This window comes from Cyprinodon tularosa, unplaced genomic scaffold, assembly GCF_016077235.1.
Source record: "Cyprinodon tularosa strain WSP-4 unplaced genomic scaffold, ASM1607723v1 ctg197, whole genome shotgun sequence".
In the NCBI taxonomy this organism is placed as follows: domain Eukaryota; kingdom Metazoa; phylum Chordata; class Actinopteri; order Cyprinodontiformes; family Cyprinodontidae; genus Cyprinodon; species Cyprinodon tularosa.
The window spans coordinates 633213-705301 of record NW_024038720.1 but is presented as its reverse complement, the minus strand read 5'-3'; the positions used below and the strand labels follow the sequence as shown (position 1 = coordinate 705301).

The following is a 72089-nucleotide window of genomic DNA, read 5'->3' as shown; positions in this document are numbered from 1 at the left end:
TTTTTTTCTGGTGTGAGTGAGCTTCCTGTCACAGAGGATCTTTGCTGCTGGCTGGACCGACCCATGTTGTTGCTGTCAAGATGACTGGTGTGTATATAAGGAGGCAAAGGATAATTTCTCTTTGCCAGATGATTGCCCCTGATGATATTCCAACCAAACACCTGAACCAAGAATGTCCTTCTTGTTGAAATTTGTCCTTTTTTGGACTCTGTTAGTTTTCCAGTCAGATAGTGAATCTCAGTTAATCTCCAACCTTCATGTAAAAGGTCTTACCTGTGTGCAGCAGTTCTCACCTGTCTGTCCGCTCTCCAGCACAACCACCCTCTTGGATCTCACTCACATTCTCCTGGACCTCTGGGTTACAGTCTGCAAAAACCACAAAATCAAACCCCTCCACATCCATGCTACCTCCACTTTGTCCCCAGTAAGCAAATCCATCAGTCATCAGTTGTCACCAACCAACTCCTTCCTGATCAGTCTGCTTTCTCCCCTTAGACAAACCAGAGAGCTCAACTAACTTCCAGGAGTTCTCTGCTTCCAGATTCAGGTAGCTTTGTGAATAAAACCTTAAGCCTGAAAATGGGTTAAAAAAAAACTACAAACTAGTTTTTGGTTCCTAGTGTGACTGTTACTGTCTATTTAAAACCAGAACCAGCTCTGTTCCTATCAACCACACAAGTATCCCCTGATCTCCAAAGATGTTTATTGAAGGGAAATATTATCAAACAGGGAGCAATGTGATTCTAAAAATAAAAATAAAAGAATAGAATAAGGGAATACCCTTTATTATCCCACATAAATCTTTGTGTGTGTGACAGAGACAAAACAAGTAAAAAAAAAATAAGAAAGCTTAAAGATTACACACAAGACTAAAAATTATGTAAAAGAACATCAAACTGTAAAACAAATGAGAAAACCACATCTCAGATTACAAAATTATATAAATTGTAGCTCACGTGAAGATGGAAAATCTGTGTGGAGGAAGCATTGTTTTGGAAAGAAATCAGTGCAAGTTACAATGGCTGAAGGATACATTTCTGCGTTTGTATATTTGGCATGAATCTGAGAAATGTGCTAAGCAGTAGTGATGTTATCTCAAACACTGAGGCTTTGCTGCATGTTTCAAACTCGACAGGGTAGTTATGGTGAGGCAGTGGGCCTCCTTGCTTTGCGCGACATCACTGATGACGTTCAATCACTGCTTCATTAAGCAAACAATAAGGGAGTTCATAAGTTTGGAAATATTTCAATTTTGAGCCATTTAATAGTTCTACTTAAAACCCTAAAGCCTATACGAACCAATAGTGTAACATTCATAGCATCATGCTATGCAAGTGATGCAGTTCTTATTAATACCAAATACATGTACATGTACAGGTAAGATGAACAAATAAAAGGTTCTCATCTTGGTTTTACAGGTGCTATAGTGGAGCTGCAGCAATACTTATCTGCTCCTCCTCTGGACCGAGTCAAGGATCCACTGAAATATTGGGCAGAGCACAAAACTCTCTATCCAAATCTATAACACCCACCCAAACATTAACTTATGACAGCAGCCTTCCCTGTTCCTTTTAAAAGAGTGTTTTTCAAAACTGGAGAAACTGTCTTAAAAAAAAAAAAAAAAGTTTGACCCCTGCTACTGTGCAAAAAAAGTATTTTATTGAATAAAAACACCCAAAGTAACAAAAGCACCCTCTTTATTACAACGAGCTGAGTGACCAAAAACACTCAGTACATTGAGCACACAAGACATGCATGACAAACCCAAAATGTTCAATGTATTTATGAATTATGGTTTCATGAGTAAATCTGATAAAAATCAAAACTGCAATTATTTTCGACCGATATTGCAAATGTGATTTTATGACAATTTCCTTCTGCATTAACCACAGGCATGTAGCATTCACTAAAACCCTGTTTCATTTCAGGGTTTTAGTTTTTCGTTACCTTGAAAGCTTTTTTGTCCAGTGTCCATTCTTGCAGGACTTTACTGTAACTCTGTAAAAAAGTGCTTTCTTCTAATTGCATTCCTCCAGAATTTGCATGCTAGCTGCAACTGTCTCTATCCTTTGGTGTGGCAACAAATCCACTTTAAACATATTACACTTCCTAAAGAGTTGGAGTGAAAAATGTATTGTCTTAATCTAGTTAATTGTAAAGTGACCAAAATCGAGCGCCTCTGCAAATAGAAAAATGCATTTTGTTATTTTCCATTGTAATGCAAATTGGAAATTTCAAAGTCAGACAGTTGCTGGGAGGAAGGATGTGTGGTAGAGCTCCTTTGTGTAGCTATGGTGCAGTAGTCACTTACAAAATGAGCTGCCAGCTTTGCAATGGCCTTACACATGAATTTGGAGAGATTGTTCAGTTGTTAACTTATTAATCTTACAGGTCTTCTGTCTCCCACCACCTGCACTGTGTAAAAGAGGCATCAGAGGAGAGCTGGTTATCCTAATAAGCACAGTCATACATGTTTTTGGCTGCAGAAAGGCAGCTCCAGATGACCCAATTTAAAAGAAATCACTCATTAATGAAAACTACAAAATAGAAAATACTAGAAAATAAATTTAAAAAACATTGCTCATGAGTTTTTATATTAGAAATAGTCTTTTTTAAAGTATTTTTATCTTTTACATTGGATGGCCTAAGGTTGTAAGCTTGAAGAGTTTTGGACCCAGAATATAACCCTGTGGGACATAGTTTTACAACATAGGCAATTGTATTTGTCCTTTATACTTTAAAAAGTGTGTAAACTTGACAAAAGTCAGAACAAACTAAACAAATGGGATATTTAAACAAGCCCAATGAAGACAGAACACAGACATATAATTCATTGTCTGATAGACAAAAAAATTGAAGTATGGAAGCAAAGTGGAAATCATGGGGCTTTCATTTTCAAGCAGGGAAATCATGATGCTTGTATACGATTTCTTCAATTAACCAAGCCACTAGACAATTATGAAAAAATGCTCAAACATAGTTAGTAGTGTTGTAATTTAAAGTTAACAAGCACAAAAATTACAAATCACACATGTTTCTCAGTTTATGAGTCATACTTTTAAGGACTTAAAGAACATTTTAAAATTTTACTCTTATAGTGTTTGTTGGTAAATTTCCTAGTTTGAGTTTCTGGACAGATTTAGCATGTGTTCATCACCCACATGTTTAAATTTTACCACACGAAAAGTAGGAGTTAGAAATGTTTAACATCAGAGTAAAGGAAAATGAATGCATCTCACAGCTGGAAGATGCCTTTGATTAAATTTTTTAGAGTGCGTATTAAAGGATGATTTCTAGGGAGAATATGAATGCTTTATTGTTTTGCTTTATTGTAGTGTTTTTTTTAACACTACCCCAACTTATAATTAATTTAATGACTGAAGAATGGAAAGCGGTCAAGTTAAACTTCTTTTGTGGTCTGATTTCTCTGCTCAATATTACAGAACCCTCTCTCACAATGTATGCATGATCACACCAGCAGAAATAACACTTGATCTGCAGTCTTAACTACATAATGACATGTTGCTCCTCAGATGTCAGTCACATGCTGTCTCAATCTCTGGGTTAATCCACGCTCCTCTTCTGGATTTGCTTTTTTGGTGAAAGCTTTTAATAGATGTCAAATATACAGTATGTATTTAATGGGGAATTCAAGCAGCTATATTGTATTTTAAATTTTAGTTATATACTTAATTACTTTTACTATGATAGCTCAACAGAGAGGGAGCTGCAGGAGATGACAATCTGCACGCACAGTGTGAAGCAATGTTCTGGGCTTGTTGCAAACTAAATTGACAGGAACAAACTGAACTAAATGTTACTTTCAAGCATTGCAACTTAAATAAAACACAAACGCCTGCTGATTTATAAGACAACTAATGTTCAAATTAATTGCTCTGCTAACTGTTGCTACGAATGTTTGTTGTTGTACCCTGTGCTGTTTTTGTTGTTGTTTTTTTTCGTTTTAATTTCATTCAGCTCAATTTAATTGAATTATATCTACCTACTTAAGTTGGAGCCAAACATTTTTTTTTTTTTTTTTTTGCTCTACCATCCTATTTTTAATTGAAAAATGTTAGGAGCTCTGGGTGAATATTCATTGAATATTCACCATAAGTCAAAACTGAGTATTGGAATAAAATGACCTTAACTAAAGTGATATATGACTAAAATAAAATTACCTTTCAGGGCATTTCCCAAGTTAAGGGCATTTGTGACTAAATATGATCAAATAGTACATTTGGTAGTCTGTGTTAGTTCACTTTTAGCATCTAGATTTCCATTAAACTTATCAGATGTTTTTCTACAAACTTCCCAATATACCAAAATTAAAAGGTGATTTGACTGAAGATTCTTGGTAAATATTTTCTGAACTTTATTAATCATAAAGCATTACACATGCTCTGCTGTTAGCTGATTTTTCCAATACCTGAGCTTGAAAAATAATGCAACCCCTTTTGGCATTTACTTAATCATATTTAGTTACTTTAACACAATTGTGTTACTTCCTACCTTGCTAACATGAAACAATTGTGTTAAAGTAACTAAATATGTTTAAGGATGGCTCATAAAGTGGACTATCATGACCATACCAATCCATTATTTATCCACCCCTACTTGCTAAATTTCAAACATCACAATTAATGTTTAGCACTAGAAATAAACAGCTACCACACAGCATACAAAAAAAATGTATTGACCTGAAGTGAGGGCATAATTACAAGCATAATTAAAAGTGTCAAATTCTTTAATTCTTCAACAAACAGAAGAATGTGTTTGTTGTGTGAACATATGAAATAAACTCAGAGTTGAATCAAAGCAATTTTAAAACACATCACTGTTTTGGAAAAGGCTCTAAATGGTTTTTCTTAAAACGATATGAGAAGGGAGAAAAGGAGTGAACATTGAGTATGTCACTGTAGATGGGTGTATACTTATTTTTGCAGTGGTTGTGTGGGCTGCGGGTAATAATTGTATAAATGAAGATGTGTGTATGCATGTGTGAATATGTATATCTATGATGTATACATAGGGAAGGACGCTGGAGTATTAATGGAGTTAAGGACTATAGGCAGGAGAGAGGGTATGACTAAAAACGTGTCCCTTCCTCATATGTCTTTTCAGACATCATCTGTCACTGGAAAGAATAAAACAAAATAATGCTTTCATTCAAGATATTCTTTTAGATAAAGAAATTAAACAAAGATTCGGATTGCTGAACCTGGTCCTCACTGCTTGACTCTTTTCTATTTGACCTTTCTCCCCCTTTTAAGCTGATCTCACTCTGTGCGTGCCAGCAAGTGTTTGTCTGAGATACATTTGGAACCTGGTTATCCTGTATAAATCCACATTTTCTGACAGATGCCCAATGCACAATGTCAAAAGTCTGCTTTCCCTCAGAGCTCTTCAGCCTCAATCTAGAGCCTGAACCAAGATCATCCGCAGAGCACCTGCCACGTCAGCGGTTTAACAACATCACAACAGCCATCACAGACATCACAGGCACAGAGCAAAAACCAGCAAGACGTGGGTGGGAATAACAAATACACAACTTCATGTTTTTCCCATCACTTGAAATAGCAATCAATGCTGATTTAATTAAGCCGTTTTGTGTAATTGTGGTCTGCAGGGAAGCACTGACAGGGTCCAGATACTTTCCCTTTTTGTACAGGATATTCTGGGATACTGGCAGTCCTGACAGAGACTTCTATGGAGGATCTAAACCAGAAGTGGGCTGCCAGTGTCCTGAGGTACTTTGAGCACTTATCGGAAACCCTCATGCATATATGAGCAAGGCCTATTCATTTAATATAGTCACGTCTTTGTCATCGTCTTGTTTGTTTAAGCCCTGATTTGGCAGAGCTGGACTGCATATTATATTTCTATTTAGAAAATCAATCTGCACAAGTTCAGCTCATGCCATTGCCTTTTCATGCTTTACAAATGCTAAAAAGTTGCAGAGATGAGTTTCTTTGAAGATTTAACTTAGCCAAACGCTCTGTTGGAGAACATGACAGTGTAAGATTTTATTAGATTAACATCAAACTGTTTAAAGACCAACCAAATTTTACAAAACCTTCAACAAAATAAGAAGTTTTATGTGGTCATTCACAGGTGGCATTTGACACCATCTTCACAGCGGGACTGAATTCAAATGTGTTTTCAGTTTCCCTCACTTGGTTGAAACGTGACCTTTTGTTTTGTTTGTTTTTCAAGAAGATTTCACCCTAAAAGCCAGGTCCGGGATTCTTCTCTAACTTCTAGATAAACAGACCTACACTGTGGTTCGTGGTCACAGAGTTTAAGTTAAGATGTTTATCCAAGTATCAACAAAGAATAAACAACATCCACCAAACTGGACTGATGGGTTGAAGTTTTTTTTTTTTTTTTTTTCAACAACAAAAAAAGATTAAATCTGTGTATGCTAGATGACTTCATCTTTTCTCTAGTAGTCAAGAAGACTTCAATCTAACATAACTATTGTTTTTGCTAGACTATTTATTTATCCATGTTGTTCTGTTTTGAAATAAACCTTTGCTTTTCTTAACTAACATATTTGTTTGTTGTTTTTATCTCATCAAATTAAAAAAAGGTAAACAACAAACAAAATGTCAAATTTATTGTTAAAGTGTACCATTTCCATGTGCATTTTAAATAGAAAATGGAACTTCAATTCAAAGGAATTGCCTAAATTAGAAGGCAATAACTGAATTAAGTTTATCCAATATTTTATTTACAATAGTTTCAGGTGACAAACTATATACCTAATAAATTAAGCAATTCATTTTAGTTGGAGCAACATTCTCTTTGTAGAGTAGTTTAGTCCAATGTATTCGATGGAAAAAATCGATTAAATGGAAGAGTTTCTGCTGATAAAGCATCTGGAACTGTGACTTAATCCAAACTATGTCCATGACTGACAGATGTTATTCCAAAGTTAGTTTCTGAGGAAAGCCTCTGACGGTGTGTTAACCCCAAGTTGGCCTCCAAAGACACCCTCTGGGTTAGACTCTGTAAGACAGAAATGTCAGGTCTGCTATGGTTTCATGGTGGCTGATAGGATCAGTTTTTGTCATTGAGCGCACCCACCCTGGGAGATTTGTTTGCCAGTGCATGTCACGCAAAAAGAAACCAGACTGTCTTTACTTCTCCTTTGTTGTTTACCAACAATCTGAAAGTGAGAGAGAAATTGTGGGCAATAGATCTGGGCATTTAATTGAGGGGTTCCAGTACTCCTTTTGAATAATACCTGTTTTGATGGGTCAGTTACCTTTTAGGACTGATTTAGATAAAAAGATTCCACTGTAAGAAAAAGCTAAAATAAAAAAATCCCTAGAAACAGAGTTGAAAAAGTGGTTAAGAGGGTTAAAATTATAGCTTAAATGACTAGAAAATATCAACATATATTTTTTTATTAATTATAGAGATTTTCCCACAACTTTACAGTTATATATATTGAATATAAATTAGTGAAACTCAGAGCCAGAATCCTTATGTGTAGGTGGAAGACATTAAGTGGAGAATATTACTTATCCCAGCTAAATTGAATGCATTCAGCTGATCATTTTACATTATTATTCATTCATTATAAAATCCTTTTCAGACCCTAAGAGTTTTATTTTCTATTATTCACATTGATTCATCAATTTGATCAGAACAATTTGATTTGCATATGCAAAGCTTTATTGACCTTACTAACGCCTAAAGTTGCAAAGCAACACCACCATTTCCATACAGATTCAGTTTAATCGACAGGTACAAAAATTTACTTCAATGTTTTAGATTATGTGATAAAGAATCCTTTCTTTTACTAGTTTTTGGCTTTTGGATGCAGAATTAGGGCCGAACAGAAACCCCAGCATGCAAACAAGCGGAAACGGGGAACACCTGCAGCCCCACAGAAAAACCTTTTGTGTTTCACAGACGAACTGGTAGCAAACAGACTGTAAACATGTGTAAACCTTTCTAATCTTTTCTTGTATCCATACTTGGATTTAGAGAAAGAAACCTGTGTTGCTCCATTGAAACAATAATAAATAGGCCATCACTTGGGGTAGGATAACACAAATTTACATGCATAATGAATATATTTCTGTCTGTTTGTTTAGAAAGATATTGTATTCCGTTAAGACATCAATACAATAAGACATCATTCGTTCCTTATGCTGGAACACTGGTTTGTTTGCGGATGTAAAACTGACCATTTAAATCTATATCACCTGCTAAACACGTGCATGCATAAGCCCTGACTTATTAGATGTGTGCTATAATGTGTTCCACACAGAAATCCCCAATGCAATCTACAGATGTCATGTTTTCCATGCACTTCAAGATCTACATATTTTTTGTAGAAAAAAAAAATAATTTTTCTGGTTTATAATTAAAATTATTCTAAAACATCATAACTAAATCAGACTAAAAACAGAGCAACTTATAATTGCTTATATCTACATGTCTGCAAGGCCCTGGCTGAAAGAAATTCCCTGCTTTTCTCAAGCTATTGCCTTTTGAAATGTTTACCTTTTTTAACTTCTTTTAACGTTAAAAATATTATATTTTGTGCTGAGATGTTTCAGAGAAGTTGTGCAAACATATTTGCTGCATCTTTCTGTGGCTTAGCCATATGCCTCCACTGGCAAGGTCTTAGTGCATTTGGTAAGATTTTTACCTCTGAACCACACTCTCAGTTCAAGCCCAGCTTAATCATGGTAGCATGATGGAGAATACAAATTCTCCTGCTTCAGTGACGGTAATCGCTGCAATTAAGTGAAGATGCCTCTGTCTGCCTCTAACACATGTGGGTCATGAATTATTTATGTAACCAAACTAAGAAACAAAAAGTTGTAAGTGGAAAAAGAAAAATCTGTTTTCGTTCGAACCTCTTAAAAAACCATCTAAAAAAGGGAGTGTGGAAAAAGTGCTTGAGGAGCCAGAGTCGAGGATAAATCTGCGCGCTTGCTTGGATTGCACTACTAGTGGTGTGGGGCCAAAGTGTTTGTGGTGGTTTTTCAGCCAATAAATCCTCCACACAGATTTTATCCAGTCAGATGTGCAGCAGGAAAAGCAAAGTGAAGGATGTATGGTCATTACTCAGCAGGACCATATCAAAGACTAAAGCCAAGGATCTGTCTTGAACTTGACTGTTTTAGAAAGACTAAGACAGACACAATGTGGGAGAATTTTAGGGTTGAATCTCTAAAATCATGTTATGATGGGCATATATATATTAAAAAACTAATTAGCTTTTTTACACCTTAAATAGCATATATAACATTATCACAATAGTGAAGTAGTACAGGTCTACATGAATTTTTTAAGTTTAAATTATATCATCAACACGCAGCAGCATTATTGGAATTTTATTTTATTGCCAGGAAAAAAAAAAAAAAAATATATATATATATATATATATATATATATATATATATATATATATATATATATATATATATATATATATATATATATATATATATATATATATCTGAAAACTTTTCTCCTTCCTACAAATGCACAATGGAAATATACTTGAAACTATAGAGGAGCATCTCAAATGTTGTTTACAAGGCCTTGTCTCAGCTTATTTTTAAGTTCTTCCCCAAATTATCCAAGCCACATGCGCCCCCTGCTGTTCAGTCTTTGTTACTACATTATGATCCTTGATCACATTTTGCTTTTTTCAGTTAACATCACCTGTATTTTTCACCTGTTGTACTCAAGTTTCTGCCTTCTCAATACATTAACTCTGGGACCAGGGTAGACTTCATTCCTCCTTTCTTAAATTGTATTTTTCTGTTTAAAATGTTTTCTTGCAAGTATAGAGGCCAATATTTCAATGCAAAGATATGGTGATTTACCGCTCAAAGCTGAAATTGTTTAATTTAATTTATACAGACAGGCTTAACTGGTTCTTTCCTAGACAGAGCCACTTATGAAGCTAGTTTACCTTTAAGTTTTGACAAATAGAAAGTATTTATGGTTGTATGTGTTTGTTTTGTATGTCTGCTTTTGTCTCCTTGAACTACCAGTTGGCCTCAGCAAAAAGAAGCTCACACCAAGCCTGTTTATGCTGGAGGTTTCTTTTTGTTTAAAGGGAGATTTATTTTTTCTCTCAACTGTTGCTGCATTCATGCTTGCTGTTAGTGATTGTTGTAGATTGCATCCAAATGCCTGCTGTCACCACCAGGGGTGTCAAAAGTACACACATTTGTTACTTAAGTAGAAGTGTAGATACTGCAGTTTAAAAACACTCTGGTAGAAGTTGAAGTATGAACTTGACCTCTTTACTCAAGTAAGAGTGAAAAAGTATGTGCTCCAAAAACTACTTAAAGTATAAAAGTATAAAGCAACCTTTACAAAAAACAGCCAGTTGCCACTATATGAATCGAAAGCTCAATTTTTCTACTATTTCAAAACAATTCTTTGAGATAGGGCCAAGGATGAGGGGGGTCTTGTTGGTCTCCGTCTCCATCTCCCGATACGCTCTCGCCTGTGTCTGACCTTTCAGACATTTCAACATCTTTTTCTGAATCCAACATTGTAGCATGGCATAGACAATACACGTTTACAGTTTGAAGAACACCTGCTCGCTTCTGAGGATTTCCTTTAACTAACCAATGAGTGTTTGCATTATATGACTCATCCAATTACACTAGTTTTCACTAGGTGTGTATGGCGCCAATGATCTGCATTAGATGGCGCACATGACGTGAAATAAATATTTATAAACATTAAACCAAAGCCAAGAGTAACAAGTAACGTTTGTTTTAAAAATGTAAGGAATAGAAAGTACTGATACCCGTGTGAAAATGTAATGAGTAGAAGTCAGAAGTAGGAAGAAAAATAAGTAATGAAGTAAAGTATAGATACCTAAAAAGTGCAGTAACAAAGTATTTGTACTTCGTTACTTGACACCTCTGGTCTCCACATGCTCATCCAGGAGGAGTGGATCCTGTAAGGTAAATAACACCATGCAATCAGTTGTGTTTCCTTATATAGAAAACTTTGACGCAATCTCACTGTATGATCTGATTGAATAGTCTCTTTAAAGTGCCTTGAGATAACGTGTTGTGAAATGGTGCTAAAAAAAAAAAAAAAAAAAGGATCTTAACTTATACTTAAACTCATCTTTATTTATCCCTTGGGATTTCTCCAGGGAAATTCTGGTTACAGTAGCTTATATAGAGTACAAAGGGCAGAGTTTAAGCAAGATGCTATTAATGCCTCTGATGTCTTCACCCCGAGCACAGACTCCCCTTAGGGCTGTGTCCTGAGCCCCCTGCTGTTCCCCCTGATAACACATGACTGCGTCCCCAGGTTTACCACCAATCACATCGGGAAGTTTGCAGACGACACCACGGCGGTGGGCCTCATCAGAGACGACAACAACCTGGACTACAGATAGGAGGTGGAGCAGCTGGTGGGCTGGTGCAAAGATAACAGCCTGATCCTGAACTTGAGAAGACGAAGGAGATCATCTTGGACTTCAGGAAGAAAGGGCCTAACCACGCTCCACTGGTCATCAACAGCTCAGCTGTAGAGGTGGTTAGCAGCACCAAATTCCTGGGGGTGCACATCACAGACACCCTCACCTGGACTGTAAACACCACCTCACTGGTCAAAGGGCACAGAAGCACATGTACTTCTTGTGGAGGATGAGGAGAGCCCACCTGCCCCCACCCATCCTCCCCACCTTCTACAGAAGCACCATAGAGAGCGTTCTGACCAGCTGGCTCACTGTGTGGTGCTCTGGCTGCAGCACCTCAGACTGGAAGAGATAAGAGAGGTGAGAACAGCAGAGAAGATCATCAGGGCTCCTCTTCCCTCCATTAAAGACATTTTATCCCAGCTCTGCATGTCCCGAGCCCGTAACATCATAAATGACGCCTCACACCCCCACCATGGACTGTTCTCCCTGCTGCCCTCTGGGAAGTGACTTTGAAGCATCCGATGCAGGTCCAGCAGATTCCAGAACAGTTTATTCCCCACTGCTATTAGTCTGCTGAATGTTTTGTAAAATGGTTTATTTTATTGTATTTTATTATATTTATTATATTTTATTATTTAAAAAATATATATTACTGTTTTTATGAATTTTTTTACTGTTTTCAAGGCTGCAATTTCAAAAAAGGGAATTGTCTAGAGAGCTGTTCTTGACGAAATTTCTTTTTGTTTACACTTGTGTATACAAAATGACAAAATAAATCTGTCTAAGTCTAAAGATAAAAAGACAACAGATATAAGAAAAGTTGTAATGTCCTGGAATATGTTTCTTTTAGATATGAAAATATCTGCACTCTATAGAGCTAAGGAAAGACTGCACAGGAGTTGACCTGGATTATTGATACATAATTTTATATGTATAGCTGGATATATAACTTAACTGAAATTAAATTATTGGGCAAATTTACAAACATGGATGTCCTTCAGAAACCGGTGAAAACTGGTTGATTGGCAGATATTTAAATATGGGATCATCTTTTCTTACGCTCTTGCTCAGCTGGTGTAATTCCGCATAAGAACTGTAGATGGCAGTGTTAAGTTTTTTTGTCTCGTATGTAGTAGTATCAGAGGAAGAAACGTTAGCATAAGGGTTCTACTTAGCTTTAGGTAAAAGCTAGCGTCAGCCGGTTTGAGCCTGAGCATCCTTCTAGAAAAGCACCACTTAAAGTAAAAAAAAAAAAAAAAAGACTGACTGACTGACTGTGCTGATCGTTTCACTTTTAACGTAAACCCAGGGACGAAAACTCTCTTTGAAGACAAAGAGTATAAAGGTATGCGACGCTTGCAATATAAATCGAGTTGCTATTTAATCTGAATTTTTAGAAATAAGTCTTTTGTCATGTTTTCCTCGAGACGGTTGGAAAACGGACTGGGTCGCTGCGTCCCTGGAGGATCTTTACTTTTCACGGTTAATACTTAACATCATGAAACAATGATATTCTTTAAAATAACCACTTTTTTTAGTCCATATTATAGCTTTAATTGACATTCGTTAGACTTGTGGCTTTGCCTGCATATTGTTCCAGAACATGCTAGTATAGGCTAACAATGGAAGAAGCTAGGTTAAATGATCCATGCAACGTTAGCTCTTAATCAGAAAGTCTGCTTTGATAAATGGACAGCGTAGAAACATAATTTACAGTTCATCATCCTTTAATGTCGCATTTATTTTTTTTATTTGTCGGAAATAATGTTACAACTGAAGTTTAAGAATATAACTTTAAGGCGCAGGCCCACATTTTAATTATGTTCAGTTCCTTTTTATCTTCTTTTGCTCACTTAGACCTACGTTTAACTGTTATCTTTAAAGGTCTAAGAAGAACAGTTTTATTCGTTTTTTTTTGTGTGTCGTGATCAGACAGAAGGCGGAGAGGTCCTGATTATCCCAGGTTTCCATGGCTAGCAACGTTTAATAAAGCTAATCGTTTTGTAAATTATTCAGGATATATTCCTTAAGTTTCCGGATGCATAGCAGGTTAAGCGACATCTGTCAGCAGTTTCTGTAGTATAAAGAATCATTATTGCCATTATAAAACCAAGATTCTGCTGTGAGCCTCGGATTAGAAGACACACACACAGAAATATGCAGATAGACTTTAAAAACAAAAAAAAAATTAAAATACAAAATACTCTTTCAAGACTCAGTATTTTTCTAAGATGTATAAAGTTCCTAGAAGAGAAACCTTGAATATACACCCCGGACGTAAAATATAGCAGAACATTTTGAAATGTTGGTTTAAAAACACACGTTTTTCTTCTACAGATAAAAATAAATAAAATAAAATGTCCTTACAGAATCCCATACTTTGCTTTATGGGGCTTATTTGCAACAGAATTTCAATTTAAAAGGTAATAGAACAAAAAACCAAACCGTAACATAAATTATTATGTATGGTGACTTTGAAAATAACTGCTCTAGCATAAGCTAACTTTTTATGGTAATATAAATATGACATTTAGTAATTGTACTTTTTTTTTCTTGAATATGTCTTGAAATAAAATGCTAATTTTCATTTAATTGAGTCTGCATTTTGTATTGTAAATGTTTTAATAATAATAGGCAATATTCTGCCTTGAGATAAAAAAAAAATACAATTATCTTAGAATCTTTATTTTAAGTGAAGTGAAGTGTTAAATTTTAAAGTTTAAATACATTTGTGGGAAGTTGGACCTTGAACGTGTCTAATTTAGCCTGTCCTCAACTACCAAATTAGTTTATTTCTGTAGTATAGGTTTGAAATTGGGCTCTACAAACTCTTTTTCAGTTTGGCTGGCCATGCTGTCTTAGAAGAACATGACAGGCATGAGCCCCAGCTATTTAGTTAAATGGAAACAACATAAAATGGATGGGGAATAAAGTTTATGTGTTAATGTTTTTACATATTTTCTAAGTTTCAGCCTGCATTAAAAAAAATCAGAAGTTGCTTTGAGAGGAAGACACACCCAGAGGAGATCATTACTAATCCATTGATTGCAGCATGAACAGCAACTGCTGCTTACTCATAAAAAAAATTATGGATTACTCTACGATTGCTTTACGTCATATTTTCAGAAGGAAATTCCATTTGATGCTTCATGCATACTGCTCAATGGGTTAGCAATATTGTCTTGCAGCAAGAAGATCTGGGTTCGATTCCCACCCCGGCTCTTTCTGCATGGAGCTGCATGTTCTCCCTGTGCATGTGTGGGTTCTCTTCAGGTACACCGGCTTCCTGCCACAGTCCAAAAACATGACTGTTAGTTCAATTGGTTTCTCTAAATTCAGAAAATTGATGGATAGATTCATGCAGCCTTCTGTTTACACAGGAATTTTTACAGACATTTTTTCCAATAGATTGACCCCCTATTACTTTACCAATTAATGGGAGAACAACTGATAATTAAACTGATCTTGTTCATATCTACTTTTTGTAAAGTTCTCAAAATCAGCCTCGGCTAATGCTCAAAATTTTTCATCAAAATTTTACGAGAAGTCCCACATTTGCAGTTAAAACAAATTTGTATTGTTTGCTGGAGGGTTCAGTAAAATGATATAGGAATATTGAATGATCTTATGTCATCGTACTGCTTTTGACTTTATCTTTAACAGCAACTTTAACGCCTGAAAGTGTTTTGTCATTTAAAAGGAAATTGGTGCAGGCGCAGACATTTTAAAATTGATTACCAACTAAAAAAACTGCACTCAGTGCACCCCTAATAACAACAGGTGTTACAGAGAAATGTTGCTAAATATGGGAATTTGTGTATTGAAGTCCCCAAAACATAAATAATTAACTTTTATATAATTTATGAAATATGCTTGAGGGTTGAACAGGTAGGTTATACTATGTAGCCATTAAAATAACATAACTCAGTAATAGAGACATTAGATAATTCTCATATGATGTTTTTCCCATTTTCAATGTGTCCCTTTAGATGCCTTCAGCAGCGGTTGGCAACAATGCTGTCCAGTGTGCCATTCCAGAGCTGGGAAATGGAAGTCAGTCTGAGACCATGAAGCAGTTTCTTGGTGTAATTGACAAAAAGGTCCGGAATATGGAAAAGAAAAAGGTAAAATTTTAAGAGTTATACAGATGGATGTTTCTTAATGCCTCCCTGTTTTGGTAGTCATTTTTATGTCTGTGTGTGTTATTTAAATTTCTGTTTTTTCATCTTCATAAGTTGTCAGAAGTTAATGCTCAGAGGTCATTTAAACAAGGATAAATATTTATAATTAAATTTCCCCAAGAATTTCGGAAAGCATGTTGTAATGAAAGCTGTATCGTCCATATTTGTTTTTAACATTTATTCTTCAGTCTGCTGGTATAAGCTGGTTTTATAGCAGAAAGAATGTTATGCTCTTTCAAACAATCCAGATAAGTTTTTGGAAGAAGAATTAATCTTTTCATCTTTATCCTTTCCTCTATTACTTTTTCTCAACTGTTGATGTTTTTTTTTATTCTTGTATTGCATTGTCATTTTTTCTCAGAGAACCTTTGTTGATGGTTCTGGTGTTTGTTTGTTTTTTCAGTCCAAACTTGATGACTATCAGGCCAGAAAGAATAAGGGAGAAAGACTGAATCAGGATCAGCTGGTAAGACGAGATACTGGAGGCTACTTAATATGCAGTGTTGCATTTTCACTTTTTGTTTTTTTAATTGTCTTAAAATATTCCCATAACCCAGTTAAGAAATATTTATGTTTATGGAATATGTCTTCGTGAAATACATGTTGATATGTTTTTTTTTTTTCCTTGATGTGTCCAAAGGAAGCCTTGTCAAAGTATCAAGAAATCATCAACAACCTTGATTTCGCTCGAGAACTGCAGAAGGGGTTCCTGGCTTTGGGCCATGAGGTAATTAAAACCTCTTTTCTTTTATTGTTTGTGATAAAACCTGAGGATTTCTGATGCTATCAGTACGCTGTTGATAATTTACTAAAGAGAGGTTTTTAGAAAGTTATTAGGAAAAAAATATCTCTCATTTGAGGGTGCCGGTACTAGCTGATGTTGACATTTGCTTTGTAGAGCTTGTGAAATAAAATCTACCAAAACTGCTCTGTGTATGTTTAGGTCCAAAAGGCAGTGAAAAAGTCTGCACGGCGAGAGCAGCTTCAACGGGAGGAAATGGAACAACGGCGGTTGAAGAAGGTTTTGGAGCTGCAATATTTGTTGGACCAATTAGGCGAGGACAGCGTGCGACAGGACCTTAAAAGACCCAATGCCTCTGGTTCAGCTCTGCTCACGGATGCTGACCTTGCATCTTTTGATGAGTTTTATAAATTGGTTGGACCTGATAAGAACTGTGATGTCAGGTATGTGGGTGCTTTTGATAGTCAGTGATTTTCTCTAAAGGCATTAATTCAGATGCATCTTAGAAGCTATAATATTATTCAATAGCTTTTATTTAAGAAATGAAGTTAAAATTGAGGAGTACAGGTACATATTAAGGTTGTTTCAAAAAAACACACAAATAAAAAAATTCAGGCTTATGGAAAAAACATTTTCTTTTATGAACTCAATATTTGGTCAGGGCTTCTCTTGCAGAAATTATTGCATCAGAGCGGAGTGGCATGGAAGGATCAGCCTTGAGCACCACTGAGGTCTAATTGTAGCCCAGGTTGCTCTGATAGCTGGATTTCAGTCATTTCCTTTATTGGGTCTGGTGTCATTTCCAACTGGACTGTAGCCCATAGATTCTCACAGTCAGAAGTGTCAAACCCCAGTCTTTGCTAGCCAGCGATTTTCAACCTTTGGATGTGTCCCTGATCTTGCACACCAAACTCAAATCGCTGAATTACCTCCTCAGGTGCTAATTAATTTGGTTATAATTATTGCTACCAGAGAAAATGAAATTGGCTTCACAATGAAGCTTATAAGCCTAAAGAAGCATAACATTTTAAGGCTTTCTAGCAACAGGTATTCTGCTACTCACTCTTCTCCCGACTCTGGGAAGATGATTTCCAAAACCCAACATGATTTACATCCAAACAACATCTTCATTTGGTTGAAAGGTGAAAAGCCGTAATGTTCAGATCCTCGAATCTGATTCTTTTCAACATCTATTATTGGACTAAAGTAAGACTAAATCAGACAGACTCAACACAGACCAATTGTAAACAAATATTTCTGGACTAAATCAAGACTATGACAGACCGATTAGATTTGGCCTAAAAACCAACGTTTAAATGACCGCTGGTGTTTGGGGCGACGCCTGTATTATCTGGTTCAGTAGTGGGCTGGATACCCCTGTGTGTGGTGACTGTTGAAGCTCTGGCTGCAGTCCACATCTCATAGGTCTCTCAGAAACTCTTAATTTAACTCTGCTTCACACTGTTCTCAAGGATTACTTTGGATGTCTTTTTCTTTCCGGTCAACTTTGCGTTAACGCTTGAATTAATGCAAATTAAATCCATCCCGGCCGTCGGCCATAAAAACCAATTTATATGTAATTTAAAGTTAAGGGAAGCTGAGATTTGGCTTTTCATTTGGTCGAAGATTGTAATCATTAAATTAAACAGTGCAAATATATTATCATGTGTCATCAAGCTTAGAAATGTTTGTGTTTTTTTTTTGTTAATTTTACTTTGAAATTCTGAAAATCTAAAATGACCAGTGAATAATTATTGTTCCAGATTGACTGACCAGTATGAGGAGGCTTCCCAGCACTTGTGGTGTCTGCTTGAAGGTCGAGATAAGCCTGTGGCAGGAACTACATGTAAGTATTTAGGGGAATTAAAAGTGTAAAAACTAATATCTATCATTCTCCTGAATGAATTTATATATCATAGAGGTGTTATTTGAGTGTTCCATTTATTTTTTTGAGCATTGTATATAAATATATGCTTGTGGTTATGATGCCAACATTGGCACATAAGGAAACGGCACAAATGAATACGAAGTAATTTTAGATTGGCGTCACGTGAGGCAGAGTTCAGGCATTGCCAGATCTTTGTAGCTCTGTGATAGAAGCAAGTGAGAAATAATTTATCAGCGATGCAGTTCCCAGATTAAAGTAAAAAAAAAAAAAGGCAATACAATTTGGAAATGGATTGTGTTTTTGAGCATTTGGTGCTAGTTCAGGAAGCGAAGAGGCTGAGGAGCCATGCAGAGGTTGATGCTTTCCTTCTGGACATGCAGGTTAAATATGCATGTTGTTTTTACATGGGGAAGTAAATTTTTTTTTAATAGTTGAAGCAAAGAAGTGTCTAGTGATACAGATTTTTGGAGTTTATCCTTCAAAATAAAACAGTGTTTTACATACACTTGAGTACTTATCTTTGCCTGGCCTGTAAGCAGATCTCGAGATTTCAGGCACAGTGTAGATTTTGGCCATCTCAAATGGATTTTTTTCTTAAAGCACTAACCCAGTGGGGTTTTAAAAACTCTGTTAAATGGCTCCTTCAGTCTTTTTTTTTTTTTTCCTTGATTTTTACATTACCGTATTTTCACGACTATAAGGCGCACTTAAACGTCTTTTTTTCCCCTCAAAATGTGCGGTGCGCCCTTTGGTGCGGTGCGCCTTATGTGTGTTGTAACTGCGACTTTTGAGACCACCTCATTGAGGAGATGATGAAAGAGTGGCTGAATGTAAGGAGACCAGGTGTTTTTTTTCCACTCATCACCATCGCTGTTAATATGTAACCCCATGCGTTCCCATCTCACAGCTGATGTGAAAAACATGGGGAAACAAATTAACCCTGTGCTCGCTGTTCAACCGCTCGACATCGGTGTGAACCGGACCCAGCATGTGCAGCAGAAGCAGCGAGTTTACATGCAAAGTCAATGGTTGACGAGCGTATAGGTGCAGCAAAAGGTCCCGCAGCGCGTTTTGAGCAGCAGGTGCAGCACGTGATCGGGAGCGTTTAAGCATCTGACGCACCGCCAACGCGCTGCTGCTGCTCGAGATGGAAAAATTGAAGTTTTGCTGCTGGACGCGCCGCATCAACCAATCAGAGAAGCTGATCTGGGAGCTGACAGCGAGACAGACACAGCGCTCTGATGACATATGATATTAAATGAAAAAGGCTGGATGGATGAAGAGATGATGAAAGCGTGGCTGAGGGAGGTGTATGTGAGGAGACCAGGTGGTTTTTTTCCACGCATCACCATCGCTGCGTGCCCATCTCACAGCCGATGTGGAAAAAAAGGTGAATCAAATGAACGCTGTGCTCGCTGTTATCCCCGGGGGTTTGACACAGGAACTTCAACCGCTCGACATCGGTGTGAAGCGGCCGTTCAAAGTAAGGCTGCGAGCGGCGTGGGAGCGATGGATGACCGACGGAGACCACAGTTTCAGGATATGTGGAAGGCAGCGCCGGGCAAGTTACGCCACCTTTAGCGGATGGATTGTAGATGCTTGGACTAACGTGTCTGCTGGCTCTGTTGTTCAAGCTTTTGCAAAAGCCGGCATTATTTCTGAGGAGCTGCGCTGCACGGAAAGTGACTCTGACAGCGAAGAAGGGGAAATTGGCATGTCTGATTTAGCGCAGCTGTTTTATTCAGAAACAGAGGATGATGACTTTGATGGGTTTGATTAATACTTTGTAATAAATACTTGAATAAAGCACAATCATACTCAGTTTTGCTCCCGCTCTATTTTTCTACCTGAAAACTTAATTCAACAGCAGCCTCTGGGCGGGTCTCCTCCTCTTCACCGCGGTGGCTGGCAGGTGTTTTTTCATCTAAATAATCTAAATCTTTCAGCTATATTTGCTGTGATCAGTGGGAATAAAGTAGTTTTAATATGTTTTTAAGTGAGAAAGTCCACCTGAAAACTTAATAATTGCAGTCAGTTCATCCAGATTATCTATTTCTGTCGGAGGCGCTCAGACCCCCACATACCAGCGGTGCGCCAACAGGAGAAATCCCTTCATCAGCAGCCTCTAGGCTGGGCAGCCTCCGGGTTCACGCAGTGGCTGGCAGGTGTTTTTCATCTAAATAATTTAAACTGCAGGCACCAGGATACCGGTAATAAAAGCGAACATATTCCGTCGGCGGGTTTCAGGATTTTAAGTTAATTTAGGAGTGACCACAGCGCTGTGTCATCTGCGATGTGTCTGTCTCACGGCCAGCTGCCAGGTTTGATTAATACTTTGTAATAAATACATGAATAAAGCACAGTCATACTCAGTTTTGCCCCCGCTGTATTTTTAAATACGCAGTAGAGGTATTTAAAGGTAGTAGAGGACATGTACCTGTATATAAAAAACGCGCCCTATAGTCCGGTGCGCCTTATGTGTGTGTTAAATACAGAAATGGGACACATAACTGAGAGTGCGCCTTTTAGTACGGTGCGCCTTATGGTCGTGAAAATACGGTACTTTCGAAAAAGGTAAAAACATGATCAATATTTGTAAGGGTTGATCCAAAAATCAACAGAACTCTGTATGATACTCAGGTAAACCTTTACTTGTCTTCCATCTTTGTTTTAGACAAGTCACTGAGGGACACTCTGGACAAACTACTGATAAGTGGCTACTTTGAAGGATCAGAAGCTAAACAGAATGGGGACTGTGAGACGGAAGAGACACCAGAAGAGACATCGGAGGAGCAGACAGCTGTGGAAGAAACTGCAGCTACTGAGGAGCAGCCTCCCGAATCTGGTAACCTGTCACTTATTTACTTAGAGATTTATTAGAAGTGTTTACTTTGTGTGTTCACTGCTCAAATGTTTTTTTCTAGGACCAAAAACTGAAAGTTACACAGAGCCTGTACAAGTGGAAACCACAGAGGTTGGGATTCGTTTTTTATGTATCATATTAAAAGCCACAGACATCGATATTTATGCCTGTCTTTATTATGTTTGATTGCAATAGTTGTTCTTTGTTGTAGTTTTTTAACAGGCAGTTTGTTCCAGAAACTCCATACAGTAACACAGACAAAGACCAGGTGGAGGAGTGGACTGTGGAGGCTCAGGTATCCTCAGATAAATTATCACTGTCCACCAAATACATTAGATGATCTGTTTGCCTTTAAACACATTTGAAATTTCATCCAATCCCTTTCAGTTTAATAGTGCATTGTGACCGGATGTCCACAGCGTGTTCGGTGGATTCGCTTATAATTCCTAAGCAAACCACGTGGGGGAGCGGTGAATCCCATGCGGTGAGAGCGTTCACTGGATGGATTGAGTTGTTATCAAACAGCAGCACCATATGGAGCGTGCTGAGCGCTGATAGCTAAAGTTTAAAAGCATTTAACTTTTATGTGAAATTGCGACACTGATACCAATCAGGGACTGGTTGTAGGTGAACCTTGTTTTATTTAAAATGGAATACAGAGAAAATGTTTTAAAAAAAACAAACTAAGGAATGCTCTCAAGAGGTTTTTAGGTGGCCCTTGGAAGCATTGTTCGTCGTCCTCCCTTACCTCCAGCACAGACCGAGGTCTGTCACTGCCCACCATCTGTGTTTTCTGCAGGAGTAGATTTCCAAGGAATTGCAGCCGAATCCGAACAGCAGCTCTGGATGAATGAAAGTGGACTGTTTGGTCTTTTTTTTCTGGGGGGGCTTTTCCAAAAATGTAAGGTCTCCCCAAAGCAATTCAGAAGTTGTTCACAGAGATCAAATTAGAAGCAGTTAAGTTTCACCTGTGCTTTTATTGTGAAATACCGACAGCAAGACCTTGACAGGAAGTGCTATGGAGTTGCCAGGGGTAACAGCAGGTCCAAAGCAAAGGGTTTGGAAGACTAGTGATTTACTAAATTTTAAACAACAATTCCAGCCTCTAAATAAGGTAAACGTGCCCACTGTTATGTTCCATATAAGCACAGGAAGGTCTTGTGATGTTCTGCAATGGCTTTATATTGGGAAAATGGGCTGATTGGTTTTTGCTTTAAGCCCAGGCTCCGGCTTTCAGTGTCCTTTGGCAAAACACTTCACCCACATTGAATACTGAAGGTGGTCCCACGGCCCAGTGTACAGCAGCCTCGCTTCTGTCAGTCAGCCTCAGCTGTGGCTACAATGTCGCTTGCCACCATCAGTGTGTGCGTTAAATGACTGAATGTATTGTAAATTACTTAGGTCAGGTCTCCTGACTTGAAAAAGCGCCATATAAGGACAGGTCAATTACCATCTAGAAAAATATTGAATATCTCTGAAACAACAGTAGCACACAAGACTTTTTTATTTTTACAAATGGCCACTTTAAATGCACAAGCCTGCACTAATGAAGCCATTACCATTCAGTCTATTTTTTCTATTTTTTTTTATGTCAATGGGATGTCAGCTTCACGCAGCAGAAAATCCTCCTATTTGATGATAAGATCCAGGATGTAAACACTGCATCTGAAACGCAGGGCAGTCAACCCTCCTGAAGGGCCCGCGGAAATGACCACAGACTCTGCGTTTAGTCTGAACGCACCATAAGTCTTCTGGGAAGTTTGTAAATGAGGTTGGGGAGTGTTTATTAATAGAAACATGTAAGCATTCTTCAAAAACTACATTTCTGTGATCAGACACTGATGTTGGGCATATTGGCTTTGTATCTTATTTGTCCCAAGAGCATGTATTCTGTTAGGATCACGGTTCCTCCTATAAAGGTTCAGTCATTTGAGGAATGGCAGAGACCATGTTTGCACAAAGCTCAAATGATGAAGTCCGAAATGTTGTTTAGGTTGCAGTTCCTTTTGTTAAAACTAGGGAAAGAACCCCACACACATGATACTTTGCAACATAGCATATTTAACTGGTCTTATTTTGGTCTTTTTAATATCCCTGCTTCTATTGACAGATAAATTCCCTCCAGAACCATCCCCCTGCACAGCTGGCTTCTGAACCCACCATTGCTGTCCACCAAGCTGCTCCTTCTGCCACTGACCCCGTAGTCAGAAAGCAGGTTGTGCAAGATCTCATGGCTCAAATGCAAGGGACTTACAACTTTATGCAGGTTAGAACAATATTACATCCTTTGCCAAGCGACTTGTTATTGTAAAATGTCAATATACACTTCAAACCTTTAAATGAAATGCTTTAACGTATCTTTAGAAATAATTATTTATAGGGTGTATAAAGAAGGTGATCATGTACGCTGTGTCCACATTTATCAGGCATGGTTTAGTTTTGGCCATATCATCGTTTTAATGTGCATTTTCCAAATCCAGGCTGTATAAACTTGAAGGCTTGTTGAGTATAAACATATCAGCTGATGTATATTTGTTTAATGAGGGAGGGTGGGGCCTAATGAGATCAACACCCTATATCAAGGTGTGCATAATTATGAGGCAGATTCTCTTCCTCAGACAAAATGGCCAAAAAAAAAGAGATTTAATTAACTCTTAACATGTCCAAAATATTAGTCTTCCAGAAGGATGCAGCACTCTTGAAATTGTGAAGATATTGTGGCGTTATCACAAAGCCATCAAACATTTAGTGTAAACATTCAATAGGGTGGCAAGAAATATGTTGAGAAACAAATTATGGAAATTAACTGCCAAAGATTTGCGAAGAATCGAATGTGAAGCTACCAGGAACCCATTATCGTCCAGTGCTGTCATATTCCTAAACTGTGATCTAACTGGAGATCCTAGAAATATAAGATGTTCAGTGCGCAGAGACATGGCCATGGTTAGGAAAGCTGAACCCAGAATCCCACTGAACAAGAGGCATAGGTTAAACGTCAATACATATCTGAAGACAGATTTTTTTCGGACCAATGAGATGAAAGTAGTTATTGACAGACCAGTAGGATGGGCCCGTGACTGGATAAGTAATGGACACAGAGCTCCAACCAGTACACCCACAACAAGGTGAAGGCTGGTATTATTAAAGATGAGCTATTTGGACCATTTCAGGTTAAAGATGGACTCAAAATCAATTCCCAAACCTACTACCGCTCTTTAGAAGACACTTTCTTCAAGCAATTGCACAAGAAAAAAGTCAGCATCTTTCAAGAGGTCCATGATTTTTATGCATCACACGCATTAGAGTACTCCACTATGCGGCTAGTCGGCAAAGTTTTAAAGATGAAAGAATAATGAATTGCCCCTTCCTTAACCCCATTGAGAACCTTTGGTCCCTTCTCAAACGTGAGATTTACAGATCATCGTTAACAGATCAAGAAACTGACACACTCCATGAATGGAATAAAAGCCTTTTTTTCTTTTACTTAATTAAATATTCAGGTTTGAGAGGTTAATAACATGACTGAGAGAGCTGTAGTACAACAATAAAAGTAATCCTCACAAGTACAACTTGCATAATAATTGTGCACACATTGTGCTCAGTGGAGTGATCATAGCGCTCTTCATCAACATTGCTGTCTGTCTCCCTGCCAGCTTGCAGAACGGCTTCTTTGATTGGTTGATGTGTTGCATCAAGTAGAAAAAATAAAAATTTTCCAACTCTAGCATCTTCTGCTTGTGAATTTTTGAACATTTTAGCAAAGTTTCCAGAGGGAAATTAGGGCGTACCAAAGCCATACATCCCAAAAACAGGGCATACAATTTCTAATATTTTTTGTAAAGGGCGTACAATGTATGCTTGTACACATTGCTAGCTAAAAGCCTGACCCAAACCATTGTATCATTACACTAACTTCAAAGCTGATAAAGGCATGGTTACATTGACAGGACTCCATGTTGGAATTTGACAACCAGGTTTTGGACCCAGCCATTGTGTCGGCACAGCCAATGAAACCTCTGCAGACCGTTGATCTGCAGCAGATGGGTGGCCCTACAAGTGAGTGATACTTAAAATTTTACCTAGCTTACACTAACGGACATCTTATTAGAATTGTCCCTTTTGCTTTGCTTTTAGTTGCTCACTCAGAACAAAGGCTTCCTCAGACGAATGCTGTATCTGGACCACAGGATTCCTCTCAGGTAAGAACAGAAAAGCATAAAATGATGCATGTTCTTTTGAGATACCTGGAAAGTCTGGTATCTCAAAATGTATTTTGTCAGGAAATTAAATGTATTCTAGGGATCACCTAGACGTTATTTTTAAGTGTTCTTTCTATGTTTTTACAAAGTCCTTTGAATAATGTACAGCATTAGCTAGAGGCTTCTAGTGTTATCGCTGCTCCCATTGCATCCGCTGACCTTTGTCATATTCCTTGTTTCCTTACCTTTCAAATTTCCTTCTGCCTGCCTTCCTAGACCTCTATGTCTCTGTCATCTGACCAGTCTTCTGCCCCATGTTCCCTGTCTACTGCCTTCCCACCTGTCTCCAAACATATCAACTCCGGAGGCATCAATGTGAACGCAGCACCTTTCCAGTCAGTGCAAGCGGTATGCTTTGGGTTCACTTAAGCAGCCTAGCAGCAAATATGTTTGGATTTGATCAATTCAGCTGAAACACGAAGCTTTGTGGAATTTAAGGCTTAGTCAGTATTAGAGCACAGTATTTAAAGGCCCTGTAACCAAAGTGGATTTTGTTCCATTAAAACAGGAAGCTGTGTTTCCCCCCCACCTCCACAGATCCCCAACAAATTGTTGCCAAATTAATTGATTTTTTTTATTTTATTTTCTAACTCCAGGTATTTAATATGAACGCACCTGTACCTCCACCCACCGATGTCCAAGCAGATGCCCTTAAGCAAGCCAGCCAGTTTTCTGGTGGCTATGGTCAGGGCTTTAACAGCCAATCAGAGAACACTGTAGAGCAGCCGGAAATACCACAGGAAAGACTACAGTCAGGTGAGATCACATGTAGTACATTATAGAACCTTTTACTGGACCACAGAGCAATCAAAAATGGAGAAGGTAGTTTTTTCAGCTTGGGGAAATGTTTGTAAGCTAGCTTATTTTAGTAACTCATCTATCAGTGCATTATAGACTTCTAAGATACTTTGACTCCCTTTTATCAGTTGTTGGTGGATTCCAGCCTCAAGACCAGGTCATGCCATCAGCAGGAGGTCATGTTGATCCCTCTGCAGGGTCGGGGTTCGGGCAGTCCAGCCAGTCATTTTACAGCAGCAGAGGCGTCCCCAGGGGTGGACCCAGGAACAACCGCAGCATGATGAATGGATATCGAGGCTCCTCAAATGGGTTTAGAGGTACTACATTAAACATGTCGTGGATGGAGCAGTTATGTTGTTTTAGTAACAGAGCAATTTTACCTGTGTGGTCTAATTTTATCGTCTGTTATCAGGTGGTTATGAAGGATACCGCGCTCCGTTCTCAACCGCTCCTTCCTGCAGTGGTTATGGCCAAACCCAATTTAACACATCGCGTGACTATTCCAGCTACCAAAGGGTAAGGCATGACTCACTTTAACCTCACCTAATCTGTGTTTGTTTTGTTTTTTCCCTTCGAATAAGCTGGCTAATCTGTGTTTACCTACACTCTCCTCCAGGAGGGATATCAGCAAGGCTACAAGCGAGGAACTGCCCAAGGATCTCGAGGAATGCCCCGAGCCAATGCTCAAGCAATGCGTTCTTAAAGGATCATGATAATGTCCTATTGCGCCACGTGGAACATTCAAGGTTTTGAATGTGTTAGCCCAAGTTCACTTTTCTAACGTTTATTTCTGATGGGTTCTTTTTTTTTTTACTCCCCCACCCCAAAACCACCCCCCTCATATTAATCAGCCTGCTGACATTTAGATCCTCTAAATGTTTTAACAGAACATACTCAAGTTCACCACATGTAGGATTCTCAGAGTCTGTGTCATGTATAACTACAAATAGATTTTCCTGTAAACTTGAAAGAGTTCATTAATTTATTTTTTTTACAAAGTAAATGCAAAAAATTTCCCTGCCACTGTTGATCGGAGTTCATAAGAATGGTTTACTTGTACCCTTTGCTGTTGAAGCTTTCCCTTTTGATCCTATGATTTTCTTAAAAGCGTCATATTTTTTTTTTTAACCCACTGTTGTGTTGCGCAGTAATCCATTTGTACACTGTTATTGGTTAAGACTGTTTCAATAAAGTTGTATCCTATGAGCCTCTGTTTAATGACTCCAAATTTTAGGTATGTTTTTATAGATGTTGCACTCAGCTGTGAGAATAGATTGATTTTAAGATAATAAATTTAACCAATGTCGGATACCTGCGTACGGAAGAGGATTAGGGCCACTGGAATTTTTTTTTTTTTTTTCAGTTTGATATGGGAAAAAAGTCAGAATTCTGACTTTAATTGAAGAATTTGGGATTTTAATGTAGATGGGCACCATGAAGGAAGAAATGTGGGATCAGTCAGCTTTACTGACAAAGATGTGAGTTGTTTGAGAGAGCCAGTGACACATTGGTGGAAAATGACGGAATTGGGCAACTTTTTACGTGCCCGAGGGCTCCCCTCATTAATGGAGGAGCAGAAGGTGATTAAAACGAGAGCTATATTTACAGGCTTTTGAAGAATTTTCTACAGTTGTCCTGCCATTAATGTGCAAAACCAAGAGAAAGGGGGAAAAAAAAGATGAATTAACAGTGTTCCTAAAATATTTTAGCTTCAGATATCACTGGAAGAAGAAGCCTATAAACCCAGTTTTGTCAGTTAAGCACTGATAGATTTCAATAGGTTTATTTCTAAAACAAGATTTACATTTTTAAGCAATTATTTTTTATCGGGTTCCTCTTGAGCAGGGTTCTCCATCCATGGTCTTCAAGATCTATTTTCCTGCATATTTTAGATGCATCCCTGCTCCAAAGAAGCTGTATCAAATGAATGGCTCATTACCAGGCCTTTGCTAAATATGATAGAGTGCTGAAGAGATCATTTGAACGAGCTATTTCAGAGGAAGGATGCAGCTACAGTCTGCATGACTGATCTTAAAGACCAGGAATCCCCTGTTCAATTGGATCTTGCGAACCATTAATTTGTGAGTCTACGTGTCAATCATTAGCAACAGATGGGTACACAAGACCTTTGCTTTAAAGAATTTAAAGTGAACATTTTATATTTTCACTAATGGGAAGATATTTAAAATCCTACACTTTCCCACTCCCAAGTAACCATCCGTTATATAAGAAACTACAAAAAAAAATTCTGAAAAGGTAAACAGATTTATTATCTTGAACTGAGGTTTTTTGTTTTTGCAAATGACTGGTATACAGCAGGGAGAATTCAGAAACCCAACGTGTATATTCTGTGAGGTTATATAAAGCCTTGTTTTTAAAGGATCATATGACAGAAAACATAAAAGATTGAATATAAAGTAATAGATCTGCCTATAACGCAGTAAGATGTCCCACTGCTTCATTAAACCATCTCAAAGAAATGCTTGAAACCATAAACCAAGTAGTTTTGATGAAAAAGGAACCTGCATATCACTCCAACTTAACCAGTACCTTTTTAACAGACCACACAGCAATAGGATTAAAATACAAATAAATCTCTTAAGTTAATTATGGTCATTTTACAAACATGGTACATATGAATTTGTATAACAAGTTTTATTCAAAATAGTCAATATGGTTATTTTTTGTTCCACATGATCAATTCTATTCTAAGATGTAAAATCCTTCCAGAAGCATGCAATAACCGTTTCCACAAAGGTCCTTGTGGTTTTTTCTGCCTCTGAAAATGCTTGTTTCCCAACTTCAACTAACCTAACAGCCCAGATCTGTATAGTTCTATACGTGATCAAACTCAAATCTTTTTGGGGAAATGAGCGGCATCTAGAAGAACCTTCTGAGCTGACTGGATAAAGCAACACCTACTGCACCCCTTCCATGTGTTGGTTTTAGCCAATCACAGTATCGAATGAGATAATGAGGGGACATGAGAAAACAACTTATTTTGTTTTCTCACACTTTTTCTGTTCCTTCTTCTAAAGATGAAATCCTAGATTCTGACAAACAGATGTTATAGCAGCAGCTACATGTACGCTCTCCTGCCTTGCCATGTTCATATTGGTTCTACTGCGGATTCAGCAGCTCGTTTTGGTCAGCGCTGTATGTCTCGCCTTAAAACACAACGGTGCACCGTGATTGGCGGACCCCTTTTTGGGGTCGGTCTTGAATAGTTGAAGCATTAGCGGTATAAGATGGATTCTCGTGTTTCTGAATATGCCGTGAGAATTCAGCTTAGAGGCAAGGTTATGCTTCATCATATCTAAATTACGTCAAAAGACTCAGGGCTCAATGAATCAGGTGTCGATTGAAGAAGGGAAACATTTAAACATGCAGAGCACCACAGATAGAACTAATTATATACTCAGTATTAAATTACAATAGAGATTTTGCAGGACTTAAAAGTTTTTTCAAATCTCATTTTTTTTCTTTCCTCCACTCATTTCTAGCACCGTTATTTGGGGGAAAAAAACAAACAAAAAAAAAAAAACAGGAGGCAGCAGCTGGAGTGTGCCGTGTTGGGCAGTCTAAGGTAAACATCCAACAGATAACTTTGATAGAAACGTCCTTTTCAGAAGATTCTTTTTTTTTCTCTCTCTCTCTCTATATATATATATATATATATATATATATATATATATATATATATATATATATATATATATATATATATATATATATATATACATATATATAAAACTAGACTGCATCAAAAATGTCTTTAATTTAGAAATGAACTTGAAGATTCAGCATAAACAGAAAACGTAAATTCAGCCTGTTTTTGCCTTGAGTTTACATGGTCTCTGAACTGTAGAAAATGTTAAAAATAATAAATTTCTTTCACCATAAAAAAGGAGTGTAGCCAGATTTGAAGCTAAGCGTTTTTTTTTTTTTTTTACTTTAATCCTCTTTCAAACTGTAATGCATGATTCCAATAACCTCTCCAATCAATATAGTATAGTCAGCTGCTCTATATGCATTTCAAACATCCATCTTAATTTCTAGCATTTCTCTTGCAGATATATATGCCATTGACGGATCAATTTATATTCTATTAATTAGGTCATTTGAAGATTACTGACATCAGACACATTTATCTGGGATAACAGATCTGATATGTGCCAATCTTCATTTTCAGTTAAAGAAAACCAACATAATGGTTAAAGTGGTCTTTTCATTGGGAGAAATGACTCCTCTTTTAAGCACGGGTTGAAATACAGCACAAGTCTGCTGTTGATTTTCTGTTATTTGTACTGATGGCACCGTTATGGTAGGTTATGCTGGCCTTGTGCAACTCCCTGCTGGTTTGGTGGTTCGTCGTGGTGCATCTGGGGGGGACCTTGCTGCGGTAAGTCTTGATTGGGTTCGTGATGCTCCTGTTGTGTGTCTTGATGGTGCTGGGGAGTCTCATGGTGTCCTGGCGGTTGAGCTTCTTGATCATGATGCAACTGGTTGTCAGCTGCATGGACCTCAGGGACAATGTTTCCTTCGACTGTAATATGATACAAAAAAAATGTTTTTACGTTCATTGCCCTAGTGGACAATAAAAACAAATAAAATCCTGGAAACGGCACTTACTGTGAACTTCTGGTGGAGGCTCTACATTCTCAGACTTCAGTCGTTCCATATGCTCAACAGCCTGTAATGAGTTTCGTTTAAGTCTAAATATTTGGATGTTGTGTATGTGTTACCAAGCAGGCAAATGCTTTGAACAGCACACATTCACCACTCTGACAAATCTCATCATCCTTATAGTCATTTTCTAATTCAAATTGCTAAACATCCAAACCCAGGTTCAGGTACTATTCACTATTTACCTGCTGGAGTTCAACTTTCTGTGCATTCAGCTGTTCCTGCTGCCGCTCCAGCTCTTCTCTCTGTTTCTGAAGATCAACAGCCTTCTGATTGAGATCCTGTTCTTGCTGCGCCAGATGCTCCTCAAACTCCCTCATTTCTTCATCTGTATAAGCTTGATTCTGCTCCAGAGTCTAACCAAAATACATTAGGACATCATTTCTAACATATATGCATCCTTTTACCTAACAGGAATTATTACCAATTCATATTGCTACCATCTCATTCCGTATCTTACCTCCCAGCTATCTGGCTCCAGGAATTCTTTTTTCTTTGTAGCAACCAGGAACTCGTCTAAAGACACCAACCTGTCTTTATTAGTATCCACCTAAAGCAGAAAGGTAGAGCGGCGAGCCTTTTAGATCGGACTAAACTCTAATGAAAAGTTTATGGCATTAGATGAAACATCAAATCCAACCGTTATTTATAGAAGAGATGGATCTGGACACTTTATTAGGTACCGGTATATCCATTCAATTACCTGTTAGCACAAAGCGAATCAGCTAATCACTTGGCATAAAGGGATCTGGATGACTTACTAAAGCTCAAAACCAAGCATCAGAATGGGGAAAAAGAAGGATTTAGGTGACTTTAAATCTAAAAGGTCTGGCCTGAATTTCTCAGAAACCGCTAATATACTAGAATTTTCACTTCCAACATCTCAGATTTTCAGAAAATAGTCTGAAAAAGAACAAGAATGATGTGACTGGTTCAGGATGATAAGTCGAGTGATGATTTTCTGGTGAAGGTATTCGAATCGCTCTCGAGGGAGATAATCTGTATCAGCATCAGCCTTAGTTATCATGTTTCAGTCGTTTTCTAGTCAGAAGTTATGCAGAACATGGAAGCAGACATCTTGTCTTGAATAAATAACTTAGGCTGGTAGTGATCTTAAAACGTACTGAATGAGCATCATGTGGCATAGCCAAGTATTGTTGTCAACCATATCAATCCCTTTTAACCACAGTCTATGAATCAGTAGATATTTTTCCCCCCAAAAGCAGAAAAAAGCACCATTCCACAAAAATAAAAAATGATCTCAGATGTTTTAGTTTAAAAACACAACAATAAATTGTGTTTTCTCCAATAGTTTCCATACTGAGAGAAGTAAAATACAATACAGCACCTTTGGAATGGAAGAAACACTCTCAGTAGTTAGTCCAATAACTTGCTGAATCAATACCCTGAATAATTAAGACTGTTTTGACAGCGAAAGGTGGTCCGATTCAGGTATTGGCAAACTTTACATAGTAAAATAACCCGTGACTCTATGACCTTCATCAAATTTGCATGGGCTGGCAGGGAATCAGTAACTGGCAAGTCCTAAAATTCTGGTTATACACTCATGATCTGAGCTGATTTATTATCTATAGACACAACAAGATTGCTAATTAAATAACATTATTATATAAATGAGCAAATAAATGCAACTTTCAATTAAAATCAAATTTGTATCACGTCGTAGCAGTTTTGCTAGCTTTACCTCATTCATTACATGTTCTCTCATCCGCAGCCTCTCCTCTTCCATCTCCACCATATCGTCCTCTTCATTAGTGGGGTCATAGATTTTTTCTAGCTGAATTCAAAACAGGGCAACAGTTAGACCAAGGAAAGGTTTGTAAAAATGGAAGATTATTTTCAATAAAGTGTTTTTTTTACCTCTTTGGTGAACAAAGCTTCAAGCTCCTGTTCGTCGAAGAAACCATCTCCGTTAGTATCTACATTAAAAGATGATTGAAAAGAGAGAAGTATGTAACATAATGGTCTCCCGGTGAAAGAAAGCTGTTGGGCTATCATCTAGCTCTGGGACATTTATTCCAAGAACAAAACAGGAAAATCTTTTTTTTTTTATAAAAAGTATAATCCTTCCAAGTGCTAAAAATGATTTAGCACTATAATAACAGCTCATAATCCTATTTCACTGGGTGGTTGCTAGTAAAAATTTACCATGCAGGTTGAAAAAGGTCTTTGGATCAAAGTCCTCAGGGTCTAAGCCATCAGCCTCCTCCCAAACTTCTTTCAGTTGATTCTGGCTACCCTACATCGTAGAAATAAAACATAGCTGAGGTTATTTTCATACCCAGACAGAATAATATGCCAGAATTGTATTAAATTCCACTGTGTGATAATCACTTCTTAAGTGTCAGTCAATTCCTAAAAATAGTAAAACCACAAAATATTTATGAATCCTTTTGCAGTCAATGACATTTACCGGGTGGTTGACTTTAGGGTGATCAGCATGCTTCTTCCTCATCTCCTCATAGTGCTCCTCCTCTTTCTGCCTCTGCTCCTCATCTAGGGTCTTCAGGTGCTCCCGTCTGTCGTGCTCCTTCATCATCTCATACCTCTTAAACTCCTCATGTCTCTCTTTGTCAAAATTCTCCAGATCGTTTGTTGCCTGAAAGAAGGTGAAATATTTTGGTAGGGTTAGAAACGTACCTTCTAAACACTGCAATGATTTCCTCAGCCGTCTACACTGATATATCTCATGGTTCATTCATCCAGATGCAACAAACATTGCTTATGTAATTATTTTATGGTTCTTATTGAGATTTCCAGACCGATTAGATTTCTGTTCTGCCATCTTTGTATCAATGCTGACGTGTGAATATAAACCCTGATTATTAGATACAGGTGCTGGTCATAAAATCATGAAAAAGTAGATTGATTTCAGTAATTCCATTTAAAAAGTGAAACTTGTATATTATATTCATACATTACATACAAACTCATATATTTCAGATGTTTATTTTGTTTAATTTTGATGATTACAAATGACAACAAATGAAAATCTCAAATTCATCATATCAGAAAATTAGAATATTACTGAAGACCAATAAAAACAAAGGATTTATAGAAATGTTGGCCAACTGAAAAGTATGAACATGAAAAGTATGAGCATGTACAGCACTCAGTATTTAGTTGGGCCTCCTTTGGCCTGTATTACTGCAGCAATGCGGCGTGGCATGGAGTCGATCAGTCTGTGGCACTGCTCAGGTGTTATGATAGCCCAGGTTGCTCTAATAGTGGCTTTTAGCTCTTCTGAATTGTTGGGTCTGGTGTATTGCATCTTCTTCTTCACAATACCCCATAGATTTTCTATGGGGTTAAGGTCAGGAGAGTTTGCTGGCCAATTAAGAACAGGGATACCATGGTCCTTCAACCAGGTACTGGTAGCTTTGGCACTGTGTGCAGGTGCCAAGTCCTGTTGGAAAATGAAATCTGCATCTCCAAAAAGTTGGTCAGCTGCAGGAAGCATGAAGTGCTCTAAAACTTCCTGGTATGTGGCTGCGTTGACCCTGGACCTCAGAAAACACAATGGACCAACACCAGCAGATGACATGGCACCCCAAACCATCACTGACTGTGGAAACTTTACACTGGACTTCAAGCAACGTGGATGAAGTGCCTCTCTTCTTTTCCTCCAGACTCTGGGACCTTGATTTCCAAAGGAAATGCAAAATTTACTTTCATCAGAGAACATGACTTTGGACCACTCACCAGCAGTCCAGTCCTGTTTCTCTTTAGCCCAGGCAAGACGCTTCTGACGCTGTCTGTGGTTCAAGAGTGGCTTGACACAAGGAATGCGACAGCAGAAACCCATGTCTTTCATACGTCTGTGTGTGGTGGTTCTTGAAGCACTCACTCCAGCTGCAGTCCACTCTTTGTGAATCTCCCCCACATTTTTGAATGGGTTTTGTTTCACAATCCTCTCCAGGGTGCGGTTATCTCTCTTGCTTGTACACTTTTTTCGACCACATCTTTTCCTTCCCTTCGCCTCTCTATTAATGTGCTTGGACACTGAGCTCTGTGAACAGCCAGCCTCTTTAGCGATGACCTTTTGTGTCTTGCCCTCCTTGTGCAAGGTGTCGATGGTCGTCTTTTGGACAACTGTCAAGTCAGCAGTCTTCCCCATGATTGTCTAGCCTATAGAACTAGACTGAAAGACCATTTAAAGGCTTTTGCAGGTGGTTTGAGTTAATTAGCTGATTAGAGTGTGGCACCAGGGGCCATCAATTTTGAACCTTTTCACAATATTCTAATTTTCTGATATGATGAATTTGAGATTTTCATTTGTTGTCATTTGTAATCATCAAAATTAAACAAAATAAACATCTGAAATATATGAGTTTGTATGTAATGTATGAATATAATATACAAGTTTCACTTTTTAAATGGAATTACTGAAATCAATCTACTTTTTCATGATATTCTAATTTTATGACCAGCACCTGTATATCTAAACAAAAATCAGAAGGTATTCAAAATATGACACAGAGTTATTTAGTGCTGCTATTGTTATTGCTAATGGTTCATGTATCTGTGACTGTCTACTTCAACCCCTCTAAATACATGAGGATTGAAAAATGTTGCTAATTCAAAGGTGAATCAGGAGAAGGCTGTCAAAACATAAAGATACGGCTGTTTAGAAAAACAGTGGCAAACTAAAACTTTAAACAGAAAGGCAAATTAAAATGTCTGTATTATTACAGAATATAATGTAAAGGTGATGCAAGGTTCAAGCAACAGTGCAAGTTCCAATGAGCAGCAATTGTGCCCAGATAAGGAAAACTGAAATAGGTCTGCACATTTAATTACTGAAAGAGAAACCGAACAGTTTGTGAAAGAATATTTTTTGTTGGCTATAAATCTGTCATTTTTAGCAATATTCTCAAAAGTTGAGTTGTATGATTAAAATAAGCGAGGAAACTTTAGAAAGGGATAGAGTTGCATTAGTACAAGAAATGCATAAAAAAAAAAAATATATATATATTATCTCTGAATAAGTAAAAACCAAACGAAAAGGGGCAATTGTTTGGATTTCCACTAGTTTTAGCATTGATATAGTCTTTTAAAAGTCTGCTTCTGTTCATCAAAACATGAAATAAATACTAACTTTAAGAGTAAATGAAAAGCACTGAGACGGGATTAAACTCCACAATTAATATCAATTAGATGTTTGTTTTTCCACATTTTTGCATCTATTTGAAATTACACAACAGTAAGTTACACTGGTAAGCCGCGCTTGCATAAACTCTAAGATTTATGTTCAAACTATGACAAAGTATGACTAAGGGAAAGATATTACCGATTTAATGAGCCGATCCAGATCTTCCACTTCAAACGTATGTGGGTTCATGTGGTTCAGATGCTCAAACTGCTTTAAGAGAGCCTGGTGGTCCACAGCTATATCTATTCAAAAGGTACATTTTAAAAATATATACATTTTTTTAAGGCTGATGCATTCAATTACAGAAATACTTTGAAATTGTGCTAAAATTCCTACCACTTCCTCCTTCTAGATCGTGTTTGGCCTTAATCAGGGTCCGCAGTCGATTTACTTCTTGTCTTTTTAATTCGTCCAATTTCGTTCTGACATGATGGCTGACAAAGTCCAGTTCTTGAGCCAGCTTACCTTGCTAAATGACAAACAAGGGAGGGTAAAAGTTAATCTGAGGAAGCATGTCTTAATCCATTTTAGGGAAAATGGTAATATTACAATCAAGTATAGCAAAGCATTTCTGATGTACTATACTGTGTTTCTAAGGCATTATAACAGTGTTATAGAGCCAAAATAAAGAAACCCAGGATACCTTGATGTCTTCCATGTCTGTATTGTGCAACTTTTCTCTGAAATGTTGATCTTTCTCAAGAAAATCAATGACTTCCCTTAGGTAGCGATCATAATGGAGTCCTGTGTCCTGTAAAATGCAACAAAGTAATCACTTAATCAATCAATACTTATATTGTATCATCCTACAGGTGCAGTTAAGTTTCTAAATAGATTATTTAAGAAACCTTGGTCCTTAAATAACATTTTTAAATGTTTTTTTATCTATAAGAGCAGGTGGCACTAAAACAGTCATACTGTTACGTTCAAACACATTAATCAACCTGTTTCATGGGGTTGTGCCTAAAATAAATCTTTTTACCACATTGGCTGGAGGCTCTTCGGTTTTTTTCTCTGCCTCTTTGACTTTTGTCTTGTCGATGCCGATGGGAACAGCCTGTAAACACTGGAGCTGCACCAGCAGCACAACCAAACCGGTGACAAGAGCCCAGCTACAGCACATCTGGACATAAACACAATGACATATCAGTCGCTACATAACATACTTCAAAATACAATGTGTTTGTGTATTAACCCGAGTCAGCAGGTTCGTGAAGCCTGCCTTCACTACATCAGTGGCTAATAATAATTTGGAGGAAGTTGATAGTGTTAGCTTTAGCAACGCTTCTCTCAGATCTGACATCAAAAATAAAATCAGAGGCTAGGTCAACATAGCCTTATTGGTTTTAACATCATAATTTACATTAAAAAAAATGTTCCTGACACTGACTGCGATGTTATCAGATCAACTACCATGAACCACTGACATGTCACTGAATACTCACTTTAACAGAAACCCTGTCCCCCATCTGCTCTGCTGCCCTGTCGTGTTGCTGCTGCTCAGCTGGTTCTGTGTGCGCCGCTACCAAGCTAGTCAGCAAGATGGGTTGCACACCAGTTAGCAGTAACGTGATTGGCTACTTCAGCAGCTCCCGGAAAATGAGCAGCAAGTTGCGTTGCATTGAATCTTACGTGGCGACGTGACGACAGAGAAGTGGGCGTTTCCTATTGTTTATCAAATTAACACATTTTGATTATTGTTTTAATTAATATATTAACTATATTTTCAACACCAAATAATTAAAAGCGTATCTTATCTATCTATCAATCTATCAATCAATCAATCAATCTATCTATCTATCTATCTATCTATCTATCTATCTATCTATCTATCTATCTATCTATCTATCTATCTATCTATCTATCTATCTATCTATCTATCTATAGATAGTTATTCACTTTAACTCTCTTTTATGATTTATGAGCTTTTTTTGCCCTCATCTACAGCACTTTGAATTGTTTTACCACTGATATACTGTATAAATAAAGGTAACTTCCCCCCACTGCAAAGTATCTACTCTGGATGTTCTCCTCATTCATTGTCCATGTTGTCTTTGGCCAGTGAACTGGCCTGACCTGAATCTCATACTGTATATAATCAATGGGTTATTGACTAGAGGGCGATGAAAAGCACCAGATCCAACAATGAGATCACCTGAAGCCTGCTCTCAAAGCAACCGGGGCCTCCACTGGACCTTAGAAGTGTCCCAGGGATGATCACCTCCATGAATTGCATTGATGTAGTCATTTCTGCAAAAGGAGTCCCAAACAAGGTATAAGAGCATTGAAATGAAAATTATTTTTACTAGGCTGACGTATTAAATAAAATTGTTATTTTCAATCAATCTTATCTAGAATTAGTGAATATTAAGTGAATATTAATATATATCACAATATAAATTGATTGAATAGCAATTAAATTATATTTCTTATAGTTCAATATACATTATACGATCTATGTTTGCAGCATGTTTCATTTGTTTTTTTTTATGTATCTTGTTTTTCAAAACATATATTTCTAAAGCTCAATATTAGATGAGTGAAATTAACTTTCATAAGTTTGCACAAGAGAATGTGGGCATACTTGGCATAGATTCAGAAATACAGCAGATCTGGATGCATGATCTAACTGTCTAGCTTTTCATGTCAAAAACTCTTTTCTTCCAATAGTGAATATGGCTGTATGAAATCTATAGATCTATATGAATTTTCTAGTAAACATATTTTCTCATTTTTTCCTCTGTTTAATGAGTGTCCATGCAGCTTTTGTAGAAAGGGTTTAAATAAACCCTTTGTGACTAAACCAGTCTTTAAACCACATTGCTGCAGTCTTCCTGTAAGGAGAGAGGATTTGTTTGACCACGTCACATTAAAATAGTGCTTACACTGCATCAAACAGTCCTTCCTAATTTGCCACTTCAGGTCTGGGGAGAAAATCATATTTTAATGATTCATTTTAATTCTTTTTTATAAATTATTAGGCATCTATGCAGCTGCAATGTCTACATTTGATGTTCTCCTCATTTAATTTCCATAGTGTTACTGTGTGTGGCTGGGTTCTTTATGAATAAGATTGATTCTATTAAAGAAAAAGATAATTATCACCCCTCTAAATGTGATTGTTTTATACAGAACCTTAACTGGGTTTGGACTGTTTAGATCCAATTGAGCTTTTAAAGTTTGCAAAATTATTATCTTTATCTAAGCCATTAACTTTTCAGTTAGATTCAGTTCCAATCAAGTTTTTTTTTTTAAGGAAGTATTCCCTGTGATTTCCACCTCCATTTTAGATATGATTAATCTATCCCTGTTACAGGGGTAGGCCTTTGTAACTCAGTCATTTCAGGTAGGTGTAATTAAACCTTTACTTAACAAGTCAAAAGCCCTCAGCTTATCCTAAATTCTGCAGCGAAAATTTGATGAAAATAAAAAAAGAGAGTTCACATGTCTCCCAGTTTAGTTTCCCTTCATTCGATTCCTATTAAATCCACAATAGAATTTAAAATCCTCCTTCTCACATTTGAGTGACTCAGGTTATCCTGAGTTAACTCTATATTTATGCTGCTATAGGTTTAGACAGATGGTGGGCATAGGGAACAGTTTTCCTCATTATGCTTCATTCCATTCTACAAATTTGCAGTCTACTAAAAAAAAAGAATGCATCCGTTTTTGGCATTTACTTAATTTAGTTACTTTAACACGATTGTTTCATGATAGCAGGGTAGGACAGAAAACAATTGTGTTAAAGTAACTAAATATGATTAAGTAAATGCCAAAAGAGGTTGCATTCTTTTTTTCAGTCTTTCCCATCATTATGGTTCATTTTGGCCATTACAACGTCCTGGGAGAAATATCAGTTGTGTTGCCACCATCAACACCTCAGATAATAGATGACGTGTTGGGCTTGTTTTTCAGTGCTTTGTCTTGTTTCTCTCCTAGACAGAGCTATAGCCTCAGCTTTTACTGTGACTAGCTGTAGGTACTCTCTCCCATCCCTTTGGGAGGAAACGTGGCTCAGAAGAAGATGCAGAAAACCAGTGGAACTTATATTTGAATGCAAGTGTGTCCTCTGCTATTAGGCTGCCATTACACCCGCTGCCAAATTCCATCAAGTCTGCACTGACGCAGACTCACTAATTAAGGGCTGATTGGCCTACTTGCCCTACCAACTATGTGATTTGGGACAGTCCTTAATATGGCGGACCCTCCGCAGGAATGTACACACAAAGGATTGGGGTAGTGTTTAGAGGCCAGTTTGGGATTAGGCCTACGACACAATGCAAGCTGTTGCCACATGCTCATCCAGGCAGAGAATATTCTCCAAATGACTCCATGAAATCAGCTGTTTTCCTAAGATAGAAAACTTAACTAATCTGACTGTATAATCTTATTAAATAAAGTGCCTTAATATGTCAAGTGTTGTGAATTGGCACTACATAAATAAACTGAATTAAAACTGAAATTTTCTTACATCATACTTAATTGGGTTGTGGATAAGGATAAATACCCCAAGCAAGAAAAAAAAACACTGAAAGCTTCAAAATGTTAAATTTGAATATAAAAAAAATATTGTTTTCATTTACAGACAATAAATGTGTATATTTTGCATATTTATAAACATTTTGTTATAAGAACTTACATGATTGTTATGAATCTGTGTAGGGCAATACTTATAGAGTATACAGAGTAAATGTTTACTGTAATACCTTCTAAAAATATGATGAATAGATTTAGCCAATTAATTTGTTTAACCAAATATTATAAAGACATAGCAACAAACAAAATGCTTGTGACATTAAAAAGAGAAGTAGGTAGAGATATGAATACCCACAGCTATTTGAATAATGTTAAATCCTGCTGGTAAAGTTTTTCTGAGTCTAAGAGCAGTCTCAGGGATGTATTTATAGGTTGAAGTCCACCATTGCCTAAGTGAATACTTTTTTTAAATAAATAAATAGTTTTACTTAAATAGCTATAATAAAGATTATCATAAGCATCATAAGTCTTTAATATAATGCATCTAAATATTTTATTTTTTTCGTAAACAGCTTACGTAGGAGCTTACACCAAATTTCTTTAATTTCTATTAAAAAAAAAGAAAAATACACAAACAAAAAAACACTACTTGTTTTGTTCTTTGAAAAAAATAACTTGTGTGTGCAGAAACCCAAAAACTGCATTGCGGTCCAAGGTTTTACTCAGCTTTAGAAGCAGCACTCTGTGATTAATGGGTTCAACTCTACCTCTTACTGTAGTCCTCCTCAGCGGACTCACTGGGAAACATGACATGAAACCTTGTAACTCTGCTTACAGTTGAATTCTCACAGTTTACTTATCATCAACCTGCAAAAATCAAAATTAGATATCTTTGAAAGTCTCTAAGAACCGGTTCTACATTTACATAAAACCAAGAAACATATAGGATACATTTAGGACATAAAGGATTTTTTTTCTAGCATGCAGTCAAGGCTTTGAATTTTATTTATATTATATCTCCAGGAGAGGGCGTAGTTGTTTCTAACTTGTCAGTATATAATTTTTGTGCTTTAAACTATACAAGAAATTGGATAATTTTTTAATTATCATTTGAAACAAAAATGGGTTTTGCTTTCTATCACTCTCTCCAAATAGTTAATTAATATACCCTTAATTAATATACCCTGACTACAACCAAGTAATTTCATGTTAAATTCTTTTTATATCATATTTAAAATGTAGTCCCTTCTATTCCTTAAAGCATCTGGCAACAGATGTCTGAAACAGCTCAGAAAAAACCTGGCACTTAGTTTTATAAACATTGTCTCTCTGCTAAAATTATGATTGCTAAGAAAGGAAATCAAAAGTACTATTTATGAGCCTTGGCAGGTACAGCAAGACAATAAATCTAGCTTCTCTCTGGATGAGTGAGCTTCTGACTAAAAATAACATCCCTGCCCTGTAGATGTCAGTGTAATCGTATGGTGGGCTGGGAGGTAATTAATCAATGTCTTAAGATCATAACCAAATTGAAAATGAGAGAAAGCTCTATAGTGGATGGAGCTGATCAGCACTTCTTCTTTTTCATCAGCAGCTATATGTTGATTAAATGTGCTGCAGACCAAAAAAAGGAGACTGCTTTTTAAAATATTGCACCTGGGTAATTTATTAGTACTCTAATACTCTCATTTGGGGAGTATTTTTTACACTGTTCACATTAAGGGATACTTTAAACATAGGTATAACAGAAAATATGGTAATGATTTTCGATGAGGGGCTCATAATAGATAGATTAGGAACCAGGCAAGCTAAAGAATATTACAAAGTCAGAATAAAGAAATCTTTATTTCATTTTCTTGCTTGGCACCTCTACTAAGCTGCGATTCAGCGGGAAGAGGCTCTCTGAGGAGAAGACAATAACATTGAGTCACCTTGCTGCATTGTGAACCTCATGCAGCCGAGAGGCAGGATTTAGCAGCAGAGAATCCACTGCAGATCTCTACTAGACAGCAACAGCATGTGTGTGTGTTTGTATTTTCTAGATCATAATGTATAAATGGACATGTGCATGGTAAAACCATGATAAATGATGACAAGGTCAAATCACGTAAAATAAGTACACTCATGGCATGATTATACTGCAGTATTTACAATGTTTCAGTCATAGTACCATCAATTATGTCTCAGGCAACTTAATGGATAAACAGGCTGTTTTTGTAAATGCCAGAGTAACTAATAAGTTAAGAGTCAGATTAGTTTAAAAGGTCTATGCTAAAGAAGCTGACTGTTCACAAAATGATGCATCCAATGACAGTAATGAGAAGACAGGTGCAGGGGAGACTTATTTTTATTTTTTTAATCAACTGGTTTTATATGGAATGTTTGCATATAACTGCAATATATGCAGTTTCCCCTTTTTAAAAAAAATAATTCAATGGAAAATGATATTTTTTATTTATTTATGTCACTTTCAATGAATGATACTTAAATGTTCCTACTGAACAGTTTCCCCGCACAGAAACATTAATATTTAATCTCCTGTTATCTTAAAGGAACAGAGCCCTTAGCATGTAACATTTTAACAAAGCCAGTGTAAAATAAAATAGATTGTTGTCTTAACATCTTTATGGATCTTCTTTGACTGACAATTGAATAGAATTTATTGAAGATATTTTGATGAAATTATATTATCAAATATTATCTATGAGCTTTATTTTCAGTAAAATAACTTTTTTTTAAAGAGAATATAAAATTCTGCCATCTGTCTCTCAATAATCAGTAAAATGGCTCCTGTGATGAAACTATCTTGACATTGAACATTTTCTCGCCAGACCTGAAGTGGCAAATTAGGCAGGACTATTTGATGCAGTGTAAGCACTATTTTAATGTGACATGGTCAAACAATTCCTCTGTCCTCACAGGAAGACTGCAGCAAGGTGGTTTAAAGCTGACTGGTTTAGATTTAAACCCTTTGTACAAAAGCTGCATGGACACTCATTTTACAGAGGACAAAAATAGAAAATATGTTTACTAGAAAATTCACATAGATCTATATATGTCATACAAACATATTCACTGATTGGAAAAAGAGTTTTGGACATGATAAGCTTAACACAGTTAGATCATGCATCCAGATCTGCTGTATTTCTGAATTTATGGCAAGTATGCCCACATTATCTTGTGCAAACTTATGACAGTTAATATAACTCCTCTAATATAGAGCTTTAGAAATGTATGTTTTAAAAAACAAGATATATCAAAAAAATGTATATTGAACTATAAAAAATATAAATTAATTGCTATTCAATAAATTAATATTGTGATATATATTAATATTCACTTCTAATCCTATATTAGATTGATTAAAAAGAACAATTTTATTTAAGACGTCAGCCTAGTAAAAATAATTTTCATTTCAATGCTCTTATACCTTGTTTGGGACTCCTTTTGCAGAAATGACTACATCAATGCAATTCATGGAGGTGATCATCCCTGGGACACTTCTAAGGTCCAGTGGAGGCCCAGGTTGCTTTGAGAGCGGGCTTCAGGTGATCTCATTGTTGGATCTGGTGCTTTTCATCGCCCTCTAGTCAATAACCCATTGATTATATACAGTATGAGATTCAGGTCAGTTTCACTGGCCAAAGACAGTAACACATGGACAATGAATGAAGAGAACATCCACAGTAGATACTTTGCAGTTGGGGGGGGGGTGGCGTTACCTTCATTTATACAGCACATTTCAGTGGTATAGCATCAAAAAAGCTGTAGATGAGGGCAAAAAAGGCTCATAAATCATAAAAGAGAGTTAAAGTGAATAACTAAAAGATAGATAGATAGATAGATAGATAGATAGATAGATAGATAGATAGATAGATAGATAGATAGATAGATAGATAGATAGATAGATAGATAGATAGATAGATAGATAGATAGATAGATAGATAGATAGATAGATAGATTAGATAGAGAGAGAGAGAGAGAGAGAGAGAGAGAGAGAGAGAGAGAGAGAGAGATACCAGGAGACCAAGAAATCTGAAGACGTTCTAAAGGCAAATCCAGGTCGGTGACAGGAAACACCTCCAGGCAGAATCAAGATCTGATCTCTGACTGTGGTTTTGGGCCTATGGGTTGAACAGCTGGTGTTCTTAGTGTGCTTGGAGGGAACGCTGGACAGCGCCACTCCTGAGGATTTCATCATTCTGCTGTGGGTATTTGATGCCCATGTGGGAAATTGACAGTGACAACTAGAATGGACACCTGTTCTGAACCCGAATGGTGTTTCATTTCTTGACTTCTGTGCAAGTTACGAATGGTCCATACTGAACACCATGTTCAAGCACAAGGATGTCCATCAGTGCACTTGGCACCAGGACACTCTTGGATAATGATTTACTTTGTAGTTGTGTCTTCTGATAGTCAGCTGCATGTCTTGGACATTTGGTAAACAGAGGGACGGAGCTGTCCACCGATCACCATGTGGTGGTAAGTTGGATATGCTGGAAGAGGAGGAGTGCAGACTTACTTGGCAGGGCTAAGCAAGCAGTGGGAACGGAGAGCTGCTGACCTTGAGAGAGGACATCGTTGGATGGTGGTAGGAATACTTTGAGTATCTCCTCAATCCCGCTGGTGAATCTTCCTTTGTGAAAGAAGAGACTGGGTGTTCGGTGCTGGATTACATCACCTTGGTCAAAGCCACCAAGATGGTCAAAAAACTCCATGTTGGCAAGGCTTCAGGCGTGGATGAGATCTGCCCTGACGAAAATCGCAGATGAACTCCATAACCTCTCTTATATATATGTAATAGCCTTCATCAAGACCACCATCAAGTGCGGCATATACCAGGGCGATGCACTATCCCCGCTGCTGTTCTGCATAGGCCTGAACAAAGACTGGCTACGGATAACAATTCCGAAGTGGAACAATCATCAGTCACCTCCTCTACATGGAAGACATCAAGCTGTATGCCAGGAGTGAGCGAGACATCGACTCACTGATCCACACTACCAGGATCTACAGCATTGACATTGAAATGTCATTCGGACTGGACAAGTGCGGTTGCATGGTCTCAAAGAGAGGGAAGATGATCAGAACCGAGGGGGTTGAACTACCAGAGGGCCACATTACAGATGTTCAGGACAGCTACAAATACCTTGGCGTGCCACAGGCTAACGGAAACCATGAGGAGATAGCAAGAAAGACTGCCACAGCTAAATACCTACAAAGAGTAAGGCAGGTCCTGAAAAGTCAGCTGAACGGGAAAAACAAGATCCAAGCCAATCAACACATATGCTCTGCCAGTCATCAGATACCCCGCTGGTATAATAAACTGGCCAAAAGAGGAGATAGAGGCTACTGACATCAAGACGAGAAAGCTCCTCACAATGCATGGAGGGTTTCACCCCAAATCCAGCACCCTCAGTACAAGATCAATAGAGGCCGGGGTCTACCACACCATGCAGGACCCCTGATGCAGACTGTGCAAAGATGCCTCTGAAACAATACAGCACATAACAGCAGGGTGTAAAATGCAGGCAGGAAGTGCATACATGGAACGCCACAACCAGGTAGCTGTCATAGTGTACAGGAACATCTGTCATGAGTATGGGCTGGAGGTCCCAAGGTCAAAATGGAAGACACCTCCTAAGGTAGTTGAGAATGACCGAGCTAAGATCCTATGGGACTTCAAGATCCAGACTGACAAACAGGTGATGGCTAACCAACCAGACATCGTGTTGATCGACAAACAGCAGAAGAAGGCAGTAGTGATGGATGTGGCAATCCCAAGCGACAGCAACATCAAGAAGAAAGAACACAAGAAGCTTGAGAAATATCAAGGGCTCAAAGAGGGCTAGAAAAGATGTGGAAAATAAGAGCAGCAGTGGTGCCAGTGGTAATTGGAGCACTAGGGGCTGCGATCCCCAAACTGGGAGAATGGCTACAGCAGATTCCAGGTAAAACATCAGAGGTCTCTGTCCAAAAGAGCGCAGTCAACAGCTAAGATACTGCGCAGAACCTTCAAACTCCCAGGCCTCTGGTAGAGGACCCGAACTTGAGGATGACACATACAATCCCACGAGGGATGAGAAAACAATTATATATATATATATTAGTGCTGTCAAAATTATCGCGTTATTATCGCGTTAACGCGAGGCCATTTTAACGGCGATAATTTTTTTAACGTGAGATTAACGCTATGTGGTTTTATGGTAAAATTTTCCAAGTACATCCCGCTGCAGCCTGCGGAAAGGCGGGGCTATTTTCCCCCAGTCTATGCATTTCTCATAGGCTTCTAGAGCGGAGCTCCTCAAGGGAAAAAGACGCGCATACACTGGGTGACGCTAGTGCCTTTTCTTTAAGCCCCACCACCAACAAACAAGTTGAGTGTCTGGTAACTAGTAGCAACCTGAAATACGCTGAGAAAACAGATTACTGAGGTGAAATGGAATCTGCTACGGCACTCTTGCTGTCTGTGTTCGCCACAGGTCGGTATCGTGTGTGTGTGTGTGTGGGTGGGTGTGTCTGTGTGTGGGTGGGTGGGTGTGTGTGTGTTCTCATTTTTGTTAAGAGGCTGAAAAGTAACTTTCTAGAGCATAGACTTCCTCCATCTAGTGATGTCGGTCTATTGATTTTGATGTATTGATTGAAAATTGTTCATTATTATCTTGGTTAATTAACATCTAATGTTAACTGTACTACATTTTATAGCAGTAGGGTAAAATGCTTGTCTTTGTTCAAAAGACTGTATTGACTGTAAAGACTGTCTTTTACATCAGCCTGTTTTCAGGGCCTTTTTTTTTGGCTACATATTTGTTATTTTTTGCTACATGCCTCCCCATCTTCTTGACATATGTTTCTATGGCATAAATCAGTGTCTGTGACCTGTTTTCATTTAAAAAAAAAGAACATTGGCACAAACCTAGCCTGTATGTATTTTTTGTATGTCATCGAGAGTATTTAAATGATTTTCAATCAGAAAAAAAAATTGCGATTAAAATGCGATTAATCGCGAGTTAACTCAGGCATTGATGCGATTAATCGCGATTAAAAAAATTTAATCGATTGACAGCACTAATATATATATATATATATATATATATATACATATATATATATATGTATATATATATATATATATATATATATATATATATATATATATATAAAATTTCTATTGCCTGTATAAATTTGGACATGTGTCCAGAGGTTAATATACCTATATTAATCTCTGATATAGCTATACCTATATGAGGATGAGGAACTTGAGGATGAGGCTGCAGAGCATCCTAATGTCACCAGCACCAATGCAACTGGGGTATCTGGTGAATCAGGGGGGTGGTTGGGTTCTGACCAGTGCAACCAAATTGGAGTCAACATGGGGATGACTGGTTTGAATGTTAATAATCGATGGATCTGTGATTGATGTTTGGTGTAAAGTGAAATGAATAATGTGAGAACAGTTTCATACTCTTTGGCTGCAATTCAGCAGCTCACCCACTGTCTCATGATTTTCCTTGACACCAAAGAATTTATACACATGGGTCAGAGTTTATTTAAAGGTGCACTCGTTTTCCCATCAAGTTTGCTTTTAAAAAATCCCAACTTTTCTGTGGAAAGCAGAGTAGGCCGGTGTCAGGCCGTGTTTTGTGTGAATGCAACTTTCATAAATGAGACCCCAGGGGTGTTAAAAGCTACAGCATGAAACAATTTTATGGATTTACTGACAAAGATGTATAAGATTATGTATAAGTAAGTTACTTATCATCATCTATCAAACTGCCATTTATAATTACAAAGGAGCGGGTCAGAAATCTTTGTGCTACAGCAGCAAGAAATCAGTGTGAGAACACCAGCTGAGAGAGCTCCATAATCAGGATGAAGCAACCTGCCGTGTCCTCTCTGAAGCTAAGGAACCACAGCTCTAGCTCAGGACGAGAGCAGACATGCACAGAGGTGGCCTGAAGATTCCTGCCAGGAAACGGAGCTTTGAAGGTGGTGCAGAGGCTCCGACTGACCCAGGCTAGCTATAGAAGACGACAGTGGAGGATTGAAGCTGTAGATCAGATGAGACGGCTAGGAAAACAGACAGCACTAGAGAAGGGCTGTGGTTGTCGATAAGGAGGACTGTGGTATAGGGAAGCCTGATAGGGAAATGGAATATATGCCAAACTCCACTAGTTCTGGAACTTCAGACAGCTTCTTTGTTTCCTGTCTTTCATTACTGGACCAACTGATTAATCGATGTGTGTTTGACATCAGTAACCATGACAATATTAGCCAGACACACCTGCAATAACCACTTTGTCCAGTAAGATAAGACAGGAAAACAAAGTGGGTTGGATGAAGTTTAGGAACTAGTGGAGTTTGGCATATAGTCCATAAAGCAAGAACAGTTGTTGGAACTGTGGGCAATTCCATTTCCTGGGGGCCAGTATCCTGCATCTTTCAGATGCAGCCTAGGTCCAACACACTTGAATCGAATGGCTGGGTTACCTCCTCGGTATGCAGGAAGTTCCTCCAGAGGCATTTTAATCACCTAATTATTTGATTCAGGTGTGTTGATCCAAAGGCACCATCTAAGTTGCAGGACACCAGACCTCAGGAACTGGAATTGCCAACTAGTGCTGTAGAGGCTAACTGCTGGTGGTGGAAGTAGGGCCCCTTAGGATCAGAGGAGCCTGCAGGCAAATAAAGCCGCTGAGCGCCGGAGGTGGGAAGACAATCAGTCCTTCTAGGGCTAAATTAAAACAGCTTTTTTAAAAGCCACTGACATACCTCGCAAGAGCCTCCTCTGCTTCATTTTTGTAAACACTATTCTCTCTATCTTCCATTTTGATGCAATAAAGCTTGTCTTTGCTGCCTCCTTCACAAAAAGAACGGTCAATTCATTTCTCATCTCCTAATTGTTAGACTTAATGATACAATGTTAATGTACATGAGACAAAAGTGTTAGAAAAATGTATGCCCTGTGTGGGGAGGGGGGGTTTATGTCGCTGCAGTCTGATCACTAGATATTACTGAAAATGAAGAGACACAGGCTTAGCCTGAATTTTTTATAAAATATATAAAAAATTACCCCACATAACACAAAATGTAGTTCTGAAAAGAGCATGAATTGTGTACTTATCATCTTTGATGTTAGTATATTTACGTGTATAATTAACCTCTTAAAATCCACCTCATTTTGGGTCATCCCTGCCTATTTTGCATACCCAAATGGAAAAGCAAATAACCTAGGAACTACAAGCCCAAATTACATGTGCAATACATTATTTGAAAGCTAATGCCCTCTAGTTTCCTAATATATAAATTGGTGACTAGAACACAGACCAATCTGAATCAGTTCAAACATGAGTCAAAGTTGTTTTTTTTTATTCTCAGAAATGATTTATCTTTTTTTAAAAAGCAGTAATATAGACATTCTTGAGAAAAAAAACAGGTTTTATTGTATTATAGTTGTTCTACATCATGTCAACCACAAATGTAAAAAATTTCAAACCTCCAGCTATAACAGCTCCAGAGCTGTGGGGTATGGAACTTTTGGTGTCAGCTTGGAGCTGCGCACAATGGCTCCACCTGCTGGTATAAATTGTACAGGTGGAATTTTATGCATTCTGAGTTATTACCAGTGGTGTCAAAAGTACCCACATTTGTTACTTAAGTAGAAGTATAGATACTGCAGTTTAAAAACACTCTGGTAAAAGTATCAAGTATCAAATTGACCTCTTTACTAAAGTAAAAGTGAAAAAGTATGTGCTCCAAAAACTACTTAAAGTATAAAAGTAACCTTGTCTCCATCTCCCGATACGCTCTTGCCTGTTTCCGACCTTTCAGACATTTTGACACCTTTTTCTGAATCCTACATTGTAGCATGGCGTAGACAACATTTGCAGTTTGAAGAACACCTGCTTGCTTCTGATGATTTCCTTTAGCTAACCAATGACTGTTTGTGTTATATGAATCATTCAATTACACTAGTTTTCCCTAGATGTGGATTGCGCCAATGATTTGCATTGGATGGCGCACATGACGTGAAGTAAATATTTATAAACATTAGACCGAAGCTAAGAGTAACGAGGAACAATTGTTTTAAAAATGGAAGGAATAAAAAGTACAGATAATTGTGTGAAAATGTAATGAGTAGAAGTCAGAAGTAGGAAGAAAAATAATGGAGTAAAGTATAGATACCTAAAAAGTGCACTTAAGTACATAATGAAGTATTTGTACTTCATTACTTGACATCTCTGGTTATTACCCGCACTTAAGGTCTGGTGACCCGGTGTGTTTTAAGAGGTTAACCACAAATTTTAAATGTTTTGAATATTTCACTTGAGAGTATTACTGCTGCCACATCTGTATTAGAGGGAAAAAATGGTAGGGGTGGCCAATGATTGGTTAAGGGTGGCCAAGGCCCCCCATCTAGCTCCGCCCCTGTGAAGTTGAGCTGCATGAAGCTGACGCAGTAACAAACAAATGCTGCCCACACTTTTCAGATTTTGGTTTTTTAAGAAAAAGGAGGTTTAAAACCACGTATTATTGTTTCTCCATGTTCCAACCATGCTTACTTTGTGTTGGATTTACCGCATAAACATGTAACATGTAGCAAAATGTAACAAAGCCATCTGCAAAAAGTATCGCTACTTTTATAAGCAGGTTTTTAACTATCAATCTTCTGGCTCAGATTTGACATTTTGTTCCCAATTGTTCAGTGTGATTATATCTATTTGATTTGCTTTAGAGGAATGAGGCTGGGGGGAAGCAGGCTGCACTGGTGGGAGTTTGGGATTCTTCCCCTTTAAAAGCCCTGCTGCTCTGGTGGCGCTGCTATCTGCGCTCCATGGCGGAGCGGGGAGAGAGGGGGGCACCAGCCGAGCCACATCACAAGGATCATGGCGGCACCTCTTGGACGGGACACCCTACCCGACCACTGGTCCTACGGAGTTTGCAGAGATGGACGGGTCTTCTTTATTAAGTGAGCAGCTACGGATCTTTAACCTAACATTTTTAACTCTCCACGTGGAAGTATTTTCTTTGATCCCCCCTCCAGTAACAGGTGTCTTTTTTGCAGCGATCAAACTTGCAGCACTACTTGGCTACACCCGCGCACTGGCGAGCCTGTTAACTCTGGACACATGATCCGATCAGGTAGGCTGCAGGGATCTGCAGGATCCTTGGCGGGACTGTTGCTGCAGCGGGGTTTCTGCCTCACTCTGCTGCTCCTGTTTTGTTTGTAGATTTACCGAGAGGATGGGAGGAAGGCTTCACAGAAGAGGGGGCCAGTTACTTCATCAAGTGAGTGTGCATTTTCTTATAAACAGCTTATTTCATGTTGAACATGGGGCTCTGTTGCTTTGCAACATGCACTAATTTATCTAAGGGGTTGCATGTAAGCTACAAGGCACGTGACACAAAGACACATGCATTAAAGGTGAAACCAATTATCTATGACTGCAAAGGCGGAAAGTAGCAAAGCATTTGCAGGACAGACTGAAAGCTATTAAAATTCTCCTCACATCCTCCATGCAGGACCTCTATACTCTCTCTCTCCATTAGATAGGTGTGTGTGTGGCAGTGAGTGAGAGACTGTAAAGGTTATAGGAGAGAGGTGTGACCATGTGGTGACAGAGATGTATGGCATGATTGCATTACTGAAGGGAGAGAACTATAGATGTTCAAAGTCACACACAGGCCAGAATATTGGGTTTTTTTTTTAAATCAAATTTTCACATATTTCCCACTTTGGAACTACATTGTCCCTGTTTAGTGTGCACATCTGGGCTTGGTGGCATTGGAAGTTCTAGATAGGGGCCAACAGGGGCCAGTGCCCCCATAGAGCTGCTTCTGGCCCCTGTACATACACCATCAAATCTGAATTATACATCTGTCTTTTTTTGTTGTTGTACCGTATTGTCCCTTGATTTGTGCAAGTGGTTCAGATAATTTACCTACTGAATATGATGTTTTACATTTGAAATAAGAAAAACAACTTCATTAACAGTGCACAGTGTTGAATAATATTATTTCTAAAAGCAGAAAAATTTATTCATCATCATAATTGCCTGCGCGAATTATGCTCAAATATGCTTATGTAGCAGATTTAATCTGGTTGCTTTAAAATGGAAGACACCACTCAGACCAGGAATCTTCACTTTTATTTCACCACACCTATAGGAGCAGCGGGGAACACAGTCAGTACACACACACACACACACACAGGTTGTTAGGTGCTCTCTTAATCTCCAGTGCAAAAGCTTCCAGAGTTTTGCCCGCAGATAGAGCCATGCCACTATCCCGTTGTTGTTTACCAGTAATTAAACCACAACAGGTGACACAGAATAAAAACAAAAAAATTCAATTTAACGCTGATTTAACATAGAAAATATTACTCATAGGTTTTGAGAAATAAAATAATTTTTAACATGTGCAACATATTGACACAGCTACACTTATTTTAAGAAAGTTCTCCCTTTTTTTTAGATAATTGTTTTTTAAAATACTGATTCAATTTCTAATGATTACATGCGCTGACAGAAGAGACCATCACGGATTTGTCCCTTCGACCAATTTTATATTTCACCTTTACAGTTTGAAATAACAATTATTTATATGTTGCAGTTAGCTCTAAGCTTCAGTCGTACTGAGATAAGATCACGGTTTTCATCTGTTATGTCTAGAGTCTGCAACATGGGCTTTCTGGCTAACTTGGATACTAAATGATGGGGTCTGTTTGTTTGTGTGTTGTTTTTTCTGCATGTTTTTTTTTTTTCTTTTCTGTGCACCCATTAAAAAAAGCACCGGCCCTACTCTACCCCTCCATTTAAACCTCTTTTTGCTTGGTGCTCAGTGGTCAGTGTGTATGCATGGTTTTCTATCATGTGCGTCTCTTTAATGGACTGACTGTGAAAAGGTCAGATTTTATATAATAGACCAAAAAAAAGCAGTGATTCATTGTGAAGTGGGGGAAATGATAGGTATTTTGTTCTTAATTTCTATTTTTTTTGTTAATAAACAGTTTTAAAAAGTGGCATGCATCTGTTTGCAGCCTATATTTTTGAGCTTTGTAGATCCCTCTATCATTGCAGTTATTTTGAATTGTTTCTACCAGCTTTGTGTATTTTGCACCCTGCTGTCAGTATTGTAATTCGTATCATTATTCATCACGATGACTTCCATTGACGTTGTGTATTTCATGTTGCAGGCATGTAATTTGCCCTGCCTATTTGAAAAAGAGCTGTATTTACAGCTTTACATCCACAAATCTAGTGGGATTCTGAGATTAGCCACTAATTTCTTTCTCCTGGGAGGTTATGTTTCTAGTGTAGTTTGTGTGTGTTTGTCTTTGCAGAGGATAACTTGAAAAGTTAAGAACAGATTTTAATGAATTTCTCAGTGCTTTTCTGTGAGTGTTTTGATGATACATCAGGTAGGCTACAAATTTGTAAACTTGAAAAAAAAAAAACGGAGAGAAATTACAATAATAATTTAAGATGACTGAATTTATTTGAAAGCCAAACTCTGGTAAACAGAAATTGGTGTAAGATAAATTTGTTACCGCTATCAGGCATTGTGAAAAGAATAAAACAGGCTTTGTACTGCTTTATTTGCCCGTTTGTTCTCCAAGAACAATGTGCTTGTGAAGTTGGCTGATATATGGCATCCTAACTGTCACAGCTTTAAAATCAGCCACATGTTGCCCATTTGTCTCTTTAAAGAGATCCTGGTTTTGCACACAGCAGACTGCTCTTTCCTTGGTATGTTCAAATCACAGTCAATGTATTACTTCATTTCACAATCTGTTGCCCAGGACAAACATGCAGACAAATGCTGTAAGTTAGAGAATTTAACAAAAACTAAAGCGAGGTAGACATTAGCACAGACAGAACTGTAGAGCCAGACAATGAGTAGGCCTATTACCTATTAACAACAAACTGAGGGCTTAAGCAATTGAGAGAAAAAAGTGCAAACAATAGGCAAATGAGGAAACACAGCTGCAGGTTCCTCAGAAAGGGGATAATTAAAACAAGGTTGGATAGAAAATTAAAACATACGAGAGAAACTAAGAGAATCTATGCTCAAATACAGAAGAAGTTCTTAATTAGAGAAACTTATAGGCTGCTTTGAAACTATAAGGAACCAAAACAAAACCACAACATAACCTGCAGGACCTGACAGTTAAACATCTGTCCTTTCGTTTTCAGCAGCTGTTTTACTGCGAATGTACCATTTTACGAGTTGGTTTGAAATAAGGTTAGAAAAACTGTTGACACGGCAAGAATATTGCTTGTGGTTATACAGTCATGTCACAACGATATTCAAAAAGGACTGAGAGGACAGTAAAGATGGCTTGAGCTTACTAGCTTTTCAAACCTACATTTGAGTTATTCCAAGACTTTAAAATGATCAAGACAGCTTTAACGTTGGTCCCATTCAGGCTCTTGCAAAAATTGCAAGTTTCATTTGCATGAAATGGGCAGAAAATCAGCCTTTGAAATGTTTATATTAATTTTAAAAGAATTTGTATGAGAGCTAGACTATGTGTGTTTTGTCATTAGCTGTGTCTATTTTGTCATGATTTTACCCTTTTAACAAATTTTTCTTATGTGGAAGATTTTTTTGGAGTGGATAAAGTTCTTTGCTCAAAAAAAGGTAAAATGTACAGCACCAGCAGGATATCTAAGCTGCATTTCCTTTTATGACTAATCAGTCCAGGAGGTATACATCAACAAGCTCCTGGACTAAAGTCCAAATTCTGCTGCCGTGACAACAGTCTGTAGACATGTTGGTGTGTTGATTGTGGAGTTTAGTTGAGCGGAGGCACAAAGGAAGCATTGTTCGTGCACTTTGACGGTGGGACGACTCACATTTACTAAGACCTCGCTATGGGTCCCCCTGAATGCCTGTAGGCCATCGCTGCCTGATTAATGCTTAACAGTGTGGTTAATTGTGGGTTTAGGTCCTTCCATATTTATTTTATTAGTCGAGCTCGAGGTACTTTTAATGAGGCGATATTAACCGATTGGCTTAAAAGTGGAAAAGAACGATTGCATGTGTGGCAGGAGATTGAAATAGACTGTGTACCAGCCTTCCTTTGGGTGAACCGCAGAGGAACTGACCTCTTTTAAAAATCATCTTCCAAAAAGAGAGAGGAAAGAGGTTTGTGCTGCAGGTTTGTCCACTTTTAGTCTGATACAGAGTAACAGAAATGGGCAGAAAGAGAAACAATAAGCTTAACGTTTAAAGATAAAACAGATGCATTCATATCACTATATCATTCTTAAGGAACATAGGCGTATTTTTTTTGGAAAATAGCTGTCGGTAGGAATGTCTGGATAAGAGAAAGAAACTCATAACTTGTGAACAAGATAATTGTCAAATAATAATTTCCAGGTGAAAGCCGGGGAGAGTGAGTTCAGTTGAGCTTTCTTTTTGCACATCACTCACACTCACCAGACATAGGAAATGTGCAATTCTATAGTTCCCTGAGGGGGGGAAAAACTGACCCCACTGAGGTACATTGATGTTCTGTTGAGGACAGAGTTCACATTGTTAAATGGGCTCACAATGACCTGGAACAATCAGGCAAGAATTGCTTGATATCCACATCAAACTTCACGCTGTTTTCACACCCCAAAAAAAGCCCTCCCCACCCCCCTTTTTCTGAACTTTGTTTACTCATTACATGCAAAAACCTCCGTCAATATTTCATTGTTGCTCGAGATATTTAATGACTATTTATCTTCCGCTTGTCCCACAGCTTATTATGTATTCAGGTTGTGCTTGCGTTTTTTGAAAAAGCTGACTGTTTTGACCAGGACAGCGGGAGTTAATTAGCCATCAGATGTTTTGGGAGTTTTGAAGCAGAGCTTTTTAAATGCAATGAAAATAAAGTCAAGTATCCCTGCAGGCCAGTTATCCCCACACTACCTTAATGAAGCTTTCTTTTTCTGCGAACACATCAAATTTATTATGCCTCATTACTGTGGTCAAAAATTCACTCGGATGAAAATGCAGCATTAACATTGTGTTTGCTTACCCTTTCTACATTAAAATCTATCTGTAAGTTCTGTTTCTTTTATCATATGGAGATTTGCTGTTTTTGCAGCATTCAGACCTTCATGCTCAGTCAAAAACCGTTTCCCACCGTTCAGTTTCATATTGTTCATAATACTTGACCATTGGTGTAAACTATATATTTTAAAGTGAGCAAAATGCTTTTTTTTGTCTTTTGTAGAACTATTCTAGCTGATGCATTTGTAACAGTAGATGTAAGATGTGTTGCTTTATGGGCATTGCTTTTCCATTGATCTCTGATTCTGACATTTGAGAAGATGCATTAGGAAAGCGATGTGTATTTAAAAAAATAGTAATTAAAACTTCAGAATTTTGCATAATTTAAATAACAATGTGTAAAATGTACATATTTCATTTCAATTCATTTTATTCTTATTGTGCCATATAACAGCTATCATCTCAAGGAACTTTACAGAGGCAATGCTGTGAGACTGGGTAAAAAATTGAAAGAAATTAAAGAATTTAAAACTGCATTAGATGTATATAGTGAGAGTGACTTTATGTTTTTGTGAAGGTCTTTACTTTTCTCAATCCATTTTCTTAACTGTTTAACAATAAATACCCTGTCACCATTTACTCACACATTGCTAGGTGGAAAGACTTTATTGGCATTATATGGCACACTGTTAAAAACAATGGCAGTCATTGTAACTCTTGATTAACAGAACCTAAACTTATGGTTATACGTTTAACTTGATAAAGGCACCTAACTTTTTTAAATAACCTTATACACACTTGTTAATTACATAATACAGGGAACCTCCATGACAGTCCTCAACTAAATTAAAAAATATATAACTAAAAATGTTAAAATATTGAAAGGAAATTGGGCAAACATTTTTTATGAAAATACAAGGAAAATGTACATCCTGCTTAGAAACAGAGGAACTATGAGAGAAAAATATTTATAGAAGAATTATGTGCCTTTTCATCTGGGTCTTTGTCCCTAGGTATTATAAGGTATTATATAGGGATTCCTTTGATAGAAATTAAAGCATGCATCACCTCTAATGAGCTCGAGGAAATAATATTAGATAGATTAAAGCATGTTTTGCACTTGGCAGATGCTGTTGTTTATATATATATATATATATATATATATATATAAACATACTTAATATACACTATATTGCCAAAAGTATTTGCTCACCCATCCAAATTATTGGAATCAGGTGTTCCAATCACTTCCATGGCCACAGGTGTATAAATTCAAGCACCTAGGCATGCAGACTGTTTTTACAAACATTTGTGAAAGAATGGGTCGCTCTCAGGAGCTCAGTGAATTCCAGCGTGGAACTGTGATAGGATGCCACCTGTGCAACAAATCCAGTCGTGAAATTTCCTCGCTCCTAAATATTCCACAGTCAACTGTCAGCTGTATTATAAGAAAATGGAAGTGTTTGGGAACGACAGCAACTCAGCCACGAAGTGGTAGGCCACGTAAACTGACGGAGCGGGGTCAGCGGATGCTGACGCGCATAGTGCGAAGAGGTCGCCAACTTTCTGCAGAGTCAATCACTACAGACCTCCAAACTTCATGTGGCCTTCAGATTAGCTCAAGAACAGTGCGCAGAGAGCTTCATGGAATGGGTTTCCATGGTCGAGCAGCTGCATCCAAGCCATACATCACCAAGTGCAATGCAAAGCGTCGGGTGCGGTGGTGTAAAGCACGCCGCCACTGGACTCTAGAGCAGTGGAGACGCGTTCTCTGGAGTGACGAATCGCGCTTCTCCATCTGGCAATCTGATGGACGGGTCTGGGTTTGGCGGTTGCCAGGAGAACGGTACTTGTCTGACTGCATTGTGCCAAGTGTAAAGTTTGGTGGAGGGGGGATTATGGTGTGGGGTTGTTTTTCAGGAGCTGGGCTTGGCCCCTTAGTTCCAGTGAAAGGAACTCTGAATGCTTCAGCATACCAAGACATTTTGGACAATTCCATGCTCCCAACTTTGTGGGAACAGTTTGGAGCTGACCCCTTCCTCTTCCAACATGACTGTGCACCAGTGCACAAAGCAAGGTCCATAAAGACATGGATGACAGAGTCTGGTGTGGATGAACTTGACTGGCCTGCACAGAGTCCTGACCTCAACCCGATAGAACACCTTTGGGATGAATTAGAGCGGAGACTGAGAGCCAGGCCTTCTCGTCCAACATCAGTGTGCGACCTCACAAATGCGCTTCTGGAAGAATGGTCAAAAATTCCCATAAACACACTCCTAAACCTTGTGGACAGCCTTCCCAGAAGAGTTGAAGCTGTTCTAGCTGCAAAGGGTGGACCGACGTCATATTGAACCCTATGGATTAGGAACGGGATGTCACTTAAGCTCATATGTGAGTCAAGGCAGGTGAGCAAATACTTTTGGCAATATAGTGTATGTATTAAGTGTAGAGGGCAGAGACAGCCAAGCAAGCGCACAAATGATGATGTGAGAGCAATGAGCTGCTGAGCACACCACCAGGGTTAGGAGACAAGGAGCTAAATGTGTGCAGAAACATTTTTGTGCGTTTCAACAATAGATAAACACATCATACTGAATTCAAGATCATTGAATTGATATATATCTATACATACACACGCATACAAACTCTTTGTGGATCAAACCATTTTTTTTTTACAGGGGTGACCTTTTTTGTTAAGGCATTGTAACCCATCTCCTTTCAAGGTATTCTTCTGGCTGTTTGGTGAGGTGCCAATCAGCAAAGCTTAGATACTTCGAGAAAAAAAAAACATTGTACTAGTTTAGCTATACATTGTATATTATTTGTAAAAATAACATGCATTTAAGTTCAGTAGGCACAGGGAGAAGAGCAGATTGGTCATTTGTTTGTTTGGTTATGTGACAGTAATAGTGATGTAGCAGGGGATTGTGGGTTTTTATCCAAAGCAGAGAAGCAATGTCAGTACTGTGGTCAGATTTTCATGGTTTCAAAAGGGTGAGCATTTTAACACTATAATATCTGTACATATCAGTTAGTTGTAGAACAATGATCTTTTAATTAATGGATAGATTTGTATTCCTGCCAGCCAATCACATTGATCTGTGCTTGGCAAATTGTGTTATAAAAATTATACGCACTAGCCTTAAATCTTTTTAAAGGTTATTAATTGATTTAATCAATATTAGGAAATAACACATTGAAGAATGGTCGTTTTTTTTCTTCGTGGATGCAACGTGAGCATTTCAAATGATAAAGACGCAAGTGTACCTCGATTAAGTCGGTCTGTGATGTGACGGCGCAAACTTGACGGATTGAGAAGTCACAGAGCTGGAGATTACTAATGATTATTATCAGGCCACCGTAGTCACTGGCACCCATCATGCTGACGAGGCTTCTGCAGAGCTGACCGTCAGCTGACCGTTAGCCCTGCAGAAGCCTTGCCAGCATGCTCAGTAAGAGATTACAAAAACTCAACTGGAGAGAAAAATAAAACTATCATTATTTATGCAAAGAACTTTGACCAGATCATGTTCATCAGCAGATGTTTTTGGAAGAAGAAATCTGTAGTAATTTTTCCAGTATCTGGTTACTATTTTTCTGCTGTTTCTTTATTTCAATGAGAGTTACAGCAGGCTCAACCACTGCTCATTAACCTGAAGCCATGTCAGTATGCATATATAAAATTACATTAATATTCTATTTGTAATATTTTTAGGTTGCAAAACAGCAGTGGAAGCAGCAGGTGGATCTTCTTTAGATTCAACCTAAAGAGATGTTGCACTTTATTTTTATGTTAACGTTGTAATATTTTCAATTAAAAGAAGAAAAAAGCAGTGGAAACAGCTACTATTTAAATATGTATTGTTAGTCCACTTAAAAAAAAAAAGCTTATTTATTAAAAATAATGTGACACAGGTTAACCTCCTATTGATTCAATCTGGAGTGTAAGTTGAACGTAAAATAAAATGTGAATATATTTGCCATTATTCTTTCACTATATCTTTGTTTATGCCCATATTTATTAAATTTATACCAGAGTTCTCTTAAAAGAAGTTTCCAGTATTTAGGTATTTTTAATCACTGTTGCATTGGTAACATTTTTGGCTAAAGATTTACTGAATCGATTTCAGGTCACTGAATCGTATCTGATCGGATTATTCCAAATGAACTAAAATCATTCATGGATCAAATCTAAAATGAATTGTTACACCCTTACTATCAGTTGTTGGCCATAATGGCAATATCTTTGATTGGATATTGATGTCGGCACTAATTTTTATATTGCTTCATCCCTAATTTAAACTCCCATGTCCCGGTATCTACATTGTGGTCTTACAATTAGGGCTGCAAGTAATGATTATTTTGCTAACCGATTAATCTGTCGATTCTTTTTTCCGTTATTCGATTAATAATCAGAGAGCAAAAGGTTACTGCAAGGATATTTTTTACAGAATTAAACCAAATGAAACTAACACCTTTCTGGGAAAGAGCATGCTGCCAGATAAAAAAAATGTTTTTAATCTGAAATGCAAAATACTAATGGATATATATATATATATTTTACAATGTTGGTATAGTTTCTGCTCTAAGTGGGTCACTCTGTCAGCTAAAGCAAGGCTTTCAAGTCTCTACACCCCAGTTAACGATAAATCGATTACTAAATTAGTTGATGATTATTTCAATAATCGATTAATCACGATTAGTCTGATTAATTGTTTCAGCACTACTTACAATACTACGTTAAAATATTTATTGGCAAAAGGTGCAACATGTTAAGGGAATTAACTAAATTAATAGGTAAAACTCAGGAACCGCAGAACAAGGAGTGACAGCCTTTCAGCTGTTAACTGTAATTTATTTTTTTCTGAATTGGCTTTATTGATCATTGCATAACATATTAGGATCTTTTTGTGGGTTTTTGTTAATGAGGCGGTATGAACCCTCCTTGGAGGTCACATTGGTTATTATTGTGTCATTAATGTCATGTCCAGAATGAGTTATTACTAAGCTTAAATAATGTACCGTGCTTCTCTGGCCTTCAAAGAGAGAAAACAAAGAGCAGATTTAGTGTGGTACTAGGAAGGTCTGTCCCGCAGGACAGGCGGGAAGCTTTCCATCAGGCCTTGTCATGACTTGCAGTGTTTAACCCAGTAGCCTGCAATGAATAACTTTGTTAAGACCTGTGGGCCTGATGTGCGCTCTGTGTGTGATGACATACATTATTTGTGATGAGTCAGTCCCCGTCTGTATGGCTAAGGCAGGTTAAGAAAGTCCGAGCCGGGGCAGCAGGAGTTAGAGCAGAGACAGCAGAGGAGATGCCTGAGACAGGATGGGGACCCGCTGCTGCAATTGCTTGCCTCTGGGTTTTGGGATTGAGACGCCTGACAATGAATCGGAGGTGCAGCCCCGTAGTTTGGAGAAGGAGAAAAGGCATGCTGAGGCAAGGTAACCGGCTTACAGACACAATTTAAGGTTCAGGTCTAGTTTTAAATTAGTTTTTGCAATAATGTTACTATGTTTGCATGGTGATAAATTGATGCAACCACAAGTAACAATCAAAAAATGTACATTTATTATATAAAGCAGAGTTTTTTTTGTCATTTGTAACAGTCTATTATTCTCGAATCAACCTTAGCACCTAAGAGATTTCACTTTCAGTTCATAATGAATGAGGGACTTTGTAAACTCTTTCTTTACAGATTTTAGCCAGCAGTTACTTCTGTTGCATTCTGTCCAAATGTTAGTGAGACTGGAGCGACTGCAATGTGATTTTAGCCTTCTCTCATCTGCCCACAGGGGTGTAAGGAGGAGGGATTTGTTGGTTGGCACAAACGTATCAGATGGATTGCATCACAAAATTACAAAGTATATCAGGAACATTACGTGGGGGTTAAATGTTTGTATTAAAATAGGTTTAAATGTGAAAGAATTTTCTCTGATTCTGGAAAAGTGTGATGTATAGTAGTTTTTACAAAGGGAAGCTGAATACTGTACTTTCCATTTTGTATCCTTGTTGAAATCATCTAGAGCAATAGATGAGAAAACCATACATTTAAGATCATTGAAAGATGTATATAATTGTTATTATTCCCAGATGTTTTTAATGTGGCTTTAAACAATAGCCTTGAAAATGTAACTCTTTTTAAAAAAACAAAATCCCAGATTTAAGAGGTTATGCATCTTAATTAGAGATTGCCCAATCAAATGGGGAAATATTGAAAGTGAAAAATGTGTCCTTTGTTGGCTGTGATTAATCATTGCCAGATCACATGCTGAAAAATCTGACATCCCCCAATTTATTAAATGCATCAAAACGAAAACCTCCCACTGTAAGAAAAAGTTAATTAGGATCACATGAACTTCAAAAACATAGCATATTAACTAAATTATGGAAATGCTTATTTTGGAGTCAAAGCTAATGGTGCTCGAAAAAGAATCTGCAGCACATTTAAGTCTTTATAAAACAAATCTGGTTTTGATCAAAATAGTTTCTGTCAGGCAAGGAATCAAAAAAACTTAAATTCAGTATTGACCAAAAGAAAAGCTTGGTCGATTTATCTACAGCAATTACTATAAATATGTCTATCCTACATGGATTTCCCTTTAGAGGGCTGTCCCAGTTGACATTGGGCTAAACTCTAGACAGACGGCCATCCATCACTGAGAAACAGATATTTTAACTTCAAGAGTAATTTATTCACATACCTGCAGGATCTCTTAAATGTAACTGTGGGCAGGCCTGTTAAGCATCAGGAAAAAAAATCTCTTTGAGTTTCTTCTACTGCAATTGATTTCTGTATAAATATTAAAGAGCATGGTTAGTCTAAAGATCAGATTATTCATTCTCAACACTTTGTACAGATAATTGTCAAAATCTTGTTCTGAAAAAATGACGATACAATATATCTGAAGAGTAGAAACGGCACATATTACTCAGCTATTGTAGTTTTCTTTTATCAATATAACAAAGAATGTCAAACTGGGGACACAAGAAACATTGAAAACCATTTTGTTAACAAAAATGGTGGATATGATGTAATGTTGCTGACATGCTCTGCTGATCATACTTTTTAAAATGTAAAAAAAAAAAAATTGTGGTAGGAAACAAAAAGTAAAGGATTAGCCAAGTTCTTTCTCTCGTCCGCGTTAAAAATGTTGTATGTTATTTTGCTGTCTTATTAACTTGGATAACAATTGTTTGTAATTGTTCTTTTCATTTTTATTACCACATATATTTCAAAGCACGAAATATATAGTCGAAATATATTTCGACTTTGAATAATTGTCAAGTAAAGGCCTATTAGATTAAAACTTCTTCCATCTGATTAATTAACATCTGTTTAAAAGGGATTCCTTTCAGTGTTGTAATCTTACCACTGTCTAGTAGAGGGCTTGTCTGTTCATTCTTAAAGGGGTCATAGAATGAAAATCTGAGTTTACATTGTCATATATAAATAATGATAGTTCAGTGGGTGAAATGTACGTACAGAGTTCAAACTCCATCAACACCTCCTTTCTTTGCAAATCTCACAATTCCAAACTTTCACCATAAAACGGGTGAATTCAAACGAAGCACCAAATTGACATCAACCATGGGGTGTTGCCTTAATTGGTTCTGGCATGTACTTTTGTCATGCCCTGAAATTGAACAGGCCAGTGAACCAGCCCAATTGTTTCACAGGTCCGAGGGGGTACGAAGTGTCGACTGCTTGGCTGCTGACCGGGCCGGACCTCGGCGGAGAGCCATGAGCCGTATATGTGAAAATAAGTTTAATAATTTGATAAATGTTTTGCTTCTTTAGTCAGTGTGCAACATTTGGCAGAATAAATAGTTAACATAATTTTTTTTAAAATTCAAAATAAAACAATGTTTAGGTCTTTATATAATGGAAGGATCCTCTTAATATAAGACTAAACTTCACTTTTTGGGAAGGTTTTGCTAATCAATTCATTGTTAGTTGATTGATTAGCTCAGTCAATTTAAGATTAATTTATTCATTTTATACTTTGATTCCTAATAGTGACATCTAGCTGCCAAATGGTAAATTGCAACCAAAGGATACTCTCCTTACCCCCTCGAAATGAAGTGGGAAAGATGCGTGTTGATTTATAAAGGAAATGTAAGTCGACACTCGGTGTTAAACTAACATTCCTGGGTTAGAGGAAAAAAACTGCAGCAGTGAGCCTGCAGGAAGAGAACCTGCCACAGCTAATAGAAGTTGCTGATTCAAATACTTCCAGAATAAAAACACTGCATTTATTTTTTTGCAGTTCTAAATAGATTGTTGCAGAAGAACACGATAGATGGTATATCTACTACAAAAAAACATTGGTAAGTTTCACTAAAACGGTGTAATCGCATCAAAATCTAATATTCAGCAGCTAATTAAAAGAATGCGTAAGCTCCAAAAATGCTTGCTATCACTTGATTGCATATTGCTACTCTATCTCTCATAATGAAATATTGAGTCTGAATAGGATAAATGGACACATTGTTCTGCCCAATGCAAGTCAGCGCAGATGTGCTGGTCAGATGCAATTTCAGTCTCTGCAGCATTATTGAACACAGTGACCACACAACTGTTATTCCCTGCAAAGCTATCCAATGTAATTTAAAAAATGTCAGCTCCTCTCTCTTACTGCTTCTCCTTCCAATATACATCTTTATTGCTGTGTAAGATGACAAATGTGATTAGTTTCTATATTACTATTATTATTGACAATGTTTAGGTTTAGATTTTAAAGATAAAGTAGGCTACTTCTTGTGTCTTTGGCACTGTAAAATGTTGTGCTGTGCAACATTTGGAGTGTGGCACTTTTTTTTTTTTTTTTGAGTGTTTACTCCATAGATTTATGGTAGCTCATTAATTTCTACTGTATTTAAGTATTTTCTTTAAAATGTTTTTGCAGTTTCCTAGGGGTGAGTATCGGCATGAGGGATGCAGTACTATCCGTGTCATGATATTTTGGTTCACGATACGTTTACTATATTGCAATATCACCATATATTGCGATATTTTTCCTGCTATCAAAATTATATGTATAGATAAAAAAGCAAACTCTGTATATGTTCACCAGATGATATTGATCGTTCAGTTATTTTGGAATCCTGCTTGGTGTTTGAATCAGTCCTCGTCTTCCACTGTGACTGCCTCAACCACAGATATGGCGCTGTGCCGCACAGCAAAAGGGCTCCACAGCACTATCTGCCAGAGTGGTGGTTCATAGGTAGCCCATTTTTCCTCAGTTTTAGGTCAAAAGGTTTTGTTTAAAAAATAAAAATAAATCAAAAATCACGATATATTGCATTTTTTTTACGCACCCCCACTGTTTCCCCCTAAATTGTTACTACACATTTAAGATCAGAATTATTCATTATTATTAATGTTTTGGAGTAGGGCACACAGAGTCCCAAATTGACCCGGATACAGAATCTCTGAAGAGAACTAGACTAGGAAGATGCCAAAGAGTACATCAACAAAGCATGAATCATCAAAATAACTCTAGAAACATTGACCAATCATGGTATGCATTCATAATATGATTTTGGCTGTATTGCCTATACTATTTTTTTGTCATCGATTATTGAGATTTTTTTTTTTTTAAATCATTTTCCACATTTTATCTTTGAATGCCTTTTATAAAATTTTTATAAAAATGTATTTCTTTTTATTTAAAGTTTCTCTGATATTATTTTATCATGCATCAATTCCCATCACAAATGATCTGTTGGGTTAGATTAAACATATTTAGAGTGGAAGTGATCAAGTAATAAGAATAATTTGTGACTTGAATATATGTAATATATGTTTTTAAAGTGATAATAGGACCAGTAGGTTAAGATATTACTGCTGATCAGATCTAGCTTGAACTTGCTTAACTGGTGTTCCTGTATTGATTGACTCAGATATATTAGCCTCCTTAACAGGCTTTTAGCCATGAATATTTCATAGGATGTACACCTTGATGTATCACATATTTAGGCTTTGAGCAGCGTAAGGGGATCCGGGGCTATCCTCCTCCAGGAAATTCTGAAATTTAGACTCTTTAAAACACATATTTCCTGCATTTTGTTCTGTTACAATACTGCTTTTGTCCGATTATAGAAGTATGTGTGCTTGACTAGAGGTGGAAATTTCATAAGGAAGACATGAGATCATTTTTAGGTACAATATTATGTTTCATAGGTTAATTCAAACAATCAGATTTTTTATGCTCGAACACATTAAGGTCAAATGCATCCAGTAAAGTGTGTCCAAATGCGTCTGCTGCACCTGTGTTCAATGGCAGAGTGTCTTTGCTATATTGGCTGTGATAAATGGGTAAAAAGTAGTTTTAATATTTTTTTAAGCGAGAAAATCCACCTAAAACATCGTCTGTGCAGTCAGTTCATCAAGATTATGATCCTGCATTAAAATATCAATTGCTGTTGGAGCTGCTCATGTCCCCACATACCGGCGGTGCGCTGTCACTGGGAATCCCCAGCAGTGTCAGGCCGGGTCGCCTCTTGGGTTTTTGCCTACTGGTTGTGGTGGCTGGTAGTAGATTTCGCATTTTTTCAGAAATGTGGTACAAAATGTAAGCACCAGAATAATAAAAGTGAACATGTTTTGCTGGCAGCTTTCAACATGTTAAGTTAATTTAGGTGTTAATAACTGTTTCAGTAAAGTGATCATAGCGTTCTGCTTGAGGAGCAGTGTCTGTTTCACTTCCAGCCCGTAGATCAGCTTCTCTGATTGGTTGATCCAGAGCATCGAGCAGCAAAGGTTACATTTTTCCAACTCCAGCATTTGCTGCTCTTGAAATTTTCAAAATTTAAGCGAACTTTCAGTGGTAAAATTAGGTTGCACCAAAGCCGTACATCCCAAAAACAGGGCCTACAATTTGTAGGACGTACAATGTACAATGTACGGCCGTACGCATTGCCAGCAAAAGCCTGCTACCTAACCATTCTGACTCACAGGGGTGTAATACCATCTGGTAAAGCTCAAAGTCTCTTATCATAAACTGACCACCCCAATCACAGCTCAGAAGAGTTTAATCTCAACATCAGAATGATCTATAATGTAGCTCTTTTCTGTAACTATAACAATCAATATTGTTCGCTGGTGAAGATTCTCCATCATCCAAGTCATAGTCATTCCAAAAAAAGAAAATAAAAAAAATCTACTCTACTGGACTTTGTTTCCAAGTTTCCCTTGGAAGCGAAATGTCTTCAAACTTGCAAACAAAGTCCAGTAGATAGTTTTTAATTTCCTTTTGCTGGAATCAATATTGTTGCTGCAATGGAGCAATGCTTTTATGATGGCCTTTATTAAGTCCTTAATGAGCTGGATATATCTTTAGAAGTTTAACTTGCTTCTGTAAGAGCTTTCCTCCTGTAAGAGTCACATCCATAGTTATCTGATTTTTTTCTAACCTTTTTCCACTGACTCTGTCTGTCCTGCCCTGGTCTGCCTTTTAAATGGGGCCCTAACCACTCCTTTCCAGAGTGATATATGTTGACAGCATAAGTTAGTCTGGCTTGCCAGGAAACACAAATAAGAATGTCTCTTCATATGAAAATGAAAGCTGAAAGTAAATACCTTTAAGATATATTTTGGCTAGATATAGAGGGGTTTAGGTATGAATTATAGCTTGGCTGGCTATGGTATCAGCCTACACCAGCCTACTTCTTTCAGCCCTGTGTTCTGACCTAAATGTCTGTCTGTGGATTATTGAACCGTCCTTCCAGCAGCTCGAGCTGCCACTCAGCTTTTTCTCTCCATCCTTCACCCCTCTTTCCTTCCCACAGTCTGGATGAGATCTGATAAAGTTGACTCGGGGTGAATCAGAGGGCTCTGGTTGCAGTCAGAGACTAAGGTCAGCACTTTCTGGACAACAAAGCAAAAGGATTGCTTCTCATCTATGGTAGCCAGAGAAGGTGAAAGCTTGGGTGCTTCCCCTTTTCCAGCCTCTGTCGTCTGTCGTGTTTCATTCCTCTTCCTACAATCGAGGTAAAGCTGGGTTTTGTAAATGTTGGGAGTATCCTCATGTTGTCGAGAGTTAAGGGGAAGATAAGGCTGAAGCTGCACATCTCCTTCTCTCTGACACTCCCCTCTCTGGCCTTTCCAGCGCACTCATCAAGCTGATTCACTTTCAATAAAGTAAGCTGAAAGAAACTCTGCTTTTTGTCCGGGACAGATATGGATACTTAGGCAATGGACCCTGTCTTCTCAGTTTCTGCATTGATCGGTGAGTACTAACACGTACTGAGAACGGATTCCATAATTCTGTGGGGAGTGAATGTTTCTGATAGCTATGGAATGAAGGTGGCTTAAGGCTTGGGTAGCTACACTGCCCTACACAAAGAATCCAGACAGTTTGCTGTCAGCTTACTGCAGTTATGTTCTGTTTATTTCTATGCAGTTTAAAAATTTTTTATATTTGGATTTTATTTGGTTCATGATAGTCAGAGGATTCCTACGGTCACTTCAAGACTGTGATTTCAATAAATCAAATACAAGAATATTAATGGTAGAATATGTATACATTCAAGTGAATGTCTATAATGGTAATATGCTGTATGAAAGTAGTAGATAATCTGGGAGGAAGCTCTAAGTATCCAGCGAAGCTCTGGAGATTGTAATAAACAACCATCTGAGGTTAAGAAAATGTTCAAATAAAGCCAAGATCTTTACATTTCTAGCCTTGTATCCTTGGAAGGTGTAGTGGGCGTGAAAAAAGCTGATGATATTCTTACATTAGTATTAATCTTGTTATAAAAATGTGTAATAATACCTTGTCTCAGGATAAAAGGAAGAATTAAGGAATGCTCCCATAAATTTGAAAATCTAAAATCGACATGGCTACCTCAAACAACGACTGCAATACTTACATCTTTATTTAAGAGATCTCGGTAAAGCCTGGCGTACACTGTTCGATTTTTTTTTCAGTCGTTGTACGCAGCTACTGCTCACACTGTACGATTAACCGCAGGGTTTAGTCGTACAACGTGAGTCACGGCTCACGATTTATGTTCGGCCCGACGCTCTGATGCGATCTACCTGCTCACACTGTGTGACTAAAAACCACGTCGGACTCAGCTCCGCAGTGAGATGGAGCTGCTCTGTAGCTCTCTATCCTGAAGCCAAACAAATAGAAGGGGAATATTAAGCTCACTAGAGTGAAATGCGCTGCCTTGGTAATTTGTGCAATTTTGTGCTGAAAGTTCTAAAAAGAAAAGGAAACCACGTATTAAGAAAAAAGACATGGCTGAGCAAACATGACTACTGCGGTCTGTCAAATTTACAGACAGAACTGCATTTCACCCATTGCATCCCTGCCATGCTGCTGTATTTACATCTGAGAGGAAGAATACAAAGAAAAATCCTTGTTTGCACATGTGCCCAGAGCGATCTGCCTATGACGGTCGGGAGAAAATCTAACATGTTTGATTTTCTCCCGACCTCACGATTCCTGCTCATAACCCCCTGCTCATAACCCCCTGTACAGTACAAGAGACATGACCAGGCTGAAAGTCGGCCAGATCAAAAAGTTCTTGCATGACCGGAAAATCGCCCTGAAAATCGCACAGTGTACGCCGGGTTTACTGAAATCACAGTAAGAAATTAGCCAAGGTTTGGATCCGCTGTGGTAGCCGGTGGCTAAGACGCCCTGTGATGCATAGATGTCTAATCCTGATAGCTTCAACTTGAGTTATAAAAAAAGTGTGTTTAATAAGAAACTCAAATAAGGATTAAGTTAGAGAACTAAGCTCTAGTGGCGGACGTTTTGTTTTGGAGTTAGGGGAATAGTTGATGATTTAATACCTGCCAACATAACTGTTTGTTTCACTCCACTGCCTGCTTGGCGTGTTTTCATTCATTGTCTTTACGGGTGGCTGACCCGCTATCAGAGTGTGTTGTCTGGTCAGTAGAGCCCAGCTTATAGGCAGTAAAATGATAAACACTCGGAATACCTTCAGGCTATAGCCACTCAAAATTATTTTGTTTTAAATATTCTCCACAGTGGTGTTCTGTAAGGAAGCAGAACACCACTCTCTCCTTACTATGGCTCGAATCTCACAGTGAATGGGCTGAAAAGCATAAACGATGTGATTTAGATGCTTCATTGTCCTTTCAGCTTCGTCTTCCAATAAGCCAAATATTTAAAATGTTTAATGGTTGTAATCTAACACCGGTATATCCAATTTATACAATTGCTACTGCTAGAGCTGACCGCTGGCAGTCACAGTTCAAAGTGATGCAATATGGCGCCGCCCTTAACAAAAAATAATAAAAAAAAACATAGTTTTTTTCTTGAATTAAGTTTGGTTGAACGTTTCATTTCCCCTTTAAACTTTTCTCCACCTGCATTTATAGCTTGATGTGCTCCTCTTCCAGTGTCCGCTGTGACTGATGGACTTGGTCTTACTGCATCGGTAGCTTGTGTGTGGCAACAGTATAGCAACAGTGTGTGTTGCGTGGTTAATAGGCTAATTTTTTATTAAACAGTCATGCTACTCTTTGCTTTTCAAAATATAAAACAACTCAGTTATGTGGGAGACCAAGATTATCTTCCTACAGTCAGTTTCAGTGTAATATATTTTTTGTTTATATTTAATTTAAGCAAAAATTAATACATTGAAATAAAAATAAAAAATACAGAGGACATTGTCTCTGTGTCCTCTGTTTTAGTTATGGCCCTGAAAATTTAAAGGACGTAACTTCTCTGGAGATACGGAAGAGGATTAGGGCCACTGGAAAAAAAAAAAAAAGTAAACTGATTTCTAAATTTTATTTCAGTTTAACATGGGGAAAAAAGTCAGAATTCTGAGATTAAAGTCAGAATTCTGACTTTAATCTCAGAATTCTGAGATTAAAGTCAGAATTCTGACTTTTTTCTCAGAATTCCGAGATTAAAGTCAGAATTCTGACTTTTTTCTCAGAATTCTGACTTTAATCTCAGAATTCTGACTTTAATCTCAGAATTCTGACTTTTTTCTCAGAATTCTGACTTTAATCTCAGAATTCTGACTTTAATCTCAGAATTCTGACTTTTTTCTCAGAATTCTGACTTTTTTTTATTATCAGAATTCAGTCAGAATTCTGATTTTTTTCTCAGAATTCTGACTTTAATCTCAGAATTCTGACTTTTTTCTCAGAATTCTGACTGAATATCTGTCAGTAATCTGTACTGGAGATTTCCTGGATTCAAGAAAATGTACTTTAAGCATTTATCTTTCGTAGAAAAGTTTTGTTGCAGTAGTGTCTTAACAGTCTGCCTAAATCATCATTCTGAGGGTTGCAGTTCATCCAGAATGTTGCCTCCTGTGCCCTCACCAAAACTAAGAAAGTTATGGATGCAACGATAATGATATGGGTATCGGCAATGTTTTGCCAGTTAATAATGAAAAAGAATTTAATTCAAAGTTCAGATCACACAGATAAAAAAAATAAACCAGCTCACATTCATAGTTCATGTTTTTTCAAAAGCTTGGATGCTTTATCTCGATGTGTGACTTTAAATTTGAATGGGACGTGGCTGACGTACAGAGATCTTTAAGTCCCTGTTGGCACAGTTTGCACAACTTCATGAGCCATTTT

At 37.7% G+C, this 72089-nt stretch overlaps 3 protein-coding genes across 16 annotated transcripts in view; 2 read left to right on the top strand and 1 right to left on the bottom strand.

Moving 5' to 3' along the window:
* The first annotated feature begins 12631 nt into the window (after positions 1-12631).
* caprin1a (cell cycle associated protein 1a) lies at positions 12632-27365 on the top strand. 4 transcript variants are annotated; one of them, XM_038283837.1, is made up of 17 exons: positions 12632-12773; positions 15418-15552; positions 16013-16075; positions 16250-16336; positions 16553-16794; positions 18115-18197; positions 20914-21084; positions 21164-21213; positions 21314-21397; positions 23213-23368; positions 25050-25158; positions 25237-25301; positions 25578-25709; positions 25958-26117; positions 26288-26476; positions 26572-26675; positions 26776-27365. In XM_038283837.1, the coding sequence occupies exons 2-17, from the start codon at positions 15418-15420 to the stop codon at positions 26860-26862; spliced, it is 1917 nt and encodes a 638-aa protein (XP_038139765.1). In that variant the 5' UTR covers positions 12632-12773; the 3' UTR covers positions 26863-27365. The 4 variants fall into 4 exon arrangements, with proteins under 4 accessions (XP_038139765.1, XP_038139764.1, XP_038139763.1 ...); XM_038283836.1 differs by lacking the exon at positions 12632-12773 and adding an exon at positions 12779-12910 and having other exon boundaries at positions 25077-25158; XM_038283835.1 differs by lacking the exon at positions 12632-12773 and adding an exon at positions 12779-12910.
* Positions 27366-30360: 2995 nt separating this feature from the next.
* Positions 30361-37601, bottom strand: nucb2a (nucleobindin 2a). Its single transcript, XM_038283834.1, has 13 exons — positions 37464-37601; positions 37001-37141; positions 36662-36769; positions 36355-36487; positions 36157-36260; positions 33280-33465; positions 33015-33105; positions 32727-32785; positions 32551-32643; positions 31306-31395; positions 31031-31201; positions 30792-30852; positions 30361-30705 (listed from the first exon to the last, which is right to left on the bottom strand). Exons 1-13 carry the CDS (start codon positions 37485-37487, stop codon positions 30479-30481), a joined length of 1488 nt encoding a protein of 495 aa, XP_038139762.1. The 5' UTR covers positions 37488-37601; the 3' UTR covers positions 30361-30478.
* Positions 37602-51260: 13659 nt separating this feature from the next.
* The window catches only part of plekha7b (pleckstrin homology domain containing, family A member 7b), a 107893-nt gene continuing 87064 nt past the window's right edge, over positions 51261-72089 (top strand). For 3 of the 11 annotated variants that reach the window (XM_038283769.1, XM_038283775.1, XM_038283765.1), the window contains exons 1-4: positions 51262-51466; positions 51563-51639; positions 51729-51786; positions 68686-68736. In XM_038283769.1, coding sequence (XP_038139697.1) covers positions 51384-51466; positions 51563-51639; positions 51729-51786; positions 68686-68736 — 269 coding nt within the window. In that variant the 5' untranslated portion in view covers positions 51262-51383. Of the gene's footprint in view, positions 51467-51562; positions 51640-51728; positions 51787-61816; positions 61948-68394; positions 68499-68685; positions 68737-72089 lie in introns of those variants that run through there. The other 8 variants (XM_038283773.1, XM_038283770.1, XM_038283778.1 and 5 more) reach the window with 6 other exon arrangements.

Bases quoted from the DNA above. Each gene is read 5' to 3' on its own strand.
- caprin1a (XM_038283835.1), top strand. From the start codon at position 12,842: ATGTTTTCCTCGAGACGGTTGGAAAACGGACTGGGTCGCTGCGTCCCT. The intron at 16,076-16,249 runs GTAAGACGAGAT...ATGTGTCCAAAG, and splicing joins GACTGAATCAGGATCAGCTG to GAAGCCTTGTCAAAGTATCA. The intron at 21,085-21,163 runs GTAACCTGTCAC...GTTTTTTTCTAG, and splicing joins GGAGCAGCCTCCCGAATCTG to GACCAAAAACTGAAAGTTAC.
- nucb2a (XM_038283834.1), bottom strand. From the start codon at position 37,487: ATGGGGGACAGGGTTTCTGTTAAA. The intron at 36,261-36,354 runs GTAGGAATTTTA...CCTTTTGAATAG, and splicing joins CGATCTAGAAGGAGGAAGTG to ATATAGCTGTGGACCACCAG. The intron at 31,202-31,305 runs GTAAGATACGGA...TATTTTGGTTAG, and splicing joins TGGAGCCAGATAGCTGGGAG to ACTCTGGAGCAGAATCAAGC.